The following is a 70,192-nucleotide window of genomic DNA, read 5'->3' on the forward strand; positions in this document are numbered from 1 at the left end:
CCCAGCCTGTGGCCACTTTGGAGGCTGGATGTGGCTGCTCCTGGCAAGGGAGGGACACACTCCACTTGCTCAGCTTCACTGCCTGGGTGTGTGTGTTGGGGCGGTCCTATCTCTTCCCACACCCAGAGCTGAGTGCTAATTCCGGGGACTCCCCAAACTCACAGGCCTTGGGACTTAGTGGTCATGTGTCCCCTGCCCCAGGGGCCCTTCTGTATTCATCACAGCCCAGGAGGAGCCCACGCCAGGCAAGCCCTAAGTAGTGTGGTCATGAAGGGTCCTGGCCATTCCCTGGGGGGGTACTCTGAGACCCTGGACCTCTAGGTGGCATATCTGATTTGGCATATCAGGCCAAATCTCAGGAATTCCCTTAAGCCTTGCTCACTGTGGCCGAGCTGCCTAGGGCTAAGGGGGTTGGCTCTCTGTGGGGCAGGGCCAGGTGGGGCAGGGGTGGGGTGGGGTAGGGGTGGGGGGCGGGATGGCAGGAGGCATGACAGAGCAGGAGACCGCTGACCAACTGGGGACAGAGTTCCTACTGAGTATGACTTTCAGAATGACGAGGTCCCCATGATGCAAGTGCCTGTTGCTTCCTGGCCATCATGGTGCATTTAGCAGAGGGAGAGATGGCCACTGACCCAGGCACAGAGGTGACCCCCCTCCACCACAGCGTGCAGGATGCAGACCTGCATGTTCTGGTGGATGTGGGGGCGCCGGGCCTGTAGGTGGCAGGGGCCGTGGGAGATGCCCTCCAGGACCCACAGTGCACAAAGACAAAGGGTGTCAGGTGACAGTGGGGTGTCCTCTGACCGTGGTTCCAGGGGCAATGAGGCTGCTCCCCTGATCCCTGACAGTCACACTCACACTCGTGTGTCCATGTGCCCAGGCACTCAGGAGTGTGCACACTCTCATGCTCGCATGCATGTGGGGCCCCTCACGGCTGCTGGTTCACAGGCCCATGTACACTCCCTGGACAGGGAGGTGGGCGCCACCTGCTGGTAAATGTCAGCATCCTAGCATGCCACCCTCCTCTGGAACATCCATGGGCCATCATAAGGGCTGGGCCTGCCTGGAGCCAGAAGGGGGGCAGAAGCCCTTAGCTGCACCTGACCCAAGTGGCTTGGAGGTCCCTACGTTCTCTGTGGCTCCCCCAGCGCCCTGGGATCTTGCCCCTGGGCCTCCAGATCTGGGCTTGGGCAGGGGGTGCGAGGCCCTGCACATCAGGCTGTAGGAAACCGCAGCACCCAGAGCAAACCCAGGTGGGCAGATGCTGATTTGCCCTGGGTTGGCCGGGGACCTGGTGGGGCCTGTGTGTGGCTCCGGGGGACAGAAGCCCTTGGCTGCACCTGACCTGAGAGGCTTGGAGGTCCCTACGGTCTCTGTGGCTCTGCTGAGCCTGTCCTGCAAGTGTCCAAAGCCCCAGACACAGGATGCCTCATAGCCTGGCCTAGGAGGTAGGGGCAGCTTCCTGAAGGTCAAAGGGAAGGTCACCTTGCCTCCAGCCCCTTGGGGACCCTTCACCAAGGACTCGGGGTGGGGTCTTCTGTGGCATCTTCCTGCGAAGTTGGGTGGTATCTGGGCCCCTTGACGCACTGTCCCCACCCCTATCCCAACCCAATTCTGCTTCCCTTCCCAGCCCATGGCTATGCTTCCCCCCAGCTCCGTGGGATCTTGTCCCTGGGCCCCCAGAGCTGACCATGCCCCCAGGAAATGCCCACAACCCAGTCCTGTGCATCCCTGCTGGGACCTCATGGGCCGGCCTCTTGGGGATCAGGGTTTCTGCAGAGAGAGGTATGGTCTGGGGCCTGGCCTGGGACTCTGCATGTTCACCCAGCCCCTGGCACGTCTGGGGACACCTGGGGGCTGGCTCAGCTGCAGGTGGTCAGAGGGGGTTGGGTGGAGAGGTCTCCACCTCCCCAGGCAGCCCTCCTGGCTTCTTCAGGGCTCTAGGTCACTATGCAGAGGCCCCAAATTCTGAGGTGTCACTTGCTGCTCCCAAAGCATCCTAGTGCTCAGTCTGTGCTGCCAGAGCCAAGGGCAAGGTCAATGGTCTTGGTGGAGGTGTCAGGCCAATGTGGTAGGTCCCAGACCCAGGCCCTAGAGCCTGCTCCCCTGACTACTGTAGCCCCAGGGAGAGGACTCTCCCCACAAGATTCTCAGCATGGGACCCCCTGTGCCTCACTCCTTGGAACACTGGCGGCAGGCCCTACCTGGACCTGGGATGTCTCCTGGTGGCCAGAGACCTGCTTGATCTGTCCAATCTGCCCATCCTGGGGTCACAGCCTGTTTCCTTATGCACCTGTAGTTGGGAACGAGCCGCATCACAGAAGGGGGTGACAGTAGGTCATGCCTACCGAGAACCTGGCCTGTGCTGCCCCTTCAGGCCCAGTCACCTTGGTGGTCACCATGGTTGGGGCTGCTGTTGAGGCAGCAGCTGAAGATGGTATCTGGCCCCAGGTCCCCAAACTCCCAGCCAGCCACACACCCATTTCCCTAAGTCACAGCCTGTGTTAGCTCATGGGCAGATTCCTCCATGGCGCCACATACAGCGATGTGATCTCCACCCGCTGCCAGGTCCTCAGCAGCCCAACTTGTGGGGACCTCACCTCACAGGACCCTGCAGTCCCCTGGCGGCTTGCGGCAACCCACTTGGCACAGAAACTATCCTCTGCCATCAACACCTGAGAGCTTTTATTGAGCATTGGCTGTATGCAGAACCTGCTAAGGGTGGAAGGCCCCAGGGCAAACAGCAGGCTGGCTCTGAAGAGGCCAGTGAGGATCTGGGGCTCCAGACACCCCAGAAGCATGCACCCCCCAACCCAAGGTGCCTGGGCCCAGCTTCTCCTCCCCCTTCCTGTCTGCCTCCCCCTGCTGCCTTCTAGCTGTCCCAGCAGTTTGCTGTCCCTCTAGGGTGCCTGGTGGAGCTGCTGCAGGGGCTTGAGGTGTGGGTGGTGTGGCCACTGCCCTTCTGTTTCCCAGCCCACGTTGGACCTGGGGAAATGACTCCTAGGGACCTTCCCTGTGTCTGGAGTGGTGGGGTGCCCAGCTCTGCCCTCAGGGCCCACCTAGGACTGGGGTAGGACCAGGAGGGACCCCCTGTGCCCTCACCAAAGGGAGTGGTGGGGCTAGGTGTGGCCAGCTTCCCCCCCTGCCCCCCGCCTGGGGGACAGATGCAGGGCCCATGTCCTGCCCTGTCTGGTAGCTGGCACAGTGCTCTGGATGTCTTGGGTCCCAGACCCTAACTCCCTTCCCGCATGCCTTGCCCGGCCTGTCCCTGCACTAATTTCACCCCAAGCCCCAGACCCAACCCCTGGGCCCCAACAGACCCAGCCCAGCACCCCAAACCCCAACCGTTAGTCCTTGCCTAACCTCTCTCCACAAAGCCCCCTGGCCCCTCCAGACTGACCCCCCGATTTTCTGGACTCTTATCCAACTGTCTCCCCAGCCTCAGCCAGTTGGATACACAGGCGCTTGGGAGGCAGGTGACCCCCACTGAGGCTGCACCCCCCCGTATGAGAAGGGTCAGACACGTAGGCTCGGAGCCCAGCCCTCCCTGGCCACATCCGGGATGTCCACCGGCACGTGTGCCCTGGGCCAGAGGGTGGGTGGCCCAATGGGGGCTGGGGATGCTTCATCTCCTGCTCCCTGCGCCATTGCCCGGTTTTGGGATCTGGACAAGGGGACAGTGGCCTCTTCCCTCCGTGTCTGGGAAACAAGAAGCAGAGCTGCTCTTCTGGGGCCTCCTGGCTCTCGAGATCCCTGGTTCCTGCAGCCCAGGCTGGTTCCCGGAAGGTGCCAGGAGGAGGAAGGGTGGTGGCGCTGGACCCGCGCCCGCAACAGGACCTGGCCATAAACTGGGACAGGGTGAGGTTGTGATGTGGACACCTGGCCCTGGCAAACTCTCTTCCAGCCTGGCCCCCAGCTGTCAGCTCTTTGCAGGAACTGGCACCTTTGTTTGCAGGAGCTGCGTGGCATTGGCTGCCTGAGCCTGGGCAGGCTCCTCGCTGGGCACTTGGGGAAGTGAGCAGGTGGGAGGCCCCCCCTGACCCCGACCCTGGAGGCTGTAGACACAGAGCCCACCCCTCCCAGCATTGGGGCATAGGCCTAGAGGGGCCACTAGTGACCAGGCAGGGAAACGGGGCCCCAGGAAACACAGGGCATGTGTGGAGTCCCCTTGGCTACTGGCTCAGCCCTGGGCTGGGGGCCTGAGCCCGTGGCTCACCTCTTCTGTGGCTGGGACTTGTCTTGGATTGAGGAACATGGTGGCCATTGAGGCAGAACTGACCACTGTCCTTTATTTTAGGTTTGACAGGGGCCACTGAGGCCGTGGCGCTCCCTCGGCTGCTCCCTCGGCTCCCAGGCCATGTGCCCACCAGGGGGATTCTCATAATATTCTCATGTGATGAGTCATCTCAGTTGCTCCCTCCAAGGCCCATGACTCCCTTGGGACCCCAAGACCCTCTGGGGGCTGTGAGCTCTGGACGCTCTTCATATCAAGACTGAGAAGTGATTTGCCTTTTTCACGAGGCTCTTGTGGGGCTGATGGTGCCGAAGCTGCTCTGGCGGAGGCTGTTGGCTCCTTGGCAAGGATGTGTCTTGGCCCGGTGAGGTTCCCTTCCCCACCACACACGCCTGGGGGTTGGGTGGGTTGCCCTGCGACCCGGCGGCAGGCACCCCAGATTGACCTCCATCCAGCCTTGGGCCCGAGGTGAGGCGGGACTTGCCAGGCCCCCAGAAAGTGTGCCCCTGTACCGGGTAAACTGTGCCAGCCCCTGGCGAGAGCTGCTGGCCCTGTTCGGGGGGTGTTCAGATCCAGGATCTTGGTAGTGTTTCTCCCCGAGATGAACAGGGGGGCCCCATCATTTCAGGGAAGCCAGCAGATGTCTTTGTGGCCGTTGGGAAATCGGGGCTCCCAAGGGAGGACTTTGGAGCCAGCCCTGCTGGAGAGAGTGCTTCCCAGCCCGAAGGCCTTGTTGGGCCCCAGGGATGACAGGAAGTCTGAGAGCTGCGCTGGGGACCGGGTGTCTGCCCATGGATGGTCTGTGGGACTTGGGGGGTCTTCCTGGCAACCGGCCAATGTGGCCATTGGCTGATCACCACGGCCGAGGCTCCTCTCAGGGCAAGATGGCCCAAGGGACTTTGCTGGGACCCGCGGAAAGCACGTGGTGTAAAAGGTTTGTGTCCCAGAGGACAGCTCCCCTTCAGGAAGCCACCACTTGGGGTCCCTGGGGGCTCAGGCAGTTGAGACCCACTCTTGGTTTTGGCTCAGGTCGTGATTTCAGGGTCCTGGGATCAAGTCCCGTGTCACACTCTGTGCTCAGCTCAGAGTCTGCTCAGGATTCTCTCTCCCTCTCCTCCTCCCCCTGCTCACGTCCACGCACTCGCTCTCAAACAAACAAACAAATAAATAAATAAAATCCAAAACGAAAAAGAAAAAACAAACACACTCTTCATGAATCCTGGCTCCCCAGAAGGCCACCAAATGATATGGTTTTTTTTTTCTTTAAAGATTTTATTTATTAATTCATGAGAGACACAGAGAGAGGCAGAGACACAGGCAGAGGGAGAAGCAGGCTCCATGCAGGGAGCCCAATGTGGGACTCGATCCCGGGTCTCCAGGATCACGTCCTGGGCCGAAGGCAGGCGCTAAACTGCTGGGGCACCCAGGGATCCCACCAAGTGATATGTTGATGGAGCTGCATGGGCTCAGCTACCAAGAGGCCCTTAGCAGGGCTGGAGGGGGTGGGCAGGCGAGGGTGGGGTGTTGTGAGGTTTCAGGGTCTGCACAGAAGCAGGGTTCTCAGAGGCTTGGTGAGGATTGGGCAAATCTGAGGGCTACTCCTTCAGGACTGGTGGGCATGTAGAAGGTTGGAGGTGACTGGAGAATCCGTGCACCTTGAGCTAGATCTACCTGTGGCCTCAGGCCGTAGCTTCAGGGAACACCTGCACGTCATCGTCCAGAGCGTTTCCTGCTTTGTGTGCTGCTGAAATGTCGTGCGGCAGAGACGGTCTTGTGCCACGTCCATCCGTTGTTTTTTTTTTTTTTAATTTTTTTTAATTTATTTATGATAGAGAGAGAGAGAGAGGCAGAGACATAGGCATAGGCAGAGGGAGAAGCAGGCTCCATGCACCGGGAGCCCGACGTGGGATTCGATCCCGGGTCTCCGGGATCGCGCCCCGGGCCAAAGGCAGGCGCTAAACCACTGCGCCACCCAGGGATCCCTGTTATTTTTAAAGGGAGGATAAATGTGTGTCTTTCAATCATCATAGTTGTGTTTTCTAATATGTTACATATTGAGAGAGAGAACCTGCCAAAACAAACGTTTTCTGGGATCCTTGGCAAGTTTTAACTGTGCACAAGTGTCCTGAGGTCCCAGGTTGAGGAACCACTGCTGTAGAGTCAACAGGAACACCCCTGCAGATCCACAGGCCAGGGCCCCCAGTCCTGGTGGAAACGGGGCATCTAGGGGGCAACCACAGGTCCACGCAGTTCTGAGGCGGACATTCAAACCCGGCTGTTGAGAACAGCACCTGTTGGAATGACAGCAGCAGGAAGCTGGTGGACGCCAGGGTGCGGACAGGGAACCAGGGAGCCCGGCTGGGCGCGGCCCCCGGAGGTCTGCGTGTCCCCTCACCGGCAGCTCTGCCTCTGGGCCATGTCCCCGGGATCCTCCTGAGGGGCCCCAGTGGGGAGGGAGGACACCTCCGTGGGTGTGGCCCGCAGGAGGGCTGGGCAGGAAGGAGCAGCAGCGTGCGCGGGGCCCGTGCAGGACAGGTGCTGAGGGAAGAGGCAGTCTGTGAATGAGGCACGTGGACCAAAAGGGAAAAACCAACATTCAGAAACTGCACACATTTTGCCAGAACCCACGTCCCCAAAGGCTGCGGAAGAGCTATTCCTGGCAGGGATGGATCTGAGCCGGAGGAAACGTGGGAATGATGAGCAGAGAAAGCGAACGTGTGCGGACAGGAAAGTCCTCGCCCTCGGACCCATGAAACCGAGTCCCCGGGACCGTCCCTGGTCACATCTCCACCGAAGTAATTGCAGTTCTGAACTTGGGGTTTATCCTTCTGATGAGCACATGCATACTTTTACAACTGTATGCGTTTCCCTGGATACCAGTCACGGTCGCGGCGTGTGTCTTCAAGCAGGAAGTTGGTTGGCTTATTTATTTATTTACTAAAAGATTTTATTTATTTATTCATGAGAGACACACAGAGAGAGGCAGAGACGGAAGCAGGCTCCATGCAGGGAGCCCGACGTGGGACTCGATCCCGGGTCTCCAGGATCACACCCTGGGCCAAAGGCAGCGCTAAACCGCTGAGCCACCCGGGCTGCCCCAAGCAGGAGGTTTAAACTGCAAGACAGATTTTAAGGCAAGTCTCAACGTGAATCCAGCCCAAGGGTGCAGACAGGGGGCCTCCCGCCATGGCCACGCAGTGGGGACAGTTTGGAGGGGCTCTTTCTTCTGCCTCAGTGAAGCCTGCAGATGACGCAGCCTTGGGGCGGAGCCAGAGCGACAGCGAGGCTGCTACAGGTTCTTGTTAGTTTGAAATCATGGTAAAATTCACATAAATGTACCATCTTCACTGTCTCTAAGTCCACAGCTCAGGGGCACTATGCACATTCACACTGTTGTGCAGCCGTCACCACCGTTCATCATCCCAAATAGAGACTCTGTCCCCCTGAGATACTGACCCCATCCCTCCCCCAACCCTGTGACCACCGTCCACTCTGTCCCCAGGAGACACTGGCCCTGTCTCTCCCCTGGCCCTGTGACCGCCATCCACTCTTTGTCCCCAGGAGACATGGACCCCGTCCCTCCCCCGGCCCTGTGACCACTGTCCACTCTCTGTCCCCAGGAGACATGGACCCTGTCCCTCCCCTGGCCCTGTGACCCTCATCCACTCTCTGTGCCCAAGAGACACTGACCCTGCCCCTCCCCTGGCCCTGTGACCCATCTACTCTCTGTCCCCAGGAGACACTGACCCGGTCCCTCCCCTGGCCCTGTGACCACTGCCCACTCTCTGTCCCCAGGAGACACTGACCCCATCCCTCCCCCTGGTCCTGTGACTACCATCCACTTTCTGTCCCCAAGAGACACTGACTCCATCCCTCCCCTGGCCCTGTGACCAGTGTCTACTCTGTCCCCAGGAGACACTGACCCCATCCCTCCCCTGGCCCTGTGACCACCATCCACTCTATCCCTGTGAATCTGGAGACTCTAGGGCTCTTGTGTGGGTGGAATCATGCAGGATGTGTCCCCTAGTGTCTGGCCTGTGTCACCCAGCATCACGTCCCCCAGGTCCACCCATGCTGTGGCAGGTGTCAGCACGTCCCTCCTTGTTCAGGCTGAGTGACCATCCAGCGTGTGGATGGCCCATGTCCCCCCGTCCATCCCCCCCACCCCCCGAGGTCCGGAGCGGCTGCTGCAGCCACATCCCCACCCATAGAGCAGGTGGTTGTTTCCGTAGGTTCGTGCTGACACCTGTCACTTCCTGTGTTTTGTGCTGAGAGTACTCGGCCTGGTCCAGCATGAAGCCTGTTCCTCAAGGCCAGGGGGCTTGGCCTGGGTGCCTGGGCCCACCCAGGGGAGCCCCGCCCCTTGCTCTGTCCAGGCCAGAGGCGGAGGGGCTGAGCCACACATCCGTCTTGGGGGGATGGGCCCAGGGATAGAGACCCCATGGCCTCTTTCCCGTGCGGGGTGTCCAGAGCTCCCTGGACCCTGCTCCCCTTGTCCACAGGACGGGGCCCCGGCCCCCAAGCCAGTGGACTGGACACCAGATGTGGGTCCTGGGCTGACATTTGCGTCTTTCTTTATGGTGTTTAATTTTCAGAGATGATGCCTGAGGTGCCGGAAGCAGGACTTTATGACCTTGGGTGAACCCGGAGCTGGCGGCTGCGGCCTATTTGCTTTGTGAATAGCGTCAGTCCTGCCCTCTGCTGCCCCGACTCCCATGGTGGCGTCCTCCCTGTCCTTGCTGTCCCCCAGTCCTTGCTGTCCCTGCTGTTCCCAATGTCCCTGCCATCCTCACCGTTCCCGCTGTCCTTCCCGTCCTCGCTGTCCCCACCATCCCCGCTGTTCCCGCCATCCTCCCTCTCCCTGCCATCCTCGTCATCCCCACTGTCCTTCCCATCCTCGCTGTCCCCGCCGTCCCTGCCGTCCCCGCTGTCCTCCCCTTCCCCACTGTTCTCACCATCCTCACTGTCCTCGCCATCCTCTCCGTCCTCCCTGGCCCCACCGTCTCCACCGTCCCTGCCGTCCTCCCTGTCCTTGCCGTCGTGGGGACCTGGTGCAGACCGAGGGCCCTGGTGGAACTGCGCAGCATTTCCGTCCCACTGTCTCAGGGATGATGTGTACCCGATTCTCCTTAAGTAACAGTGACATCTCTGGACGTAAAGCACTGGCAGGCGGCATGGCAACGTGACAGGTGCAGAAACGCAAGGCCGCCTCTGTCAGTCTGGATCCTCCATGGGGGTCCCACTGTGAGCAACCTGGGGCCCTGTCCTGGTCTCCACAGGGGGCCTTTGGGGGTGAGGAGTCTGAGGCACAGCTTCCCGGTGTCTGCCCTTAGAGCCTGGAGTCTCCGGCCCCTGGATGCTGGCGCCCACCTGCTGCTGCCCTTGCTGCCGAGAAGTGACGAGAGGGGCAGGGCCAGAGGTGGGAGGATGGGGGACTGCCTGCCACCCATGGACACCCTGCCAGCGGGATATCCTTCCTGATGACCCACGGGACTCCTTGAACCTGAGCCGATGGGCAGAGGCAGGTGAGGGTCCCCCTGCCTGGAGGATGGTGCCAACTGGTCCTCCTGGGCACACAGAGGTTCACCCCCGACGGGCAGGCCATCGCGCTGGGTTGTGGTCGGGCTGGAACAGCATTTGTCGGTTCTCTTGCTCTGTGCTCGTACGCATGGGTGCTCCTCACTGAATTTCACATTGAATATTTGGTGAGAACATAATTTTTTTTTATTATAAATTAATTTTTATTGGTGTTCAATTTACCAACATACAGAATAACACCCAGTGCTCATCCCGTCAAGTGTACCCCTCAGTGCCCGTCACCCATTCACCCCCACCCCCCACCCTCCTCCCCCTCCACCACCCCTAGTTCATTTCCCAGAGTTAGAAGTCTCTATGTTCTGTCTCCCTTTCTGATATTTCTCACACATTTCTTCTCCCTTCCCTTATATTCCCTTTCGCTATTATTCATATTCCCCAAATGAATGAGAACATACACTGTTTGTCCTTCTCCGGTTACTGTGGCCAAGTTCAAAAAGGGTGTTGCCTGAGTTCTCCTCTGGGATTTTGATGGAATCTTGTCTCACATTTAGATCTTTCATCCATTTTGAGTTTATCTTTGTGTATGGTGCATGAGAGTGGTCCAGTTTCATTCTTCTGCATGTGGATGTCCAATTTTCCCAGCACCATTTATTGAAGAGACTGTCTTTCTTCCAGTGGATCGTCTTTCCTCCTTTATCGTATATTAGTTGACCATAAAGTTCAGGGTCCACTTCTGGTTCTCTGTTCTGTTCCATTGATCTATGTGTCTGTTTTTGTGCCAGTACCACACTGTCTTGATGAACACAGCTTTGTAGTACAACCTGAAATCTGGCATTGTGATGCCCCCAGTTATGGTTTTCTTTTTTAAAATTCCCCTGGCTGTTTGGGGTCTTTTCTGATTCCACACAAATCTTAAAATAATTTGTTCTAAGTCTCTGAAGAAAGTCCATGGTATTTTGATAGGGATTGCATTATACGTGTAAATTGCCCTGGGTAACATTAACATTTTCACAATATTAATTCTGCCAATCCATGAGCATGGAATATTTTTCCATCTCTTTGTGTCTTCCTCAATTTCTTTCAGAAGTGTTCTGTAGTTTTTAGGGTATATTTTGAGAACCATTTGAATGGTAAATGGTTCTCCAACATTTTATTTTCAGGTTGTAGGTGTCCTTCTGTCTAAAATGAGTCTCTTGTAGACAGCAAATAGATGGGTCCTGCTTTTTTTATCCAGTCTGAAACCCTGCGCCTTTTGATGGGGTCATTAAGCCCATTCACGTTCAGAGTTACTTGAACTTCTTCTTAAAGGGGAGTTTTAAGAGTCCCCCTTAAAATTTCTTGCAGAGCTGGTTTGGAGGTCACATATTCTTTCAGTTCCTGCCTGTCTTGGAAGCTCTTTATCTCTCCTTCCATTTTGAATGAGAGCCTTGCTGGATAAAGTATTCTTGGTTGCATGGAGAACATAATTTTTAACGGCCGTGAAGTGTGTCATGGCTTGGCTTCACCACCCCTCACTCAGCCAGGCCCGGTGGCGGGGGGACGGCAGGCGGCTGCAGCTCTGGTGTCAGGGACCTGAGGGTGTGAACACGGAAACCACAGGCTCCAGGGTGCAGGCGCGTCTGTGACCTGAGGGCCCCCATGGTGCTCAGCACCCCACTAGTGGAGCAGTCACGGCCCCCACTGGATGGCTGGAAATGCCTGAGCAACTGCCGACACGCAGAGCAGCACTGCAAGTCCCTTCCTCTGCATTTTCTTGGGACGTGTCTTCTCGTGAGTTTGGTCACGGCTCCCTAACAACTCGAGGCTGGGGAGCTCAGGGCAGCATCGATTGGAGGCCCATTGTGCAGTCGGAGCTGGAGAGGCTGCTGCACGGTGGGGTCGGGACCCACCGCCCCTGAACGAGGTGACCCTGGGCTGGAGCTGCGTCAATGGCCCAGCCTGCACGAACCTGCCCCAATGGGTGGTGACCGGGATGTGTGGGGCCTCTGGGAACTGGGTCAGTTCAGAGCCCGGGTCCCACGGTCCCCAGAATCTGTGTATTCTCACCCCCTGACCCCCAGGGCACAGTCACCCCAGTAAAACCTGCAGGTCCTTTGGGGAAGGCCGGGAGGAGGGGACCAGCGGACGTTTCCGGCACTGCCCAGGGTCTTCCCTCCAGGCCAGAGTCTGGTCCATGAACTGGCTTAGCCTCGAGGTTGACCAGCATGGGGCCATGTGTCTCTGTTGTCGGGATGAATCCTCCCGAAACTGGGATGAATGCTCGCACCGCCCAGGATGTTTCTTTTTCTTTTTCTGTTTCTTTTTCTTTTCTTTTCTTTTCTTTTTTGACATTTTTTTAATTTAAATTCAGTTTAGTTCACATACAGTGTATTATTAGTTTCAGGGTAGAATTTCATGATTCATCAGTCGCATAGAATCCCCAGGGCTCATCCCATCTCGTGCCTCCTTCATGACCGTCCCTCAGGGACCCCGTCCTCCCACCCTTGCCCTTCCAGCGACCCCCTGACCACCCAGGACCCTTCTGCTCCTACAGATGGAGTGGGGATCCTGTGTGCGTCCCATCCACGTCCCTGCTGGGAATGCCCCGAGCAACCAGCCATCTCTGCAGGGCTCTGTGAGCCTGAATGTGCCGCCTGCTGCCTGGACTCTGCTGTCCACCCCGGGGAGCTGCGTCCGGCTTGCATTTGGTGGCCGAGTGCCACTGCGTGGCCCTGCCCCCAGGATCCAATTGCTGTCATGGTGTTTAGGATTCCCAGGTCAGAGGCTGCAGATCCCCCACGAGGTGCACCTGCAAAGTGACCGCAGAGCCCCTCGAGCCTGCACAGATGCCCCCTTGGTCGTGGTGAGACAGGCATGCCCGGGACCCCTTGGGGCAGGTGAGGGCTCCACTCTGGCCTCAGTCTCCCTGTGCCTGGATCCCCCGGACAGATGGTGGCTCTGGCTTTTCCCGCCTTGCTCACCGTGGCCCCACTGGCCTGGGTTTCAGCCAACCCGCCACCCTCTGCCATTGTGAAATGCAGGATCTCTGCTGGGTGGGCCCGTGGCTGCAATGTTGGCCTGACACCCCTTGACGCCGTCCTCTGCGCAGGCCCTCCTCTGGGACTCAGCCCAGTGGCTTGTTTCCATCAGGGTTTGGTGGGGATGGTCATCAGGTTCCCCTGTGTGGCTGCTTTCTTCCATCTCATGAGCAAAGAGGCTCCCTCCCCTGAAGGCCAGGTCAGCATTGGAAGCTTTGTCATCTTATTTTTACCACATAAGCATTGCTCACATCAAAGATTCTCACTAAAAGTTATTTTAAAACTGAAAATTGTTTCCTTTCTTTTTTAAAAGATCTTATTTATTTATTCATGAGAGACAAAGAGAGGGAGGCAGAGACACAGGCAGAGAAGCAGGCTTCCTGCGGGGAGTCCGATGGGGGACTCGATCCTGGGACCCAGGGATCATGACCTGAACCAAAGGCAGATGCTCAACCCCTGAGCCACCCAGGGGTCCTGAAAATGATTTCCTTTCTGTGTTGAGTAGACACAGAGGAGTGCGGAAGCCGCTTCCCGCTGCCAGCCTCCCTGCCCACTGTGTACCGGCCACGGAGCTGAGAACCAGGAGAAGCAACTCACAGCTCTGGGGCCTGAGATCTGTAACCGGAGGGGTGTGGGCGGGCGTGGCCCCTCCTGGAGGCTCCTCAGGCACATCCGTTTCTGCTTCTCTGGCTTCTGGTGGCCCCTGGGCCATGGCCACTCCGCTCCAGCCACTGCTGCCATGCTCAGTGGCCTGCATGTCTGTCTGTGTGTCCCTTCCTGTGTCGGGTAAGGATGCTGCCACTTGGTTTGGGGCCGCCCTAAGTCCGGGTGGTCTCGTCTTGGGGTCTTCCACACACATTTCCAGATAAGGTCACGTTCGAGGTTTCCAGGTGGCCTTGTCTTTGGTGGCATCGTGGGGGCACCACAGGGCGTGAGGACAAGCATAAGGATGCTGAGTCTCCTTCGCAAACCCGGTAGTGACTCGAATTCTGTTCTGCATCAGGCCTGGGAGGTGGTGAGAAGCGTCTGGACCCCAACGTTTTCCATAGTATCTGCTGGAATGAACACGCTAGAAGGCAACCATCCTCACCCTGGTTGAGATCCCCAAGTGGCAGGAGGAGGATGAGTAGGAGGCCGGGACACGGCCAGTCCCTGCCTGGCTGAACCACTGCGTCTAGCATCTGGTGCCCCCTGGAAGGCCTCAGAGGACAGAGGGACGGTCCTGCCCACGTCCCCATTCACTTGGGGCAGATGGCCCCTTGGTAGCACTGTAGGCCCCAGGGACAGGTGCCTCTGTGCCAAGGATGCTCCTGATCCGGGGTCTCCTCCACCTGCAGCAGGAAACATGCCATCCTTGCCTGTGGCTTCAGCCTCTCCTTGAGTTTAGCCAGCTGCAGTCGCAGGTCTGTGCCCAATGCTCTGATCAGGCTCTCAGCTCAGTGTCAGGAAGGTGGACAGACCTGGGCTACGACCCCCTTATCCCGGTGCCTGTCTCCTCCTTGCCTCTCAGCCTGCAGCCACCCCTCTGTGCTCGCTCTGCTCTGTGGGACCCTCTGAGACCCCTTCCAGCTGCTTCCCTGAGGTGGGGGCACAGGCCAGGGCGTGGGGAGGGGCATGGGGAGCACAAGGGGGCATTGTGGGGACAGTGGGCACCTGGCCCCATCCAGCCCCACATGCAGGAGCTTGGGTGGTTGAGTGCCCTGGGTCCCGGGGACCCCACCACTCCCCTTCTGTTCCTGGGGATCACAGCCTTCCAACACCAAGTAATAATGCCTCATGTAAACTCCCCTCCTCCGAGACACCTGGCATGCTTCAGGCTTCTCCCACCTGGTAGAAGTTTCTCTGTTGTGCTTTGGGAAAGCGGGTCCTGCCTTGCTTCTGGGCCATGTGGGGCTGCCTGGCTGGGACAGCAGGTGGGTCCGCCAAGCTCGGACTCCCCAAGAGTGGATTCCCGGCCTCCCACGGGCACCACAGGGCTTCGAGAGGCTGTGGACGGGAAGTGGGCGTGGGGGGAGCAGCCTCTGGAGGCCTGGGGAAGGCTGCACGAGGGCAGCGGCCACTGCAGTGCCTGTTTCTGTCCACAGCCAGGGCCTCCTGGGGATTCGTCTGTCATCTGTGGCCAGCTGGCAGAGGACTGGGGCCCAGTTCAGGGGTGTCTGCAGAGTGTGCAGGCTGGTCCCCCAGTAAGATGGAAGCCAGAGTACTGGCTCCACTGCAAGTATCCCCAGGAAGCTCAAGCCAGAGAGCAGAGTCTGAGGCACAGAACTCAAGTCTCACTGTACCCGACAGCCGATACTGGTGGCCTCACCCTGGCCACTCTCCGCAAAGCTGGACTGTCTTCATGGTCTATTGGTCTGGGGGCAAGGGGAGGATTTTCCCACTGGTGACCTTACCCCCACTGGTCAGAGTGTCACCTGCTGGGTGGCATCCCCACAACCAGGTGTGTGCATGAATGGGTGCTGGCCAGGTATGCACGGGGGACGCTGGGGAAGACCTGCGTGGGAGGGGGCTCTCGGGTAGGACGTGCCTGCAGGGAGCCACTTGGCGGCCACCCAGAGTTGCTGCCCAGAAGACCAGAGGTGGTGTGTCAGGGGTGCCCGATGGCCTGGGCATTGGTTGGCTGCTGGCCTGGACTGTGAAGTGGCTGGAGGTCTGGATCCACGCCAGTTTCCAGGCAGTGGCCAAAGATGTGGCTGACTGTTCCCTGGCCCAGAACACAGGGCTGTGGGGCTGAGGGGTCTGGGGAGGAGGGGCTGCACGGGCCTCCGCAAGGGGGCAGAGGCCTGTGTGTCCCACGGGAGTGCCCTCCTGAGATGCCACAGCAAGCCGGTGGGGGGCATGACCAGTTCAGAGGTCATCACCTCCTTCTCGGGTCTCTCTGTGGCTTGCTCAGTGGCCCTCGGGGCAGGACAGGGCTCTGCACAGCTGAACACACACAGGGTCCCTGGGGCTAGGCCGGCCCCGGGTCCTCATCCATCACGGAGGGCCAGAAACTGGTCCCCACGGTTTTTCCAGGTGTGGATTTGCTTTTCCTGCCGCAGAACTTCTGTTAGCCCATCGTCCATGGATGCAGCAGCATCTCCTCTGCTGCCGTGGACCCTGCCCCCGCGGCGTCCTGCTGGTGCGCTCATCTTGGGACAGTGAGGCGCAGCGAGGCTTCAGGCTTCACCCAGAAGCATCGGTCCGGTATTGAGGCGGGATGGCCCAGGAAGACTGGCTCACCAGGATGAGCCATGGTGGCGCCGGGAGACTGGCCGGGGAGGGGTGGGCTGTGTGCTGGGCAGCGATGTCCGTGCTGCTACCCGGTGGCCTGCTCTTCGAATGTGACTCTCCTTCCAGCCAGAGTCTTGGTTCTGAAGGGAGGGCCGCCCCCACCTGTGGACACAGGATGAGATAATAGAATCGTGGGTTGAGGGTCGCCTGGGGACCTCTCCTGCCTGTGAGCCACCAGGTGAAATGGGAAAGGTCGTCTTGGCTGGGGCAGTGGGTCCTCACATCTGCGGGGAAGTCAGACTGTGGCCCAGACTGGGAAGAAATACATGGAATCCAGAATAAATGCTTGTTTTCACAAACCTTCTTTTGGGATAACGTTTGGCTTACAGAACAGTTGCAAAAATAGCACAGAGACAAAGCGAGTGCCGCCCTGAGGTCCCCAGCAGCGCCACACTCAGCCACATGAGTAACCTTGTTCACCTGCGGACCATGCAGACGCCATCCCCACGCCTCTGACTTTTCCGTTGTCCCTTAGTTGTGTCATGACTCCTCTGCTGGGTGGCAGCTCCTCCTGTGTTCCCTTGTCTCCTCTGACCTTGACACTTTGAACAGCCCTGGTCAGGTATTTCCTAAAACGTTCCTGAGTTTGAGTTTGTTGGATGCTTTTTTCACGAGCGAGTGGAAGTTTTGCAGAAGTGAGGTGCCATCTTAGCGCACTGTATTGGGGTGCGTGTGATGTGGCTACACCGGGTTCCTGGTGGGGCCAACTAACCTCTGTCGCGTGGACGATGGGCTATCTGCCACGTTTCTCCACCACTTCCACTTCCTACCTTTTTTCTACTTCTTAGCTAATTTATTATTTTCTTACTTATTAACTGATGAATATCTGCAGGAAGTAACTTGAGTCTGTGCATATAACTTGTTTCTCTTTGAATGTGGGCCGCTGACCGCAGTGTCCATCAGTAGACACTTTCTGTAGCAATGAATCCCACGGGACCTGGTGGTGATTTCTCCTCCCCTCTCTCCTTCTAGCTTAAGGAATTGGAATTCCTCTCTAGGAATGAGCTGTTCCTTCTCTGGTATTTGCTTATCCAATCATTTATATTACAACGGACTTGTTGATATTTGTTATAGTCCCTGGGTTATAATCTCATTTTACAGCTACTAATTTTTTTGCTTAAATTTCTCCAGCTCCGGCTTTTGGGAGTGGCCTCAGATGGCCTCTGAGCCCTTCTGACACACTCCATCATTTTTTTGAACACTTCCTTATTTTCTGCCACCACAAGTTTATCTCATAATTTCCTGTCCAGGAGCTCAACTACTTCTCCAGGGAGCCCTGGTTCCTGTTATTGGAGAAGTGTATTTAGAAACCAAGCCCTGGGAGGCACCTGGCTGCCTCAGTCAGTGGAGCGTGTGACTCTTGATCTCAGGGTCATGAGTTCAAGCCCCACGTTGGATGTGGAGCTTACTTAAAATAATTTTTTTTTTAAAAAAAGCAAGACCTGGGCACTGGGTGTGGTCACTACTCCTTGGGTGTAGGTCCTCTCAGTGGGTCACACTAGAAAAATACATGTATGTATGTTACCTACATACACAAATCCATCCGTTTCTCTAATTCTACCTATTATTGATCATTTACCCAGTACATCTTACTTTAAGACACTGGGGGTGGGGCATTTTGTTACGCAGCAATAGCAATAGTAGAAGCACTTGGTGGGGACCTTGTGAACTTTATTTCCAGGCTCTGTGGCCAGATGGCTTCCGAGAAGACACTGTTGAAAGGTGGGGAGGGGGGAATGCATTTCCTTCCCTTTCCAGCCTCTTCAGAGCCTCTCTCCAGTTGCAGAGGATGGCTCCCACCTGTGTCAGCTCCCTTGGGCACACCCACCAACAGTCATGTCAACCCCCTCAGTGCCTCTTCTGCCCTGCCTCCAGCCACAAGAGTGGAAGCTATTCTCTGCTGCTCCTTTTTTTAATAAGATTTTTTTTTGAAGATTTTATTTATTTATTCATGAGAGACAGAGAGAGAGAGAGAGAGAGAGAGAGACAGAGACAGAAACAGAGACATAGGAAGAGGGAGAAGCTGGCTCCCTGCAGGGAGCCCAATGTGGGACTCCATCCCAGGATCCTGGGATCATGTCATGAGCCAAAGGCAGACTATGCTCAATCATGGAGTCATCTAGGCATCCCTCTGCTTCTCCTGATGTCCCTGCCTCAGGGCCCCCTTTTGCTCTGCCAGCCTTCAGCACCTAAGTAACCATTTCTCTGAATCCTCTGTGTTTGAAATCCCTAGTGTGGTTTCCTTTTCCTGTTGGGACAGTAACTGATACAAGGTGGATTTTTGGCTCAGTCCAGGAGCCAAGGGCTGGAGAGAGACTACAGAGCAGGTGAGAGGACAAGTGGGTCCCCAGAGACAGAGCCCCAGGGAGGAGGCTTCACAATTTGTGGGGTGCCACAGAACCAGGATTTGGGGGGAAGTATAGCACTAAGTAGTTACAATAGAGAAGAAGAAAGAAGAGTCTCACATCAATAATCTCATCTTCCACCTTGAAAAACTAGAAAAGAAAAAGAAAAGCTAATTAAACCCAGAGTAAGAAAGGAGTATCAAAGATAGGATGAAGCAGAAAACAAAATGAAGCACCAGAGGAAAATCAATGAATCAAATTGAAAAGCTGGTTATTTGAGAAGATTATAAAATTAACAAACTGATAGAAAACAGAGAAGACACAAAGTATGAACACCAGGAATGAGAGGCGACATCACTACAGATCCCACAGAGGTTAGAATGATAACAAAGCAAATATTGTGAACAACTTTCGTTTATAAATGTAGCAACTGAAATGAAATGGACAGATTTCTTAAAAGACATAATTCACTGGAATTATCCTCACTCAAGAAGAAGTAATTTGAAAGGCTCCCTATATTAAAGAAAGAAAACAAAACCAAAAACCTTCACACAAAGAAAGTTCTAGGCCCAGCTCTAGGCTCTAGGCTCACTGGTGAATTCCATTAAACATTTAAGGAATAAATAACACCAATGTGGCACAGACTCTTCCAGAAAAATTGAAAAGGAAGGAATATTTCCTACCCCTTTCTCTGAGGCCATATTAATTACTCTGAAGCCAAAACGACACAGACACCACAAAAGAAGAAAAATTATAGACTAACATCCCTCATGAACATAGATTCAAAAATTCTAAACAAACTTTTGGTAAATCTAATAACATTGGATAATCATGTCTAATTGGGGTTTATTCCAGGAATTCAGGGTTGATGATCATCAAAATCAATGTAAAGCACCATATTACCAGGCTAAAGAAGAAGAACCATATAATCCTCTCTAATAAATACAGAAAAAAAGAAAAAGACATTTAGCAAGGTTCAACACCCATTCCAATAAAAACTCTCAGCAATCTAAAAATAGAAGAGATTTTCCTGATAAAGGGCAATTATTAAAAGTGCACAGCTGACATCATGCTTAATGACTAAATGCTTTTCCCAGGAACACAACCAGGATACAGGCTCACACCTCATCCACCAATGCTGTGCTGAAACCACAGCCAGTGCAGTCAGGAAGAGAGGTTAATAAAAAAAGGAAGAAGTAAGATTGTCTTTATTCACAGGTGGCACAATCTTCTAGGTAGCAAATCTAGAATCTACAAAAAAAAGCTGCTATAATTAATGTGTGAGTCTATCAAGGTTGTAGTTTCCAGAAGATCAATGTACAAAAAATGATATTTTTATAAACTGACAACAATCAGACATTGAAATTAAAACACCATTTTCAAAAGTGTGAAAAACATGAAACACTGAGAGAAAAATCTGGCAACAGATGTGAAAGGCCCATGCAAGTGAACACAACACATTGCTGGGAAAAATTAAAGACATAACCAGTGGAGAGATAGACCATGTCTGTGTGTTGGAAGTTGCAGTATCACTAAGGTCAATTCTTCCCAAACTCCTCTGTAGATATGATGCGATCTCAGCCAAAACCCTAGCAGGCTCTTTTGTAGAAGTTGACAATTGATTCTGAGATTCAGATGGAAACGTGGAGGACAGAGAATAGTCAAAACAACCCTTAGACAGAATATGGTTGCAGGGCGGACGTTAACTGATATTACAGTTACCACTAAGCTACAGTAATCAGAGTAGTGTGTCTGAGCATAAAGGTAGACAAACCGATCGGTGTAACAGAGGAGAGAGTCCAGAAATAAACTCACCTGTATATAAACAACTAATTCTTAAAAAGTTGTGAACACTGTGCCATGAAGAGGGGCAGCCCTGCCCACGAAAGCTGGCAGGACCGCTGTATATCCACGTGCCCATGCGCACTTCAATAAACTTCAAGCCTTACCTCATGCCGCATGAAAACATTAACTCAAAATGGATCGTGTAAAACCTAAATGTATAAAATTTCTAGAGGAAAAGATAGGAGAAAATATTTGTGACCTTAAACCAGGGAAAGATTTCTTGCATATTCGTTACAATACCGAAGGCACTGCAGTCTTACATAGAAGAGCAACTTGGTAAATTGGATCTCATGAAGATGAAACTTCCACTCTTCAAAAGTTACTGGAGAGAAAATAGAGACAAGCCATTGGCATGGAGAATATTTACAAACGATTTCTGTGATAAAGGACTGGTGTCTAGAATATAGAAATAACTCCTTAGAGCTCAACAAAAACCACTCAGATAACTCAATAAATAGTACGCCAAAGACTTCAGTAGACACTCCACCAAAGGAGACATATGGACAGATGATAAGCACAGGGAAAGATTCTCAACATCGCTGGTCAATAGGGAAATGCAAATTAAAGCCATAACGAGACACCATCCTACACCTATTGTAGTGGCTAAAAATTAAGAAGACTGATGAGCGTGTACTGTGTAGATCCATTTACATAAAATCCCAGAAAATGCAAACTAATCTGTAGGGTCAGAAAAGAGATCAGAAGACTGATCATCCTAAGTGCTGACAAGGCTGTGGAGTGGGTGGACCTCACACTTAGGTGGCTACGTGATGCACCACCGTGTGACGGTTCCTGTGACGCTACCCCCCCCCCCCCCAGGTAGACAGGTCCACACGAAGACATGCTCACAGCGGATGGGTTTGTGATTGCCTTCAAACTGGAAACAACCCAAATGTCCATCAACAGGAGAATGAATAAACACGCCATTTTATGTCCACACGAAAGAAAAACCACTCAGTAATAAGAGGGCTTGAACGGGTGATACATGCAACGGTGCAGGTGAATCTCAGAGTAGTTATGCTGAGTGAAAGAAGCCACACAAACGAAGAGCGTGTACTGTGTAGATCCATTTACATAAAATCCCAGAAAATGCAAACTAATCTGTAGGGTCAGAAAAGAGATCAGAGGCACCTCTTGAGCAGGGAAGGAGCATGAGGAGTCTTTCACCGGTGATGGCTGTATGCAAGGTCACTGTGACCATGTATATGTGTCAAACTGATGATTGGACACTTAAGCATGTTCATTATGTATGAGCTACATCTCAGTAAAGCCACTTTAAAATATTTTTAATTGCAGCTATTAGGAGAAATTTTGTCCTGAATTTTCAAGAGCAGAAATCATGAGTGTTTTCCTTGTTGCAACATAAAATCATAGTCATAATTTATAAGGGGCACAAAATATTCTAGAATTATTTTAGCAATCAGAGATTTAAAATAAATTGTAAAAATATATCCCAAACACAACTGCAATGGTGGTAAAAAAGTCAGTGTTTGTAAGGGTTTTGGGGGAGGGCTGACTAGGTGGAGCAGTGTGATTTGAGGCAGCGGAATTCATGCCCTGTGCATTTGCTAAAACTACAGAACTTTTATGAGTGAAGCTTATATGTAAAATGAAAAAGGGAGGGTGGAGGTTGGGGATCCCAGGATGGCATGCAGAAACGTGACAGACAATCCAGCTGTGTTACAAATACGTGAACTGACTTCCCTGAGGGCTGGGGGAAGGTGCAGGGCTCTGTCCTTGGGGGGGTCCACACAGAGCCCTCTCCTGGGACTCAATACCACCTGGGCACATCTGATTTCCTGTTACTCATGAGCAATAGTCAACCCTCTGTGAAAAATGGCCACAGCACTGTCAATCAGTGGACAGCATCAGCTCTGATACAATTTTGAAACTCAAAGTAAACTTTGAGGAGACTCATGGGGTCCACTGCATGGCTAGTGAGCTCACGGTGCTCCTTCACCCTCCTTGATTCTTAGTTTCCTTATCTCTAGGATGGAGTAATAGGAGCACTTGCCTCCCAGGGCTTTGGATGAATTTAATCCATCCACATATCCATCCATCCATCCATCCATCCATCCATCCATCCATCCATCCACACATCCATCCACTATCAGTATGTGGCCACTGCCTGCAGATGATAAGCCCTCATGAGGTGCGAGCTGAGGAGAGCATAGAAAGCATACCCCATCACCCCAGGAGATTTCATTTCTTCATCCATCCACTCATCCACCCATAGACCATTCACTCACCCAATCATCTATCCACCCATTAACCTCTTCATCCACCCATCTACCCACCCATCTATCCATCCACACGCTCACCCACCCACCCACCCACCCACCCATCTACTATTCATCCATCCATCCACAATCCACCCATCCACCCACCCATCCATCCACTACCCAACCATCCACTATCCATCCATCCACTATCCATCCACCCATCCACTATCCATCCCATCCACTCTCCATCTTTTGATCCATCCATCCATCCACCATCCATCCATCCATCCATTATCCACTCATCCATCCATCCACAATCCACCCATCCATCATCCATTCACTATCCATCAATCCATCCACTATTTACCCATCCACCCACCCACCCATCCTTCCATCCATCAATCCACACATCCACTCATCCATCCACTCTCCATCTATCCATCTACACATCCATCCATCCATCCACCCACTATCCATCCATCCACTATCCGTCCATCCATCCATCCACACATCCATCCACCCATTATCCATCCATCCACCCATTATCCATCCACCCATCCATCCATCCACTATCCATCCATCCATCTATCCACTATCCATCCACCCATCCATCCATCCATCCACCCATCCATCCATCCACCCATCTATCCATCCATCCACTATCCGTCCATCCATACATCCACACATCCATCCATCCACACATCCACCCATCCATTCATCCATCCATCCACCCATTATCCATCCATCCATCCATCCATCCACAATCCATCCATCCATCCATCCACATATTCATCATCCATCCACTCTCCATCCATCCATCTAACCATCCATCCATCCATCCACCCATCTATTCATCCATCCACTATCCGTCCATTCATCCATCCACACATCTGTCCATTCACCCATCCACCCATCCGTCCATCCATCAACCCATTATCCATCCACCCATCCATCCATCCACTATCCATCCATCCATCTATCCACTATCCATCCATCCATCCACACATCTATCTATCCACCCATCCACCAATCCATCCATCCTCCATCCACCATCTATCCATCCATCCACACATCTATCTTCCACCCATCCACCAATCCATCCATCCACCATCCATCCATCCATCCATCCACCCATCCATCCATCCATCCACACATCCATCTCCATCCATCTTTGATCCATCCACCATCCATCCTTCCGCTATCCATCCATCCATCCATCCACATCCATCCATCCATCCATTCATCCATCCACATCCACTCATCCATCCATCCTCCATCCATCATCTATTCATCCATCCATCCATCCATCCACCCATCTATCCATCCATCCACTATCCGTCCATTCATCCATCCACACATCCTCCATTCACATCCACTCATCCATCCATCCATCCATCCATCCATCCATCCATCATCCATCCACTATCCATTCATCCATCCATCCATCCATCCATCATCCATCCACTATCCATCCATCCATTCATCCATCCATCAACTATCCATCCATCTTTTGATCCATCCACCATCCATCCACACATCTATCTATCCACCCATCCACCAATCCATCCATCCATCCATCCATCCATCCACCATCCATCCATCCATCCATACATCCACTCTCCATCCATCTTTTGATCCATCCACCATCCATCCTTCTGCTATCCATCCATCCATCCATCCATCCACAATCCATCCATCCATCCATTCATCCATCCACATATCCACTCATCCATCCGCTCTCCATCCATTCATCTACACATCCATCCATCCATCCACCCATCGATCCATCCATCCACTATCCATCCATTCATCCATCCACACATCCGTCCATTCACACATCCACTCATCCATTCATCCATTCATCCATCCATCCATCCATCATCCATCCACTATCCATCCATCCATTCATCCATCCATCACTATCCATCCATATTTTGATCCATCCACCATCCATCCATCCACTCTCCATCCATCCATCCATCCATCCATTCATTCATTCATCCATCCATCCACACATCTATCTATCCACCCATCCACCAATCCATCCATCCATCCATCCACACATCTATCTATCCACCCATCCACCAATCCATCCATCCATCCATCCATCCATCCATCCATCCATCCATCCATTATGCAATCATTCAACAATCCTTCCATCCACTCATGATCCACCTATCCCTCTCTCCCTTCCTCTCTCCCTCCACCACCCAGCCACCCGGAAGGAAAGTTACTGAGCACATTTACTGTGAAGCTGGCCTATGGAGGGGCCCACATAGGCTACGGCCCTCAAGGCATTTATAGCAAGAAGGCCAGTAGTGGCCACACATAGTGGCCAGGGTGGTGAGAGCCATGGTCAGGGCAAGGGCATGGCACTTGGGCCAGGTCTCAAGGTGGGGGTGACTTCTCAAAGGTGGCTGGTCTTCTGAAGCACAGTGGCCTTTTTCTCATAAGGAGGCCAGCCCAGTGGACACCTGTCCAGTGGAGCCCAAGCCAAGGAGCCCAGCCTACTGACTTGGCCTCTCCCCATTCTTACCCAGAATAAATACCTCTGAGTTCTTACCCACCTGCCCTTTACACACTATTGGGGGGAGGGTGAGTTAACATCCCACTAGTGAACCTTTGCAGTCCAGAGGCTGATGTTGTGGGACCTGGGCCTGCATACCCCAGGTCTTTCAGAATCTTTGAAAGTGCAGGAAGTAGACATGCTGTGATGTCTGAGTTCCCTTTCTGATGTTTTGGGGAGGACATGGGGAGGAGATAGGCATGGCTGGTGCTTTGTTTGCCTGCTCTTGTTCCTCAGACACTTACTTGCCTGGGACTCTGTCCCTGTGGCTGGCTGGGACTGGGGTCTCCTTGGGTGTCCAGAGGGCCTGAGAACCCATGATTTATCTGGGTGCACCCTCCATGTGCCTGACAAAGCTGGGCCAGAGCTGTGGATCTGAGATTGGGCTTTTGGTCTGAGAAGGGTATATGTACATATATATGAGAGAGAGACTTATTTTAAGGAATTGTGGAGGCTGCAAGTGTGAAGCCTGCAGGGTGAGCACCAGGGAAGAGCTGATGCTGCAGCTTCAGACCAAAGGCCATCTGGAGGCAGAATTCTTTCCTCTTGGGGGACCTCTTGTCTTTTTCCTGTTAAAGCCTTCAACTGATTGGATGAGGCCCACCCACATTATGCAGGGTGTCCTGTTCACATCTAAAACATAGCTTCACAGCAACATCTGGACTGGTGTTTTATCAAAAATTGGTACCATGTCCTGGCGATGTTGGTGCATAGAATTAACCTTCATGCCAGGTGACTCAGAACAAGGGATAGCGGGCTGGGGACACACCTGCTATCTTCAGGTCTCTCTGGCAGGTGTGAGGCTTCCTCTTCTCTCTTCTCTCCACAACCTTCCTTTCTTCCCCCTCGCCCCTCTCCCCCATTCCCTCCCTTACAGCCCTCCCTCATAACCCCTCTACTTCCTGGTGAGTCAGGTTTATGGACAGAAAAGCAGTGGGACAGTCACTTTGGGCTGTTTCATGACGTCTTTGTGGCCTCCTCCCTGTGGTAAATTCACGCAGTCCTTGGGAACAGTGTCTTGTCAGGGTAAACACTGCTGGGTGTGGGGCCTAGCGGGGAGGCTCCAGGTGTCCCCGGCCCTGTGCTGGGGGGGTCCGCCTGTTGGGGATGGGCAATCAGCGTCTCCTCAACAGCCTGCACTGAGGACAGGGGACGGGGAGTCCCCGTGGGGCCCAGGGGCAGGACAGGCTCCAGCTGTACAGGGGACACTTCTGGGGCAGACAGTCCTCTTCCCACATCTGTCCTCGTGGACAAGGTGACAGGGGCCTGTGTGTGTCCAAGCACCAGGCTTCTGCGGCCCTAGTCGGGCATTCTGTTCTCTATTTAGCAGAGCCTGCGCCCCACTGACTCACCTGTAAGGGGCCCCACGGTCACAGCGACAAAGCCCAGCCGGCCTTGGGGACTGCCCAGGGATCTGAAGGTGGCACTGAGCATGGGAAGCCATCCCAGACTCTACTCTGCTGGGGGTTGTGGGGCGATGCCGGTCACCCCAGCCTGACAGAGGGCTCACCACCGCCTTCTGAAGGCTCTGAACTGCCGCCCCATGCAGCCTGGTGTCACCTCTCTTCTGGGGTCCCTGAGACCCTGCCCCTGGGCCAGGAGTGTTAGGGTCACACCTCTGAGCCTCAGGTCAGCACTGCTGCCCCTCACATAGCAGATATAGGGCTGCCCTTCTCAGACTTCTCCCACCTCCTTCATTGCAGGGGAGGACCCCACTTTCTCTGTCCCCATGGGAGAACCCCACCTTCTCAGTCCCAGGGGAGGACTCCACCTCCTCCATCCAGTAGAGGACTCCCACCTTCTCCATCGCAGGGGAGGACCCCACCTTCTCAGTTCCAGGGGAGGACCGCACCTTCTCAGACCCCAGTAGAGGACTCCCACATCCTCCATCCCAGGGGAGGACCCCATCTTCTCTGTCCCAGGAGAGGACCCCACCTTCTCAGACCCCAGTAGAGGACTCCCACATCCTCCATCCCAGGGGAGGACCCCATCTTCTCTGTCCCAGGAGAGGACCCCACCTTCTCAGACCCCAGTAGAGGACTCCCACATCCTCCATCCCAGGGGAGGACCCCATCTTCTCTGTCCCAGGGGAGGACCTTACCTCCTTAGACTCAGTAGAGGACTCCCACCTTCTCCATTGCAGGGGAGGACCCCACCTTCTCCATCCCAGGAGAGAACCCCACCTTCTCCATCCTAGGGGAGAACCCCACCTTTTCAGTCCCAGGGTAGGATCCCACTTTCTCCATTCCAGGGGAGGACCCCCCTTCTTAGTTCCAGGGGAGGACTCCACCTTCTCAGACCCCAGCAGAGGACTCCCACCTCCTCCATCCCAGGGGAGGACCCTACCTCCTCTGTTCCCAGGGGAGGACCTCACCTTCTCAGACTCAGTAGAGGACTCCCACCTTCTCCATCCCAGTGGAGGACCCCCCTTCTTAGTTCCAGGAGAGGATCCCACCTCCTCCATCCCAGGGGAGGACCCTACCTCCTCTGTTCCCAGGGGAGAACCTCACCTTTTCAGACTCAGTAGAGGACTCCCACCTCCTCCATCCCAGTGGAGGACCCCACTTTCTCCATCCTGGGGGAGGACCCCAACTTCTCAGTTCCTGGGGAGGTCTCCTGCCTCTCATACTCAGGGCAGGAGGGGCTGGGCTGGGTGTCTAGTGTTGGGCCAGGATTTCTCTGAATCCCACCAGGACAGAGGAAGCCTGTCATGGAAAATCACTGCCTCTAGGGGCTGTGAGGGGGCCCCCTGTCCTGGGTTTCCTCAGGGCTCAGTGCCAGACTGTTCGGCCCCACAGGGAAGTGGCACAATGGGCCCGCTGGCCCCTCTGGCTCTGGTTTCCTAATCCCTGCTGCTCCTGGCTCAGGCCACATGCTCGTGCCTGGAGCCCTGGGTTCCTGCACAGGTGACAGTTCCTAGGCCTGGGGCTGGTGGCACAGTGGGATGGGAGGAGCTTCATCCCAGGCTCCCTGGGAATGGCAGGCTTTGTGCCCTTGGCCCCGGTTATCCTCCAGGGCACTGGCCCCTCCATGGGCCCTGCAAGGAGTGGTCAGGTGGTGTGAGCAGGCTTCTTGCCCCTGTGGTGTGGTGCAGAAGAAGGGCCCACCAGGAGGTGGCAAGCCAAGGGGCACCTGGTCCCGGTCAGTCCCTGTGAGGGGAGCTGGGTCAGGGAAGCAGGACATCCTCCTAGCCCAGCATTTCAGTGGTTAAGAGGGTCCCTCCCCCCTTGTCCCTGAAGCTCGGGGACAACTGGGGTATAATTTGTGAGTCTGAGCATCGGTTCTCCTCATGTTTCCCCAAAGATGGGCTTTTGGACCTGCAGGGGTGGCTGCCAGCCTGGGCCTGTGTCTGGGCCATACTCCCCGCAGGGGTGTCTACTCCCAGCCTTCATCCCGGCCTCCTGGGCCCCAGAGGATGTGCTTCAGTTACGCGTTTCCTGGCTGGGCTTCCCAAGTTCTAATTACAGGTAATTCCAGAGACTGGCTCAGCCTGGGAACACGAAGGGATTAGAAGGTGTGCGGGAGCTGGGAGCCTGACTTCAAGCTGCTGGCCGAAACGGGCCCAGGAACTGAGTCCACAGGGAGATGGGACAGCCCCTGGACCTCCCAGGAGCCCACTTGTTCCCTGGCTTGGGGGGCTTGGGCCCCTCGTGGGGAGGCCCGGGGTACCAGAGTAGGAGAGGGGAGCAGACATGGCCGTGGTCCTGACTGGGACCCCTGTTGGGGGAGGGCCTCATTCAGCCCTGGTTCTGCCGGGATGCTGGCAGGGTGGGCTGGGGCCAGGAGGGGCAGGAGCCTGCCGGGGCGTGGAGGCCCAGGACCTCACTGGGCCCGGTCCTGCCTGCAGCTGGGAGGGCGTGTGCTGGAACTGGGTGCTGAGGCATCCCCAGGAGAGCTCAATAAAAAGATAAACCGCAGATAACGTGAATCAATATTTCCCAGGTGGCACCACAGGAGCCCCCACAGCTGTTTTCTTGATAACCTGGAAACGCCCCACCCACCCACCCCCGCCCCTCCCCTCCACTCCTCTCCCGCCTCTGCCAGTTCCACTGGGCCATATAAGGCCCGGACCCCTGCCCCAGGTGCTCTCCCTGCCGCCCTCCCGAGCCACCATGGGGCTGTCACTAGCCCGCCTGGTGGCCATCTGCCTGGTCCTGAGCTCGGCCAGGGGTGCAGAGCTCCAGAGAGGTGAGGGGCGGCAGGAAGGCTGGGGTGGCTCAGGGCAGGTGTCCTACCTGGGAGTAGGCGACCCTCCTCTGCCCCTCCTTTGGGGTGTGCCGCTTGGGTCGGGCATCCTGCTCCTGAGCCCCTGCTGACTTTGGGTGGAGGGAAGGAAGGAGGGAAGGGGGTCTTGGGTTTGTGCCATCCCTTTGAGGACCATCTCCTGCTGGAAACACCTGAGCTGGGCCTCTGTCCAGGGGTGTGTGTGGGAGGCAGGGGCAGCCGAGAGGGCCCGGGAGTAAGGGACCCTCCCGGGGCCAAGGCCAAGATGATCCTCCTGCAGAGTAGGGTGTTTGGCCACAGGATGAAAGGGTCGCTCCAGACAGAGAAGACTGGGAACGCAAGATGGGGACACCTCCACCCCTTGTGCGTTGGGTGGAAAAACCCCTGGAGGGGAACTGGCCCCTGACATTTGGACACAACGGGACACCGTCTGGGGGTGCAGGGATGCAGTCCTGTTGGATGAGGGGCGGTGGGAGCAGGGGGAGGCTGCCTGGGTCCAGGCAGCAACAGGGCAGGGGACACTGAGCTAGGCGGACAGGGAGCCCAGCATTCCGGGGAGCCCCACGGCCCTCGTTGCCCACTTGGCAAATGGCTGCATTCCGGGCCGGGCTGGGGTGCGAGGGTGTGGCAGCTGGAGATGTCCTTTCAGGGGGCTGAGACCCCCCTGGGCGGGGTGGCCAAGGAGGGTCCCTTGCGGGCCGCTGCCAGGTAGGGCCTCGGAACAGGCCTCCGGGGGGCCCGGGCTGCTCACCCCTGCGTCTCCCGCTCTCCCAGAGGGCAGGACCCGGAACCACGGCCACAGCGTCTGCAGCACTTGGGGCGACTTCCACTACAAGACCTTCGATGGGGACGTCTTCCGTTTCCCGGGCCTGTGTGACTACAACTTCGCGTCCGACTGCAGAGACTCCTATAAGGAGTTCGCGGTTCACCTGAAGCGGGGCGCGGGCAGAGATGGGGAGCACCCCCAGCTTGAGTACATCCTGCTGAGCATCAAGGATGACACCATCTACCTCACCCCGCAGCTGGTTGTGGTGAACGGGGCCTTGTGAGTGGGGGGCAAGAGGGGCGCCGCCCCGTGGGAGGAATGGGCCCCGACCACTAGGGGCCCTCCCAGGAGGAGGGGGCCTCCCTGTTACTAGGCTCCAGTTACAGAAGTGGGGGGCCAGCAGTGGGAGCCCCTCCCAGGTGATTGTCCCCCATTGTCTCTGGAACAATGGGGCTTTAAGCTGCATTCCTGCCCAGCCTCCCGCGGTGTCTGTCCTTTGTCGCCTCCAGTGTCCATTGCGTGGGTCCAGGCCCAGGGAGCACAGACTTGGGGCAAGGGAGCCCCTCAGCCAGCCTGGGCCAGGGGGTGGGCAGCCTTGCTCTGAGGAGAGGTGTGGGGAGGGGGATGGGTGGGAGGTTGGACAAGGAGGTGGCCACCCTGTCTGTGGTCCTGGCCATCTCTCCCACCCAAGCACAGCCTCAGTGGCCTCTGCGCCGCAGGATGGTGGGAGACCTGCCGTGGTGGGGGCTGTGTGGGCCGGCGGGTGACCCCTGCCCGATGCCCCTTCCCCAGGGTCAGCACTCCACACTACAGCTCTGGGCTGCTCATTGAGAAGAACGATGCCTACACCAAGGTCTACTCCCGTGCTGGACTCACCCTCATGTGGAACCGGGAAGACTCACTCATGGTGGGTGCAGCTCCACCATGGGCCTGAGGGCTGGGGATCCCAGGGGGGTGTGGTGGCTGGGGTCTGAGCCTGGTCATGAGGAGTCCCTCAGGGGGTTGGCAGCCCACCCGGAGAGAGTACCATCAGGGCCTGGGGTGCTGCCCCCTGCCCTGCCAGACGTGCTGTGCCGACACTTGCCCTCCTGTCACCTCTGAAGCCCACTTGGCTAGCCTGGCCGTGGGAGACCTACCGTGGTGGCCCTGTCCTGCTGGCCACCAGCCCATCCCCTGCCTCCTCTTCCCCCAACAGCTGGAGCTGGACAGTAGGTTCCAGAACCACACATGTGGCCTCTGCGGGGACTACAATGGGCTGCAGACCTATTCGGAGTTCCTCTCTGATGGTGAGGGCCTCCCCGGGGCCTGGCAGGTGGGCAAGGGGTGGGCGGGGCAGGCGGGGTGACCACTGACGGGCTGCGTCCCCAGGCGTGCTCTTCAGTGCCATCGAGTTTGGGACCATGCAGAAGATCAACAAGCCCGGTGTGGTGTGCGATGACCCTGAGGAGGAGCCGGCCCTGGAGTCCTGCTCTGAGCATGTGCGTCGTCGGCCCGGGGCGAGCTGGGGGGCTGGGGGGCCGTTGGCAGCCGGGAGGTGAGGGGGCGTGTGGTCCTCACCTGGCGCCCATGTGTCTGCAGCGCGCTGAGTGCGAGAGGCTGCTGACGGCCTCGGCCTTCAAAGACTGCCTGGGCCTCCTGCCGCTGGAGCTGTACGTGCAGGCCTGCGCCCAGGACCGCTGCCGGTGCCCGGCGGGCACCTCCTGCGCCTGCAGCACCCTCGCCGAGTTCTCCCGCCAGTGCTCCCACGCGGGCGGGCAGCCCGGCAACTGGAGGACGGCTGAGCTGTGCCGTAAGTGCCGCCAGGGCAGGTGGGAGGCGGGCACCTTGGGGCCCTGAGTTGGGGGACTGTTGGGGGGACTGTCCAGGGGGCTGGGCGGCCTGGCATCCTGGCCTGGGGGCTGTGTGGGTGCCGACTCAGCAGTGGCCCAGGCTTCAGCATGCGAGGTGGGCGCTCAGGGGCTCCCCTGCCCGCTGTGTGGCCCCCCTCGGCGAATCTGCCGGCTCAGGGGCCTTCCTTTGTCCTCCCAGCCAAGAGCTGCCCTGGGAACATGGTTTACCTGGAGAGCGGCTCGCCCTGCATGGACACCTGCTCTCACCTGGAGGTCAGCAGCCTGTGTGAGGAGCACCACATGGATGGCTGCTTCTGCCCGGAAGGTGCGTGCTGGGGGGCCGCGGGGTGAGGCTAGTGGCACTGCTCTCTCTGGGGCGGGGGGCAGTGTCGGCTGGTGGGGGTAGCGCCGGTGCTGGGAGCGAGGTGCAGTACCCCATCCCTGACAACAGGTAGAGGAGACGCGAGTGCTGAAGACCCCTCCCCTGCAACACACACAGTGTTGGCCTTGGGGGGGTCTTGGTGTGGGGGGTCCTTCCTGGTCAGCGCTCCGTGAGCAAGTGTCCTGCTGCCCTGCTTGCGGGGCCTGGAGGCCACCCCTGACTGGATGACATGCGGGGGCACCTATGTTGCCCAAAGGACCGGAGCATCTGTGGGGGGAGAGGGAGGCCTGGTTGGCGACCCCACCTAGGGGATCACCCCACCTTCCGAGCGCCTGTTCGGGGCCTTGGCCCCTGCAGCAAGAGTCGCAGTGTGGGGCTTCCCGGGCCTTCTGAAGCAGCCAAGGGTGACGTCACGCCTGTCCCGTGCAGGCACCGTGTACGACGACATCACAGGCAGCGGCTGCATTCCCGTGAGCCAGTGCCACTGCAGGCTTCACGGGCACCTGTACTCGCCCGGCCGGCAGATCACCAATGAATGCGAGGAGTGGTGGGTCTAGGGCCTGGGGCTGGGGGGACACAGGGAGTCAGCGGGCTGGGGGGCAGGCCTGAGGGCAGTGGAGCCTGATGCTGTTCCCCACCACCCACAGCGTCTGCACCGCCGGCCGCTGGGTGTGCAAAGACCTGCCGTGCCCGGGGACCTGCAGCCTGGAAGGCGGCTCCCACATCACCACCTTCGACGGGAAGAAGTACACCTTCCACGGGGACTGTTACTACGTGCTGGTCAAGGTAGCTGGGGGGCAGCATGTGGGCAGAGCCCGACCCTGCATTAGGCTCCACACTGGTCACTGCCACCACCCCCCCGTCCCCCACAGGGTGACCACAACGACTCCTATGCCCTGCTGGGTGAGCTGGCCCCCTGCGGCTCCACAGACAAGCAGACCTGCCTGAAGACGGTGGTGCTGCTGGCCGACAACAGGAAGAACGTGGGTGCCCCCCCTCGCCCTGCCCAGCACCCCAGGGTCCCCGAGGCCCTGCTCAGCCCTGCTGTCTGCTCTGTTCCTCCTGCAGGTGCTGGCTTTCAAGTCCGATGGCAGCGTGCTGCTGAACGAGCTGGAGGTGAACCTGCCCCACGTGACAGGTGAGTCCTGCCCCTGGAGCACCCAGTTGGGTGGGGGAGGGCAGCCCCTCCATCCCTGGAGCCCCTGCCAACCAGGTGGGACCCCCCTGCTGCCTGCCTTGCAGCCAGCTTCTCCGTCTTCCAACCGTCCTCCTACCACCTCATGGTGAACACCGCCTTCGGCCTCAGGCTGCAGGTGCAGCTGCTGCCTGTCATGCAGCTCTTCCTGACGCTGGACCAGGTTGCCCAGGGGCACGTGCAGGGTGAGTGGCGCCATCAGTGGGTCCCCACAGAGGCCCCGCTCGGGGCCCGCCCCGTCCCCCTGCCGCCCTGCCCCTTCCCAACTTTGTCCTGGCCCCCCCAGGGCTCTGTGGGAACTTCAATGGCCAGGAAGGGGATGACTTTAAGACGCCTGGTGGGCTGGTGGAGGCCACAGGGGCCAGTTTTGCCAACTCCTGGAAGGCGCAGTCGAACTGCCACGACAAGCTAGACTGGCTGGACGACCCCTGCTCCCTCAATATCGAGAGTGGTGAGGCTTGGACTCGGGAGGCCCGCAACGTGCCGGTGGGGGCAGGTGCCGGCCGGGTGGCCAGCCCAACCACCGGCTGCCCTCTGCCACGTGGCTGGTTGACGGTGGCCCATGGTGGCCGTGCGCCAAGAGACACAGCAGAGGGCCCGGGCCCGCCCGCTAATCACTGGGTGGTGGCCCTCGTCAGGGGCAGGGCTGTGCCTGCACACCACTGCCCACCCAGTCAGGGGAGGTAGAGGGAGGGGAGGCGGGGGGTGCCCCACCTGATGAGGGGCGGGACTTGCCCTGGGCGGGGGGGGGGGGGGGGCGGGCCAGTGTGGGGGGCGGGGGCACAGTCTGTTCCAGCCTGGGTGGCCAGGCAGCTGGGCTTGGGGGCTGCTAGAGGGGCGGCCGCCCCGCTGAGGTTCTGGCCCCTCTGCAGCCAACTATGCCGAGCACTGGTGCTCCCTGCTGAAGAAGACAGAGACCCCATTCAGCAAGTGCCACACAGCCGTGGACCCCTCGGAGTATTACAAGGTGGGTGGCCCCCGCACCCGCACGGCCTGCAGTTGACCCCTGCTGGCGAGGCTGCCGCTGGAGGTTGCTGAGCATGTTTGTGCAAGCACACGTGTGTGTCTGCGTGTGGGTGCACGTGGGTGTGTACCTGCTTCCCTCCCTCACTGCCTGCCTCACTTTGCCTCCAGAGGTGCAAATATGACACATGTAACTGCCAGAACAGCGAGAGCTGCATGTGTGCTGCGCTGTCCTCCTACGCCCGTGCCTGTGCCACCAAGGGCATCATGCTGTGGGGCTGGCGGGAGCAAGTGTGCAGTGAGTGCCATCCCCTCTGGGGTGTCTGGGGGCCCCAGTGGCGGGAGGGGTCAGCCCTCTGCTGCTCTTTGCTGCCGTGCGCCTTCAAGGCCTTGGGGAGCCTGCCCTTGTCAGCCCGTGGCTGGGCCAGCATCTGTCTGTCCTGGAAGCAGGGGGCTCAGGGACGGCCTGTGGGAGGACAGCTGGGGCCCATCCCTCTGACCCTCATGCTGGCCCCTCCCTTCCCCCTACAGATGAGGATGTGGGCTCCTGCCCCAACTCACAGGTCTTCTTGTACAACCTGACCACCTGCCAGCAGACCTGCCGCTCACTCTCCGAGGCCGACACCCACTGTGTGCAGGGCTTTGCGCCTGTGGACGGCTGCGGCTGCCCGGACCACACTTTCCTGGACGAGAAGGGCCGCTGTGTGTCCCTGGCCAAGTGCTCCTGCTACTACCATGGCCTCTACCTCGAGGCCGGAGAAGTGGTGCTGAGGCAGGAGGAGCGATGGTGGGTGACCTGGGGCTGGTGGGAGGGCTGGGGAGGGCGTGCTCTACCTGGGGGGGACCACATCCCCCCTCCGCCCCTGCCCCTATGAGCCTACTCAGCTCCCACCTCTCCCCCTCAGTGTTTGCCGGAATGGGAGGCTGCACTGCATGCAGGTCAAGCTGCTTGGCCAGAGTAAGTAACAGCTGCAGCGCACGGCTTCCTGTCCCTCACCTGCCCCGTACCTGCCGCGTCCCCACTCCAGCTAAGCTGGGATGGCCTCCTCTGTCCTACAGGCTGTCCATCCCCAAAGATCCACATTGACTGCAACAACCTGACAGCGGTGGCCATCCAGAACCCACGACCTGTCAGCTGTCAGACGCTGGCTGCCGGCCACGTGCGTGTAGGGGCCACCATGGGGGCGGGGGAGGCGGGATTCCACACGCACAGGCCTTACCGCCCTCCCTGTCCTGGGGAAGGAGGTGGCGCCCTGTGGATCCCTGCCTAGCCCACCAAGGGCACAGGGGAGGTAGCCCTTGCTGTCTCCAGGCACAGCAGGGAGCCCGAGGGAGGACAGAGGGCGGGGAACAGAGGGGCGTCCACAGTGTGAGGAGACGGGGCGGCCCTGAGTAGGGCCGGCTGAGCCCCCTGGACCTGGCATCGAAGCCCTGAGCCCCACTTCCCGGCCCCTGCAGTATCAGACGGAGTGTGTCAGTGGCTGCATATGCCCAAGTGGGCTGCTGGACGATGGCCGTGGTGGCTGTGTCACGGAGGAGAACTGCCCATGCGTGCACAACCATGACTTGTACTCCCCAGGAGACAAGATCAAGGTGGACTGCAACACCTGGTAAGTGGCCTGGCTCCATCGGCCCCACTCTGGGCACGGGTGGGAACATGTGGTGGGGACACGAGGGCGATGAGGTCCACATGGATGCGTGTGTCTAGGTGTGGATCGTGAGCTGCTGGCGGGGCTGTCCAGTGGGGGGGGGGCTGGGCCCCTGTGACCCCTCCAGGCCCACTTCCCACTCTCCTCAGCACCTGCCAGAGAGGGCGCTGGACGTGCACGCAGTCCGTGTGCTACGGCTCCTGCTCCATCTACGGGAGTGGTCACTACATCACCTTTGACGGGAAGTACTATGATTTTGACGGACACTGCTCCTATGTGGCTGCTCAGGTGAGGCCTGGACCAGGGCCGTGGTCAGCGCCCAGCGAGGGGTACTGCTGGCCCTCCCTCGGTGCTCCTATTCTGTGACCCTCCTGCAGCGCACGGGGACTGAGGGGCTTGTGGGTGTGGTTCAGGGTCCTCGTGCCAGGGTGGGGTCCAGGTGGCCTAGCCAGCCTGGCTCACGTCCTCTATGGGTCCCCAGGACTACTGCGGCCACAATGCCTCCCTGGGCTCCTTCAGCATCATCACTGAGAACGTTCCTTGTGGCACCACGGGGGTCACCTGCTCCAAGGCCATCAAAATATTCATAGGGGTGAGTGCTGCCTGACCCTGGGGTCACGGGGGCCCTAGGGGACCCTAGGACCCAACCAGTGACGGGGCCTCTCCCCGGGCACAGAGGACAGAGCTGAAGCTCGAGAACAAGCAGCGCCTGGTGGTCCAACGCGACACGGGCCACGCCGTGGCCTACACCACGCGGGATGTGGGCCAGTACCTAGTGGTGGAGGCGAGCATTGGTGTCATTGTCATCTGGGACAGGAAGACAACCATCTTCATCAAGCTGTCCCCATCCTACAAGGTACGTGGTGGCCCTCCCCTGCCTGGCCTCCCCGGGGCATGATGGGACTGGCTGCCTTCCCTCCCACGAGCCCGTCTCAAAGCTGCTGGCTCGCCGTCTCTGCAGGGCGCGGTGTGCGGGCTGTGCGGCAACTTTGACCAGCGTTCCAGCAATGACTTCACCACGAGGGACCACATGGTGGTGGACAGCGAGCTGGACTTCGGGAACAGCTGGAAGGAGGCCCCCACTTGTCCCGACGTGAGCAGCACCCCGGAGCCCTGCGTCCTGAGACCGCACCGCCTCGCCTGGGCTGAGAAGCAGTGCAGCATCATCAAGAGCTCTGTCTTCAGCAGCTGCCACAGCAAGGTGTGCGGGCCGGGGTGGGTCATGCTGGGGTCACACCGTGGCCACCACCGGGCAGTGTCAACTGCATCTTCTGTCCTTGGGCCCGAGGTCCCACCTTCCCCAAGACCCCCAGCTCGCTGCTCCTCTGGTGCCTTCCAAAGAGGAAGAAAGGACACATAAGCCCCTGAGGCCCAGAGGCCTGTGGCTCCAGGCAGTGGTGGGGGGTGTGGAGGGCAGGCCACCGGTCTCTGGACCCCTGTCCCCCCCAGGCCTCCCTGGGAGGCTGGTGCTGGGTGACGGTGCCCTGGTCCGGGTGGTCCCGAGTTCCCTGGCCCCAGGGCAGGTCTGGCCCCGGGTGGCGGTGTGGGCCTGAGGCAGAGTCTTCTCCCCCAGGTGGACCCCAAGCCCTTCTACGAGGCCTGCGTCCATGACTCCTGCTCCTGTGACTCCGGCGGGGACTGTGAATGCTTCTGCTCCGCAGTGGCCTCCTACGCCCAGGAGTGTACAAAGGAGGGGGCCTGCGTGTTCTGGAGGACGCCAGACCTGTGCCGTGAGTGCCCACCTGTCTCCGTGCTGGGGCTGCCCTGCGGGCGGGCGGCTCTCCCTGCCCACAGAGGAGACGGGGCACACGTTGTCCCTTTCTGCCTCCCTGGCCCCGGGCCAGGTGTCGCCCCTCAGGGGCCGTGCTGGCCCGTCTCCCCCGACTCTGGCCTCGGCCCCCCTGAAGCTGACCCCTCCCCCCAGCCATATTCTGCGACTACTACAACCCCCCGGACGAGTGTGAGTGGCATTACGAGCCGTGCGGGAATCGGAGCTTCGAGACCTGTAGAACCATCAATGGCATCCATTCCAACATCTCCGTGTCCTACCTGGAGGGTGAGTGGGGGCCTCGGGGGTGGGCATGGTGCCCAGACACCCACAGGCTGGCCTGAGAGCGGCCCCGTGGGACTGGGGGCCTGAGGTCTGGACGGGTCGGGCTCACCTGGCCACAGAGTGTGTGCCCTGAGCCGAGCCCCTGGCCTGGAGACAGAGGCAGTAACGAGCAGGGTGACAGAGACCCGAAGGCCGGAAGAGGTCAGGGAGGACAGGGCGGGGTGACAAGGACTGCGGCTGAGAACTAGGGGGCATGAGAGACTGAGCCACCTCTGGGGAGGGAGCATCCTAGTCCATGGGGGGGAATCAGGGTCGGGGGCTCAGGGCGCCCTCCCTCACCTCCCCAGGAGGCTGGGTGGGACCTGGCTGTCTCTTGGGCTGAATGGCGGTGTGCAGGGCCTTGCGGCTGGGGCTTGTGGCAATGGGTGGGGTCTGGTGGACAAACGGCCCTCTGCAGTGGCCTAAGCCCCCTACCCTGTGCCCTCCAGGCTGCTACCCCCGGTGCCCCAAGGATAGGCCCATCTATGACGAGGACCTGAAGCAGTGCGTCACAGCAGACAAATGTGGCTGCTATGTCGGGGACACACGCTACCCACCTGGAGCATCTTTTCCCCCTGAGAAGGACTGCCACTCTTGGTACTTGGGCTCAGGCTGCAGAGGGCCTGGGGAGGTCAGGTGCATGCACACGCACACCTACAAGCCGTGCGCACCAGCACACTGCATGTTCACGGATGCACACATGCACGCACACCTACATGCCCACCTGCACCAGCACGTCATGCATACGGGCCCACGGGCACCCCTAGGATCCAGGCCGTAGGCATGCGAGCTCCCCCTCTGCATGGGCAGAGCCGAGGAGCTGGGGCTCCTGCCCCACATCCTGCGGGGTGCTCGGGGCAGGGGGCTGGGAGCCAGGAGGGGCCTGGCCTTGGCCTCAGGGTCTGCAGCTCTGTACTTGCTTCACAGCGTGTGTACCAACTCCTCGGAAGTTGTCTGCTGGTGGGATGAAGGTAAGCCACCCTCTGCGTTACCCCGAGGTGGCCGGCCAGGGCCTCCTCCCCCAAGGAGAGCCCCCAGGCTGCCCTCCCTGTCCCTGTGGCCCCCTGGGGGCTTGCCCGGCTCAGAGCTGGCTCAGACTTGTGATGGGGAGCCCAGGTCATCCCTTCTTCTAGCCGGCTCCTGTGCCCTGATGGGGGACCCCCTGGGTTTCTGGAGGTCGGGTGGGGGGATTGGCCTAGCACTTGCTGGAGCTAGCTAGGGGACACCTGGGGGGTTCTTGAGAGTCTCATTCTTGCCGTGTGGACATGGGCCTTCCTCTTGCCCCCCAGGGAAGATTCTCAACTACACCCAGGATGGCTTCTTCTGCTATTGGGAGATCTGTGGCCCCAACGGGACCGTGGAGAGGCACTTCAACATCTGTGTGACCTCAACCCCCCTGCCCTCCACTACGATCCCTGTCACCTCCACCCCCGTCACCACCACCACCACCACCACCACCACCACCACCACCACCACCACCCCGACACCCAGCACAGGTAAGGAAGGCCCCAGGGCCATGCCCCCCTCACTTCCCCGAGTGCCCGGCTTCCCTGAGCCCAGCAGGTGTGGCCCCTCCGGGGGCAAGTGCAGCAGGTTCTCACCTCTGCTTGCGGGTGGGTGGTCAAAACGATGGGCGTCTCTGCTCAGGGGATGTCCCCTGTGCCCCTGGCCTTTCGAGTTGAGGTGCCAGCCTCACGACCACATCCCCAAGCCCAGACAGGCGTGAAGGTGACTGGGGGGACATTTCCTGAGCCAGCAGGAGAACACCCCTGAGGTTGTCCCTGAGAAAGCAGAGGAAGGTCCCTAGGTGTCCCTGTGTCCATGTCATCCATGCCACGGAGGTGGCAGTCACCAATGGACTGGCCACCCCGGGGGTAACAGCCACTGGAAAGAAAGTCGTAAAAATTAACAAGATTTTTAAAAAAGATGTTGAACTACCTAACGCCAGGCTTTTTTCCTTTCCGGTTCTTCTGTATTTCCACCCTTGTCCTCGCAAGCTCTGGGTAGGTCCTGTGGGGGTCGCACGGGTGCGCGGCTGGGAGGGAAGGTGCCAGGAAGGGCTCCCAGTAACTTTCTGGGAGACCGGGACATGGGTGGGGTCAGGCAGTGGTGCTGCTCTCTTCTGCACAGAGGGTGCTTTCCGGGCCTTGACCCCAGGGACTCGCTGGCTCTGGGTGACACCGTCGCTTGGGAGCCCAGACCAGGCCCCTTCCCGTGGTCTTCCTCACTGAAATGGGTCACTCTTCCCGGATTTACTTTTTTGGGGGGCAGCAGGATTTGACAGCAGCTGGGCAAGGGGTTGGGGGCCCTGAGGCCAGGGTCCATCACCCAGGTGTGGCATGAGGGGTGCAGCGTTCAGCTGCAGGAGGAGGGCAGACGTGGCATCCATCCTGACATTCTTAGGAAGGGCAGCCATGGGACCCTGACCTCTGGGAGGCCCGGTGAGCTCCCTGGAGCTGCGCCCAGGGTGGGGACCAACATCGGGTGTTGCTACCCCAGGGCTGTGCTGCTTCTGGTCTGACTGGATCAACGAGAACCATCCCACTGAGCAGAATGCTGGAGACCGGGAGACCTTCGACAGCGTCTGTAGGGCCCCCGAGGAGATCGAGTGCAGGCTGGCCACGGACCCCCACCTCAGCTGGGAGCAGGCCGGCCAGAAGGCCCAGTGCGATGTGTCCGTGGGCTTCATTTGCTACAATGAAGACCAGTTTGGAAACGGCCCCTTCGCAGTCTGTTACGACTACGAGATCCGTGTCAATTGCTGCCTGCCGTGTCCCATATCCACACCCCTGACCCCCACGACCACTCCCATCACCACGACCCCGACCACCACCCCGACCTCAACCATCACCACCACCCCGACCACCACCACCACGGCCACCCCGACCTCAACCATCACCACCACCCCGACCACCACCACCACGGCCACCCCGACCCCGACCACCACCCCGACCTCAACCATCACCACAACCCCGACCACCACCACCACGGCCACCCCGACCCCGACCACCACCCCGACCTCAACCATCACCACAACCCCGACCACCACCACCACGGCCACCCCGACCCCGACCACCACCACCACCACGGCCACCCCGACCCCGACCACCACCCCGACCTCAACCATCACCACAACCCCGACCACCACCACCACGGCCACCCCGACCCCGACCACCACCCCGACCTCAACCATCACCACCACCCCGACCACCACCACCACCACGCCTACCAGCACAAGGTCTACCCCTCCCTGCGTGCCTGACTGCTACTGGACGGGCTGGCTGGATTCCGGGAAACCCACCTTTACTAAACCGGGTGGGGACTTCGAATCTATTGAAGTCTGCAGTTTGGGCTCGGCCGTCAACATCTCCTGCAGAGCCGTCTTCTGGCCCGACATCCCCTTGGGCGACCTCGGGCAAACCGTGCAGTGCGACATCTCCGTGGGGCTGGTGTGCAAGAACGAAGACCAGAAGCCAGGGGGGCTCATGCCACAGCCGTACTGCCTCAACTACGAAATCAACGTGGAGTGCTGTTACCTGCCGGACTACTGTATCTCCACGCCTCCTCCGACCACCACCCCGACCACCACTCCGACCACCACTCCATCGACCACCACTCCATCGACCACCACCCCGACCACCACTCCATCGACCACCACCACCACCCCGACCACCACCCCGACCACCACTCCATCGACCACCACCCCGACCACCACCCCGACCTCCACCCCCACCACCACTCCATTGACCACCACCACCACCACCTTTACCACCACCACCCCCACCACCCCAACCACCACCACTCCATCAACCACCACCACTCTGACCACCACTCCATCAACCCCCACCACCACCCCGACCACCACCCCCACCTCCACCCCGACCTCCACCCCCACCACCACTCCATCGACCACCACCACCACCACCTTGACCACCACCACCCCCACCCCCCCAACCACCACCACTCCATCAACCACCACCACCACCCCGACCACCACCCCCACCCCGACCTCCACCCCCACCCCCACTCCATCGACCACCACCACCACCCCGACCACCACCCCGACCTCCACCCCCACCCCCACTCCATCGACCACCACCACCACCACCCCACCACCCCCACCCCCACCCCCCCTACCACCACCACTCCATCAACCACCACCACCTGACCACCACTCCATCAACCACCACCACCACCCCGACCACCACCCCGACCTCCACCCCCACCACCCCTCCATCAACCACCACCACCACCCCCACCCCCACTCCATCGACCACCACCACCACCCCGACCACCACCCCGACCTCCACCCCCACCCCACTCCATCGACCACCACCCCCACCCCCCCTACCACCACCACTCCATCAACCACCACCACTCGACCCCCACTCCATCAACCACCACCACCACCCCGACCACCACCCCCACCCCCACCCCACCTCCACCCCACCACCACTCCATCAACCCCACCACCACCACCTGACCACCACCACCCCACCCCCCCTACCACCACCACCCATCAACCACCACCACTCACCACCACTCCATCAACCACCACCACCACCCCACCCCACCCCCACCACCACCCATCACCCACCACCACCACCCCACCCACCACCCCCACCCCCACCCCCACCCCACCCCCACCACCACTCCATCACCACCACCACCACCCCACCACCACCACCCCCACCCCCCCTACCACCACCACTCCACAACCACCACCACCTGACCACCACCCACACCACCACACCACCCCACCACCACACCGACCCCACCCCCACCCCACCCCACCACCACTCCCACCACCACCACCACCCACCACCCCACCACCCACCCCACCCACACCACCACCACCACCCCACCACCCCCCACCCCACCCCCACCCCCACTCCATCACCACCACCCCCACCCCCCCTACCACCACCACTCCACAACCACCACCACTCGACCCCCACTCCATCAACCACCACCACCACCCCGACCACCACCCCCACCCCCACCCCACCTCCACCCCCACCACCACTCCATCAACCACCACCACCACCACCTGACCACCACCACCCCCACCCCCCCTACCACCACCACTCCATCAACCACCACCACTCTGACCACCACTCCATCAACCACCACCACCACCCCGACCTCCACCCCACCACCACTCCATCACCACCACCACCACCCGACCACCACCCCCACCCCCACCCCGACCTCCACCCCCACCACCACTCCATCGACCACCACCACCACCCCGACCACCACCACCCACACCCCCTACCACCACCACTCCATCAACCACCACCACTCTGACCACCACTCCATCAACCACCACGACCACCCCGACCACGACACCGACCTCCACCCCCACCCCAACCCCACCACCACTCCATCAACCACCACCACCACCACCTGACCACCACCACCCCCACCCCCCCTACCACCACCACTCCATCAACCACCACCACTCTGACCACCACCCATCAACCACACCACCACCCCACCACCACCCCGACCTCCACCCCCACCACCACTCCATCAACCACCACGACCACCCCACCACCACACCGACCTCCACCCCCACCCCGACCCCCACCACCACTCCATCAACCACCACCACCACCACCTGACCACCACCACCCCCACCCCCCACCACCACCACTCCATCAACCACCACCACTCGACCACCACTCCATCAACCACCACCACCACCCCGACCACCACCCCACCTCCACCCCCACCACCACTCCATCACCACCACGACCACCCCGACCACCACACCACCTCCACCCCACCCCGACCCCCACCACCACTCCACAACCACCACCACCACCACCTTGACCACCACCACCCCACCCCCCCTACCACCACCACTCCATCAACCACCACCACTCTGACCACCACTCCATCAACCACCACCACCACCCCGACCACCACCCCGACCTCCACCCCCACCACCACTCCATCAACCACCACGACCACCCCGACCACCACACCGACCTCCACCCCCACCCCGACCCCCACCACCACTCCATCAACCACCACCACCACCACCTTGACCACCACCACCCCCACCCCCCTACCACCACCACTCCATCAACCACCACCACTCTGACCACCACTCCATCAACCACCACCACCACCCCGACCACCACCCCGACCTCCACCCCCACCACCACTCCATCAACCACCACGACCACCCCGACCACCACACCGACCTCCACCCCCACCCCGACCCCCACCACCACTCCATCAACCACCACCACCACAACCCCAACCACCACTCCAACAACCACCCCCACAGGAGCACCGACCACCACCACCACGGCCACCCCTACCCCGACCACCACCCCGACCTCAACCATCACCACCACCCCGACCACCACCACCACGGCCACCCCGACCCCGACCACCACCCCGACCACCACCACCACGCCTACCAGCACAAGGTCTACCCCTCCCTGCGTGCCTGACTGCTACTGGACGGGCTGGCTGGATTCCAGGAAACCCACCTTTACTAAACCGGGTGGGGACTTCGAATCTATTGAAGTCTGCAGTTTGGGCTCGGCCGTCAACATCTCCTGCAGAGCCGTCTTCTGGCCCGACATCCCCTTGGGCGACCTCGGGCAAACCGTGCAGTGCGACGTCTCCGTGGGACTGGTGTGCAAGAACGAAGACCAGAAACCAGGGGGGCTCATGCCACAGCCGTACTGCCTCAACTACGAGATCAACGTGGAGTGCTGTTACCTGCCGGACTACTGTATCTCCACGCCTCCTCCGACCACCACCCCGACCACCACTCCGACCACCACTCCATCGACCACCACTCCATCGACCACCACCCCGACCACCACTCCATCGACCACCACCACCACCCCGACCACCACCCCGACCACCACTCCATCGACCACCACTCCATCGACCACCACCCCTACCACCACCCCGACCTCCACCCCCACCACCACTCCATCGACCACCACCCCGACCTCCACCCCCACCACCACTCCATCGACCACCACCACCACCCCAACCACCACTCCATCGACCACCACTCCATCGACCACCACCCCTACCACCACCCTGACCACCACCCCGACCACCACTCCATCGACCACCACACCGACCTCCACCCCCACCACCACTCCATCGACCACCACCCCGACCTCCACCCCCACCACCACTCCATCGACCACCACCCCGACCTCCACCCCCACCACCACTCCATCGACCACCACCCCGACCTCCACCCCCACCACCACTCCATCGACCACCACCACCACCCCGACCACCACTCCATTGACCACCACTCCATCGACCACCACCACCACCACCACCCCGACCACCACCCCGACCACCACCCCAACCTCCACTCTGACTACCACTCCATCGACCACCACCCCGACCACCACCCCGACCACCACCCCGACCACCACTCCATCGACCACCACCACCACCACCCTGACCACCACCCCGACCACCACCCCTACCACCACTCCATTGACCACCACCCCGAGCACAACTCCATCGACCACCACTCCATCGACCACCACCACCACCACCACCACCCCGACCACCACCCCGACCTCCACCCCGACCACCACCCCGACCTCCACTCTGACCACCACTCCATCGACTACCACCCCGACCACCACCCCCACACCCACCACCACTCCATCGACCACCACCCCGACCACCACCCCGACCTCCACCCTGACCACCAGTCCATCGACCACCACCCTGACCACCACCCCCACCTCCACTCCAACAACGACCCCAACCACCACCCCGACCACCACCCCCACACCCACCACCACTCCATCAAGCACCACCACCCCGACCTCCACCCCCACCACCACTCCATCGACCACCACGACCACCCTGACCACCACCCCTACCCCCACCACCACCACCCCGACCTCCACCCCCACCAGTACTCCATTGACCACCACCACCACCACCTCGACCACCACCCCCACCTCCACTCCATAACGACCCCGACCCACCCCCCCACTCCCACCACCCACTCCATCAACCACCACACCACCCCGACCACCACCCCACCCCCACTACCACCACCCCACCTCCACCCCCACCACACTCCATGACCACCCACCACCACTACCCCACCCCCACCCCCACCCCACCACCACCACCCCAACCACCACCCCCACCCCATCCCCACCACCACTCCATCAACCACCACGACCACCCCACCACCACCCCACCCCCACCCCACTACCCCACCCCACCCCACCACCACTCCACAACACCCCGACCACCACTCCACCCCCACCCCCACCACCACTCCATACCACCACTACCACCACCCCACCACCACCCCGACCTCTACCCCCACCACCACTCCATCAACCACTACCACCATCCTGACCACCACCCCCACTCCCCCCCCCACCACCACCCCAACCACCACCCCAACCACCACCCCCACCACCACTCCAACAACCACCCCCACCACCACTCCAACCACCACTCCACCACCACTCCTACTACCACCTCCACAGTGACTTTGACCACCACCCCTACGGGCACCCTGACCTCAACTACCACCACTACCCCGACCCCAACCACCACCACCACTCCAACCACCACCCCTACCACTACCCCCACCCTCACTCCAACAACCACCCCGACCACCACCCCAACCACCACCCTGACCTCAACTGCCACCACCACTCCAACCACCACCCCCACTCCAACAACCACCCCCACCACCACCCTGACCACCACCCCAACCACCACCCCCACCACCACTCCAACTACCACCCCCACAGGGACTCTGACCACCACTCCTATTGGCCCCTCAACCCCAACCACCACCACGACCACCACCACCACTCCGACCACCACTACCACCAGCACTGTACCTACAGGTAAGACCACCATGCCAAAAGCCCCACCTGAGCCCTCCTTTCCTCCAAACTCTCAGTTGACTTTCCCTTTTTCTGCAGAATCAACTACACATCTGACCCCTACCCCGACAATCGTGGAGACAACCAGCACAGGATCGCCTTCCCCGCCAACAGAAACAAAGGCCACTACAACAAGAGGTAACTCACCTTCTCCCCGCCCACTTCTGGTACCACCATTCCAGGTATATAAACACCACAGAGCTAGTGTGGTTCCCAGTGATGGGCTGTGGTTCTTCCTTACCCTAGGAGAGCATGTTTTTCTGCTAGGGGAGCCCTGTAGCTTCTCAGACATGAGTCTGTCTAGTGAGAGAGTAGCAGAGAGGTTCCAGGCTGGCTCAGCATGCCTCCCTTGCAGGCCAGGGTGGGCCACTGAGTGTCAGGGAGCTGCTGACCATCACCCTATGTGTGGGTAGCAGAGCTGAGTGCTCTCACTTTCCCCCACAAGATGTCATTCTTCAGGCACAGCTGCCTGAGGTCCTTGTCCTTCACTCCTTGGCTGTGTGATGGGCAACATAGGCAAAGCAGCCCACTGAGGGGGACCCACTGTATCATGTCAGGCCAGGGCTGGGCAGGGAGTGGAAGCTGCCAGTCAGGTCCCTGGGAGACCCTCCCTCTGTCTCCCACTTCTGCCTACTCCTCCCCGAGGGGGTTCAGAGGGCAGCTGGTCAGCATATCTCACCCGAAACCTTCATTTTGACAGGCACGCAGACCTCTGGTCCCCCCTCCTCGAAGACCACCCCCACCAGTGCGACCACCCCCAGGCCCTCCTCGACCACACCGCCCACGCCGCCCACGCCACAGACCACCAGCACCACGACCTCCCATGGGCCCACCCCCACACAGACCTCAATCTCCTCTCCCCACATCAGTAAAAGCACGGGCTTCATCTCCTCTATCATCGTCCCCTGCTGCCTTTTGAATGACACATACTACATACCAGGTACCCAAGCTTTTCACTTCTGGCTCTCAGGTGACAAAGGCTGGTGAGGCTTTGGTCTGCTTTTACCAGTGCTCAGGGGTCAGGCATAAGTCTAAACCAGGAGCTTGCTTGGGAAGCTGGATGCTGGGTATGGGTGGCTGTCCCTGTGGTTGGCCCCACTTTGCTGTGGCCATGAGTCAGGGAAGTGGGGGTTGGTGGCCTTATGGGGACCTGCCTGCAGGCCCTGGTGGTCAGCCCTGCCCGGACAGTGGAAGCCTGGTCTCTCTCCCCTTGCAGGTGATGTGGTGTACAATGGCACGCACGGAGACACCTGCTATTATGTGAACTGCTCGTTGTCCTGCACCCTTGAGATCTTCAACTGGTCATGCCCGTCCACACCCTCCCCAACGCCTACCCCTTCCAAGTTGACACCGACCTCAACACCCAAAACACCCACACCTGTGTCATCAAGCACACCGACCACCAGCAAGCCTCCTGGGTGCCCAGACTTTATTCCTCCCAGACAGGTCAGTGTGCTGTGGGCCATGTTTTGTCCCCTTGGCACTGAGCATAAGCACCAGCCAGGTGTCTGATGCCAGGCACTGCATTTCTGCTGGTCATCCAAGATGCCCCCGTTCCTATGCCCTGCATTACCACTGAGGCTTCCAGCAGCCCTTTGGGCACAGGGTGTCCCGGGTCCCCCTCAGCGAGGCTGGCAGGGCAGCTGCCTCCTGCATGGGGCCTCAGGCCCACCCTCTCTGCAGGCCAGGGGGTCCAGGCTGGCCCCCGCTGATCCCGCGCCCTTCCTGCCATAGGAGAACGAGACGTGGTGGCTGTGTAACTGCACCATGGCCATCTGCAAGTACAACAACACCGTGGAACTAGTAGAGGTGGAGTGTGAGCCCCCGCCCATGCCCACCTGCACCAACGGCCTCCAGCCCGTGAGAGTTTTGGATCCCGACGGCTGCTGCTGGCACTGGGAATGTGACTGTGAGTCCCCTGATGCCTTCTGTGGGGCCGGGGTCTGGGGGCGCAGAACCCAGGTGGACGTGATGGCTGCCTGCTGTGGGCCTTCTGCTCATTCCCCACCTCAGGCAGAGGGTCCAGGCAGGGGAGGGGCTGGACCAGAGCAAGGCTGCTCCTAGGTTTGGAGGAGCTGGACTTGGGCCCCAGACCTCCCAGCTCCAAAGTAAGGCTCCATCCCACAGCACAGGCTCGGATGCCCCATGTGCCCCAGGGACCAGAATTTTTGGCACCCCTTTGATCCCTGCTTGCTCTCCCCGCCCGTCCCTGGGCTCCTGGCTGCTCCTGCCCCCGTCCTGGCCCCCAGCGTGGCTCAGCCAAGCTCCCTCCGCAGGCTACTGCACAGGCTGGGGGGACCCACACTACGTCACCTTCGATGGGCTCTACTACAGCTACCAGGGCAACTGCACCTACGTGCTTGTGGAGGAGATCACCTCCAAGGTGGACAACTTCGGAGTGTACATCGATAACTACCACTGTGACGTCAACGACCAGGTGTCCTGCCCGCGCACGCTCATTGTGCGCCACGAGTCTCAGGAGGTGTTGATCAAGACATTGCAGCTGATGCCCATAAAGGTCCAGGTGCGCTGGCAAGGTGGAGGACACCGTCGCTCAGCAGGCCCCCCTGGGGGCTGTCAGGGACCCCTTAACCTCATCCACTCTCGCTCCCACCATCCGCCTTGCCCCAGGTCTCTGGGCCAGAAGCCCTCTTCCTGAGTGCAGGGACTGTGCACACAGTCGCGTGGTGTTGCTTCATGTGGCCTGGGGGGCTCTCTCCTCAGCATAGGCCCCAGAGTCTCCAGGGGCCTGTGAGGGCAGGGTCCTTGCTATCTTACCCCAGGGACTGGCCAGGACAAGTCTGGCCCAGAGCAGGGGCAGGGGGACAGGCAGAGGTTCCCCCTACCCCCACTCCGGATGCACAGGCCTGGAAACAGGCAGGGGTGGGGTGACTCAGGTGCTCTCTGAAGACTCACCCTGGTTAGAGCCACGATGCTCCATTTCCTGAGGTGGCCAGGAGGGCCCCGGGGGAGCGGCCACTGTGTCTGCCCTGCTGGCCCTCCTGACACCAGCTGTTCTGGACACAGGTGCAGGTCAACAGGCAGGTCGTGGCACTGCCCTACAGGAAGTACGGGCTGCAGGTGTACCAGTCAGGCATCAACTACGTGGTGGACATCCCCGAGCTGGGCGCCGTCATCTCCTACAACGGGCTTTCCTTCTCCATCAGGCTGCCCTACCAGCACTTTGGCAACAATACCAAGGGCCAGTGTGGTGAGCCCCTCGCCCCCCACCCCCCAGAAGGTTCCCCACAGCCCTGGGCTGGGTCTGTGCCCCTGAGGAGGGTGTGAGGTACTTCTCTTGCTGCCCCGCTCGGGGCCCCATGGAAAGAGGCCCATCGGAGGCCTGAGGGTCACCGGGGGAGCTGGTTGGAGATGAGTAGGGTCCAGGGCCGGCCGGGGGCCGTGTGCTGGTACGAAGCGGGCTTCCTCCCAACACAGGCACCTGTACCAACAACACCGCGGACGACTGCATGCTGCCCAGTGGGGAGGTGGTTTCCAACTGCGAGTTCGCAGCTGACCACTGGGTGGTGAACGACCCGTCCAAGCCACATTGTCCCCAGACCGGTGTCACCACCAAGCGCCCACTCATCACACCACCAGGGGGCAGCAGCACCACCCACCACAAGGACTGTGCTTCTTCTCTCTGCGAGCTCATCAAAGACAGGTGCCCTTGCCCCCAGCCTGGCGAGCTGCGGGGTCTCAGGGACAGGCATGCCCCTCCATGCCGCAGCCCTGTCTACAAATAGGAGTCAAGGCAGGGGCATGAGCACAGGGCTGGGGCACCACAGGGGAGTCGCGGAGGGCCCAGGGCCGGGGATCTCGATGTCAGACAACCCGGTCCCTTTGTGGCCTCAGCAGGGCCAGCAGAGCCCAAGGCCTTAAGGAAGGCAACTGACGGGGACAGAGCTGGTGTTCAGGGCTGGGAGCAGGGAGGCACTCCCAAGGCTGGCATCCGTGGGGAGCGAGTACCTTGTCCCCAGAGGTGTACAAGTTGAGTCTGGATGGCCCTCTGCCAGGATTTTGCGGGGGGTGGGGTGGGGGTGGTGCTACTGGTTCTGGCACCTGGCAGCCACTTAGGGCAGAGCGTCCACCTCCAGGAATGTGGCCCCCAGCAGATTGTCCTCGTCCCCAAGGCGGCCCTGTTGCTCTCCTGCCACCGTCTTCCTGCAGGTCCCTGTTCGGTGGGGTGTAGGCTGAGCCAGGCTCCTGGAGGGCAGCCAGGTGGAGGTACTGGTCTGGTGGGAAGGGCCGGCCAGAGCGTGACCCCCGCCCTCTCCCTTCCAGCTTGTTTGCCCAGTGCCACGCCCTGGTGCCCCCCCAGCACTACTACGATGCCTGCGTGTTCGACACCTGCTTCGTGCCCGGCTCAGGCCTAGAGTGCGCCAGCCTGCAGGCCTACGCGGCCCTGTGCGCCCACTCGGGCATCTGTGTCGACTGGCGGAACCACACCCACGGGGTCTGCTGTGCGTGCCTGCCCCTCACCCAGACCTGTGGTCCTGAGGGCCAGAGGGGGTCTCTGGGCTCCATGGGGCGCTGTGCCCAGCCTGGAGCACACCGGGTTGGCGGGGCCGGGCTGGGCCTGGGGTTGGGAGGAAGGGTCGGCCTGAGCGGCTGGGGGCCCGGGGCTACTGCCAGCCTTGCCAGGCACAGCCAGGCACCTGTGGGGGACTGAGGTGGGTGGCACCGGGCAGCGGGTCACCTGCGGCTGGGACAGGAGATGCTGGGCAGCACTGTCCCTTGCCAGGGGGCCCATGGGCTCCTCTGTCCTGATTCTGGCTCCTCTGACTTGTGTCTCCTGCCTGCAGCGGTGACATGTCCGCCTCACCGGGAGTATCGCGCCTGTGGTCCCGCAGAGGAGCCCACCTGCGAGTCTAGGTAAGTGGCTGAAAGGTGCGCAGGGATGGTGGGCTGGCCCTGGGGGCTGTGCATGGTGGCAGGTGCTGCCTGGGCTTCGGGGTCCAGCATGCCTGCCTCCCAGCCTGTGTGTGCACCCCTCTTACCCACCCCCAGGCCCTCAGAGGTGAACACCAGCCTGGTGGAAGGCTGCTTCTGTCCGGAGGGCACCACGAGCTATGCCCCGGGATACGATGTCTGCGTGGAGCTGTGTGGTACGCTGCCTGCCCACACGGCCCCCCCCAACCCACCCCAGTCCTGCGGCACCAGGACTCCGCTAACAGGACTGCTTTTCTCTCCCTTTCCAGGCTGTGTGGGACCTGACGATGTGCCTAGAAAGGTAGGCCCTGTCCCTTGGTGCTGGGGTGGGGTTCCCCCATGAACCTGGAGTTTTTGGGGTTATAGTGGGATGCTCACGAGAATCCAGGAGTCTCAAACCCTGAGTCATGTTGTTTGAGTCCCAGGAGGCTGAGCCAGCAGGGGTGTCCCCTTCCTTCCCCCTTCCTCTTTCTTTCCTTCCTCCTACCCACCCACACCCACACCCTTTGTTCAACTGTCTATCTGTCCATCCACCCAATGATCCAAACGTCCATCCACCCCCTTCATACCACCCACCCATCAGTCATTTGATGCTCTGTCTAAACCCAAGATGACACCTTGGCCGCTGCCGTGCGGTCTGTGTCTCTGTTGCCGCGGGCCAGGCCGTGGAGGTGAATGCTGGGAGCCGGTCACGGCTGTGTGACCAGCGATGTGGCCTGAGCGAGCCTGCCCGAGGACTGGGAGGCGGGGAGGGCACAGGTCTCCCACGGGACCCTCAGTGTGCTGCCCACGTTGCGCCTCCTCCGCCGAGGGCCGGGCCCCCGCCTGCGCCCCCCGCCCACCCACCTCCTCCCTGCAGTTTGGAGAGCACTTCGAGTTCGACTGCAAGGACTGTGTGTGCCTGGAGGGCGGGCGCGGCATCGTCTGCGAGCCCAAGGAGTGTCGCCAGGAGCCCCTCGAGTGCATGGAGGAAGGCACCTACCCGCTCACGGAGGTCAACCCCGCGGACCCGTGCTGCAACATCACATCCTGCAGTAAGGCCGCCCCAGGGCAGGGGCTGGGCTGGCACTGGGGGGCGCCGGGGTCAGAGCGGGCCTGGGGGCCTGGGCGTCAGGGGGGCTGCCGCCCACAGGCCCTGCCTGTCCTACTGGGTCTCCTCCCTCCCTCCAGAGTGCAACACCAGCCTGTGCCAGGAGACACTGCCCAAGTGCCCACTGGGATTCGAAGTGAAGAGTGAGACCAGACCCGGGAAGTGCTGCCCGTCCTACTCCTGTGGTAAGTGGGGCCCGAGGGCCCACAGTGTCCGGTGGCTGGGCGTCAGCCGCGGGGCCAGCCTGACCCATGTCCCCACTCTCTCTTCCAGTGCCCAAGGGGGTGTGCGTCCACGGGAATGCCGAGTACCAGGTGAGCCCTGGGCCGGGGGGTGGCGGGTGCCCGCCCTGGGGGCTCTGGGGCAGGGGCCAGCCCTCCTGTGAGTGGGTGGGAGGCGTGGGAGATGCCTTGCCTCACTCACTGTCTGTCCTCAGCCGGGTTCCCCAGTTTACTCATCCAAGTGCCAGGACTGTGTCTGTACCACCAAGAGAAACAGCACCTCGCAGCTCAACATCATCTCCTGCTCCCATGTGCCCTGCAATAACTCCTGCAACCCCGTAAGCCGCACCCCACCCCGGGAGCACGGGCCGCCCCCCACCCGCCCCCAGGGCACCTCTCCTTCCCGCCAACCCAAGTGGTGCGTGTCCTGCAGGGCTTCGAGCTGGTTGAGGTTCCCAGGGAGTGCTGTGGGAAGTGTGTGCAGACCCACTGCATCATCAAGAGGCCAGATAAGGAGAACATCATCCTAAAGGTAGGTGGGGGGTCCCACCTGCTGACATCCTGTCTCTTGACATGGGAGGAGCTGGCTGGGAGCCATGGGCAACCCCTGGCTGGCTCTCCTCAGCTCTGGGCACGGCTGTCCAAGTGTCCTGGGGTGGTTATGACAAGTGAGAACAGACTAGGGCTAGAAACACCGGGAGCCCTCAGAGCCGGAGTCCAAGATCCAGGTGTCACAGGGTTCTGGGGGATCCTCTTGCCTCCTCAGCTTCCGGGGCTCCAGGCGGTGCTGTGCTTGTGTCACCCATCAACTCTCTGCCTCATCTTCCCTGGGCCCCTCCCCTCTATGGGCCTGTGTGGACCCTTGTCGTTGGGTTTAGGGCCACCTGTGTGATCCAGGATGGTCTCATTTCTAGATCTTTAACGTAATCACATCTATAAACATCTGCAGGTGCCGGGGTAGGGGTGTAGGCATGTCTGTGCACTAGGGGCTGATGGCTGTCTCTGCGTCACCTGCCCGGGGCTCTGGGCCCACAGGCTGGACGTCCTGTCTGAGAAGCTGCCCTCAGCTGGTGGTGGGAAGCCTGCCAGGCGGTTCCGGTGTGTCTTGCCGGCCGGGCCTCCTGCTGGGCCTCACCAGACTGTCCTGTGCCCTGCAGCCTGGGGACATACATTCTGACCCCAAGAATAACTGCACCTTCTTCAGCTGTGTGAAAATACACAACCAGCTCATCTCCTCTGTCTCCAACATCACCTGCCCCGACTTTGACCCCAGCATCTGCATCCCGGTGAGTGGGGGTCCCGAGGACTGGGACCTGTCCCTTCCCACTCCGTGGCAGGTGGGGGTTGTTCATGGTTGGGGGGCAGCCAGGGGCTCCCAGGCTCATTCTCCTTCTTTCCAGGGCTCCATCACACTCATGCCCAACGGATGCTGCAAAAAATGTGAGTATAAGCTGGTGGGAGACTGGCTCCTGGGCACCAGGTGCGGCTGGGCAGGGGAGCTCCATCCGGGGCCCTCAAGGGGAAGAGACACAGGGAATGGTGTCACGGGGATCCTGTGCCCTCTGTGCCACTCTCAGCCAGATGTTAAATTTGAGGGTGTCACCTGGGGTGCCCCGCTTGCTGGGGGGTGGCCGAGGCCAGGCTCGCTGGAGGAGGGAGAAGAAGGCACTGGGGAAGGACCTGTGGGCCCCGTGTAAAGGTGTGGAGACCCCACCCCAGAGCCCCCGCCCCCTCTTGCCAGGCATCCCTCGCAATGAGACCAGGATCTATTGCTCCACCATCCCCGTCACCAAGGAAATTTCTTATAACGGCTGCTCCAACAATGTCACAATGAATTACTGCTCTGGGTCCTGTGGGACCTTTGCCATGTGAGTCTGAGGCCCCGAGTGTGCCCTGAGTAGGGGGGGTGCCCAGGGAGCAGCTCCTCACTCCCACCCTCCCCCAGGTACTCGGCTGAGGCCCAGGGCCTGGACCACAGCTGCTCCTGCTGTAAGGAGGAGCGCACCAGCCAGCGGCAGGTGGTGCTGCAGTGCCCTCAGGGCGGCTCGAAGACCTACACCTACACCCACATCGAGAGCTGCCAGTGCCAGGACACCATGTGTGAGCTCCCGCAGACTCAGCGCAGTGTCCCCGGCCGTGCCAGGCGCGCCAGTCCCCGGGGCCTGTAATCAGAGAGGGACTGAGCCGGTCCAGCATCCAGCGCCCCCTGCCCCCAAGCGCCCTCCGTGCACCCACCTCCCGCTGACCCTCTCAGCTTCCTCGCCTAAGCGGACTTCCTCTCTGCAGATATTTATTTTCTGAGTCTTTGTTTGATTTCTTTGCTTTCCAAAATAAACTTGGGCAGACGCTGTGCCGGTGTGTTCAGTTGTTGCCAAGGGTCTGGGTGGTCGCTGTGCACGGGTGGGGGTCTGGCTGCTTCCTGTGGGGCAGGGCCCCTCCAGCCCGTGTGGGGCCTGACCCTGGGCTCTGCACAGGGACGCAGAGATGCCTGGCATGCATGCCTGGCCTGGCCTCCCCAACCTTGCTGGGCACGGTGCAATCCCCAGGAGCCACCTTCTCCAGGGCTCCCTCCCCAAAGCCCTGTCCAGCGCCGTCCTGCCCTTGGCGTGTGTAAAGCCCTGTCTGGGCCTTCATGAGGCAGGTGCCCCGCCCCTCCGGTTGGACTTCCAGCTCTGAGTTTGCAAAAAGGGATCCTTGGGTGGCTTTCCTCAACTTTCCCTTTGGTGAGGTTTTTGTCCTGCCCCATGGGGCCCAACAGCTCAGCACATGTGTGCACCTGGATGTGTGCACGTGTGTGCATGTGCAGCTTGAGTGTGAATACACACACGTTTGCGTGTATGTGTCTGAAATATGCCTCACCCTGGTTCTCTCCACTGGCAAAAAGAACGTGCGTAGTCCACGGGTCAGGAGCAGCAAGCCAGCTCCTGCTGCAAGGGTGACCTGATGGATCCTTCCTGTCTGTGATGTGCCCGCAGGGCCAGCAGATGCTCAGACCCACCGGCAGAAGTTCTGGTTGGTCCCATGGCCCCGGATGGGAAGCCAGCACTGTGTGTGTGCATGTGTGTTGGTGTACAGGCATGTGTCTATCTACCTACCTGCCTGTGTGTATTTGGGGAGCTGATGCGTGAGCAGAGCCACCCGATGAGAATTTTAGGGAAAGGACTGGACTCCTCTAGTCCTTTTATGACACAGATTGCCAGGCCGGTGGTCTCCATCTGGGTTGCCATGGGGCCTACTGGACAAGAGCTGGAGCTCACAAGAGGGGTGAGGAGCCAGGTGTCTGTTCTGAGGCAGCACAGCCCCAGCCTGACCAGCTGGCAAGGGAGTGGGAGCCCTGGGTCCCTGGCCTGAGGACCCCTGAGTGCAGGCACCCTACCTGTGAGCATCCTCAGAAGCCTGAGGGGAGGGTGCTGATGGCTGCCCCAGGGCTCCCAGTTTGTCCTTGCCCAAGATTCTCCACTACATTTTACACTTGATTCAATGGGGGCTCTCAGGGAAGGTGGTACCCACACCAGGCTCTGAAATGCTGGGATCCAGCGAGGGCTTGCACCAGTGGGGACTCTAACCCCTCTTCCTCTGCATTCGCTGTCTCCCAAGGAACTGAGGGCTCGGCTGTCCCTCAGCTGAGCCTGCCCCAACCTGCCCCCATCTGACAGCAGGGAGGGTGCTGATGGCCAGTCAGGACCATCAGCACCACCCTGGGACCCAGTGCCTGGGGTCTAGCCAATGCTGTCCTGGCCTGGGAGGCCCCATAGTGCCTGCACAGCCCCCTCCGGCAATCTCAGGAGCCCACATTGTCCCTGGCAAAGACCGGTGGACTTTCTAGATGGTCTGTTGGCCTGGACTGGCCTTGGAGCCCCCAGATGACCTCCTAGAGCAGAAGATTTGCTGAGGGGATGGGGGGCTCACAGCCTCTGCCATGTGGTCAGGTGGGGGTTCTGGGTGCTTCAGAGCCAGCCTTTCTGTAAGACAGTCAATGTGCCTACCCCACGGCCCTCAACTATTCTGATGCCACCCTCCCTGGCCACGGAGGCCTTGAACCCCAGAAGTTCTGAGTGTGTGGTGTGTTTCGTTGACATGGAGCTGAGCTCCTGGCCCATCCTAGTAATAGGTCACTTCTGCTCCACCTGCCTGTGCCTTTGAGGGGGCAGCCCCAGCCCAGGCCAGGTCACCTACAGGACAGGAATTGGGAGGGGGGAGGCTCGAGAGGGGTCAGCCTTGGGCCGGTGTTCTCATCTGCCTCCTGGCCCTGAAGCTGTGAAGTGGGGGCTCAGGGGCACCAGGGGTGAGGGTGCAGCTGGGCCCTGCTTGCTTATCTGGGCGGTGCCCCGATCCCCACCTGAAGCAGCATAGCCAGGGTTTCCTGTTTGACACAGGGCGGTTTCCAGGAGGCTTTGTTTGGAAAGAGGTTTTTGGCTTAAATATCACTTGATGACCATTGTCAGATGGTTGCTGAGATGGCCCCCACCACTAGCCCCCACTAGATGAAGCAGAGGGGGCTCCCCAGACCCCTCAATTCTCTGGAGGGACGAGTGAGTGATCCAGCGCTCTGCACCAGCCCCACCTGGCCCAGAGGCTGTTATGTATGGGGGGCCCCTCCACTTCTTATAGGCCACCCGTCCCACGCCCACTGTTTACATGGGGCCTGCTAGGGACACCTGTGCAGTGGGCAGCCACCCTGCCCTTCTGCCCGGAGGCAGTGGCCTGGCTGCACCCCTCCCCACCTCTCCCCTCTGCCCATTTCCAGCCTCCGCTCCCCACAGAGTGGGTTGGGTCTGGAGGACAGCCCACTGGCCCAGTGTCTGCTCCGTAGGGGTCCCTCCCCTGCCCATGTAGGCCTGTTTTCTAGCTAGGGAGAAGTCCCCGTGGACACCCCAGGGTGGAGACCACACTGCCAGGGGGTGCAAAGCCAGAATGACAAGGCAGATGCCTGCTTTCCGGGCTGGGGCGCCCCCACCATGGTCCCCACTCTGGGCTGAGCACCAGCCCAGCACTGACATCCATGGGGCTGGTTGGGATGCTGACCTGCCCTCCAACCCCCGGCAGAGCAGTGCCCCCTTGTTTCCATGGCTGTTGCCCGGGAGCAGCTGATGACAGGGTCAGGCCTCAGATATTCTGGATCACGTGCAGCAGGGGCTTCTCAGGGAGGGCTCAGCAGAGCAGGTGCCCTCTTCCCTAACAGACCCCACCCTGTCGGCCCAGCCAGGACTGTCTTCTCAGGTTCTCTCTGCCCAGAGCCAGACGGCCAAGTGCCAGACTGTCATCTCGGTGCAGGTGGAGGAGGGTGTGGGGCAGTGAGGGAGGAGGTCCGGTCACGATGCAGACCACTTTCACGTCCAGCTCTCTCCTCTTCCTCATCTGGCCCACATCCCTGAACTGTGTTGTCTGGGGCTCATGGGGATGCAGGACCTGGGAGGGGGGTCAGATGGGCAGCTGCCCCTGTAAGCTCAGATGCTGGGCCATGTGGTCCCTGCTGCCATCCGAGAGTACTCTGGGGAATAGGGTCAGGCCACCCAGGGCCCGACAGGGTGTCCAGAGGTTGTGGCCTGTCTTGGCCATGCTGGCCTACCTTGTCTTTCATATAGCATCCTCTAGATTAGACACGTGCCTCACGGTTCTGCTACATCTGGGTCCTGTGGATGCCACCACACACCGAGTGTCTGGGTCAGTGGGCACCTGTGCTCTCAGGAGCTGGGCCTTGTGGGCCAGGTGTGGCCTCCAGGGGTCAGTCTGGCTCAAAATCTGGCTATGCTGGCAGGTTCGGGCTGCCGAGGGCCTGAGACACCCTCCTGCCCTTGCCTCGAAGCCAGATCGTGACCAGAACAACAAATGGACAGTGGCCAGCCTGCTGCCTACTGGGCTTCCCGGAGGCTATGCTCATTCTTCATGACAGGGGAAGGTGGCAGAGCCAGGACCCCCACCTGGGCCCAGAGAGGGAAGGGGCCTTGGGGTCGCCCTGCTGTGATATCAGGTCCAGTCCAGACCCTGGTGCTACTCCTTCTGGGCTGTGCAGGGCACCACAGGCTAGGTGAACCCTGGGCCCCACCGTCCCACCCTCAATCATGGGGTCTCCCTGAGCAGCGGCTTTGGGGAGGCAGGGCGGGGGTTGAGAGGGCCCCCCAACTGTTTCCCCACCTCCTTTTCCTTGGGGAGCACTTGTGTGGAATCAAGGCGAGTCCACCGTCCAAGGGGTGAAAATCCATCTACAGGGAACACGAGCTGATCCTGGCTTACACAGCACGGATGAATCTAGAAAGCACTAGGACACCCGTCAGTGTACAAACACACAGGACTGCATGAGTCCATACCGTGGATTCTGGAAATGACAAAGCAAGGGAGCAGAAAGCAGAGCCGTAGTTTCCTGGGACCACGGGCTGCCACCAGCTGCTGTGATGTGCACGTCCACAGATTTCAGGAGAAAACCTGTGAACTTCTTAGTAGATGCACAAACAGCAAGTGATGAAAGTAAACAACTAAGGAGGGCACTTGATGGGATGAGCCCTGGGTGTTATACTAAGTGTTGGCAAATTGAGTTATTTAAATTTTTTTTTAAAAAGTAAAAAGCTAGTCTTGATTGTTTAAAAAAATAAAACAAGATCACAAGCAACATTCTTACCATGTTCAGGTGTATCTGACAAGAAATGGTGGCAAACATCCGACTTAGTGCTGGGATCTGGGATTTTCAGATCATTCCTATGGAAGTCAGGGAAAATGGGACTGTCCCGTGCTTCTGCTCCCCATCTGCGGGCTTCTGGAGGCTCTTGCCAAATTGATAAAATAAGAAAAAGAAATAAAAATACTAGGATGAGAAAGAGATTAGCCTGCCCTGATTTGAAGATGCCATGACCACCGAGATGAGGAAAGCCGAGAGAGCACGCTGCTCCGTCTGGGGCCAGAGGGCTCAGTAACATTGTTGGGTACAAGGTTGATGAAGAAAAAATACACAAAACTAAGCAGCAAAAGTAATAGAAGATTATCTCACTCATAGCAGCCTCAGAACATGTGCAGATTCCTGAGAGCAAATCTAACAACACGTCCCTGGCCTTAACGAGACAATGGAACTGCTTTGTGGACGGACAAACAGGTGGATCCTTGTATGTGGAGACACGTACGTCACGCTCACGAGTGGTAAGATTGGGTTTTGAAAAACAAAGTCGATTCTTGGCCAATAGCTGTATGAATCCAGCGGCCTGATCCATATGACCGGGGAGGAGTCAGGACACAGACATGCAGAGGGATGGCCCCGTGAGGACCCAGGGAGAGCCTGGCCGTCCACACACATGCTCAGGTCCTCAGGAGGACCCCACCTGCCCGCGCCTGGACCCCTGGCCTCGGGCTCCAGGAACGGGAGAGAATCCGTGTCTGTAGTGTGTGCTGTATCACAGCCACCCTGGGATCAACCCCACAACTACACAGTGACGGAGGAGCCAGGCAGGCTGGATGGAAAGCTCAGAGAGGGCCATGCGGTTTGCCACCAAAAACCTTGTCCTGAAGAGCCACGAGGGGTAAAGGGAGTGAGCACCAACTCAGCGCCCTGTGCCGAGGGCAAAACCACTTAATCCACGTGGCAATCGTGGGTGGGGGTCGGCCCTCACCTTCACTTCACACACGACAAGCTGGCTGGAATGGCTAGTGACCGTGGGTCACACACTGGGGCAGCAGCATCCCCCTGCCACCCCGGCCTGGGCGGGAGTGTGGCAGGATGTATCTGCCCTGTCCTGGCCAGAAATGCTCCCAAAGCGTGAAATCCTGTTCCCCCAAGGTGCACCGTGGCCAAGCCACCTCCTCCCTGCGATGCCAGAGGATAATTTGGGCACTCTCATCTCCTTAAGCATCAGCAGCTTCTATAGAGGCCCCAGGGAGATGGGCTCCTCCTAGTGTCTCCCTCTTGGCCGTCACCCTGCTGCCACAGGGCCAGGAAGGGCTTGCTCAGCATCTCCAGGGGCAGCAAGCTGTGCAGCCACTGTCCTGTGTCCTGCTCGGCTGAGAGGAGCTCCCGGCCGGCCCAGGAGCAGAGACAGGGCTCAGCCATGGCTCTGCAGGGTGGACATTGGGCTGAGGGGCCCCTGGGCTCTGGCCAGACCCCTCCCCAGGGAAGCCTGGATGCTGTCCCTTCTGCAGCCTGGGCCCTGGGTGCCTGCCCCCCTACACTGTGGGGATCCAGATGTCCTGCATGGACAGGGGTGGGGGTGCGGTGGGAGAGGCCCCTGAGGGCATCAGGATGCCGCCACATGGGAGTCGTGCCTGCCAGGCTATCCCACCCAACCCCGAGCCCTGTCATGGGTCCCCATCCAGCCCCAGCCGCGCTCACTGGGCTGCTGTTTAGGGGGCAGCCCCCCTCCCTGCGTAGACTTGTCCCCGGGCCGGGCCCATGTGCAGCGTGTCTATGCTGTGGGTCTGCGGGAAGCCCTCGGGGCCTTGGGAACTCCACCGTTCTGTCCTGCCGTCTGCTTGATGGTTTGGCTCGACCTGAAACAAAATTGAAAGATCCTTTCTCTCGGCGCTTAAGAAATAGGAACAGTGGTCCTGTCACCAGAGTGCGTGGGGGTGGCCCAGCTGGGCCACATTCCAGACTCGCGTCTCCCCCTGCAGCTGGGCTGTGACTCACCTTTGGGGCTGTAGTCTCGCCACGGGCCGTCCGCACCGGGAGCCGTTCTGGGTCCGCGCCCCAGCCCCTCCTCAGCCGGCGGCTCACCGTCCGGTCCAGGGCTTCGGTTTCCTAGGCTTGCGTGGCTCTGCCTGAGTCCCTCCCCACTGAGGCCTTTGTCTTTTCCTGTTGGGATATGCTTCCTATTAGTATTTTAATCTTGTTCCTTGTCATGAAAATGAAAATTTTTAATTGTGGTAAAATACACATAAAAGTATCGTCTTCACCGTCTCTAAGCCACAGCTCAGGGTCATGACGCACATTCACACTGTTGTGCAGACGTCCCCACCGTTATCTCCAGGACTGTCCATCGTCCCAAATGGAGACTTTGTCCCCCTGAGACACTGACCCCATCCTTCCCCCGGCCCCTGTGACCACCGTCCACTCTGTCCCTGTGAATCTGGAGGGACCTCGCGTGGGTGGAATTCTGCAGGATGTGTCCCTTGGTGTCTGGCCCGTGTCACTCAGCATCACACCCCCAGGTCCACCCATGCTGTGGCAGGTGTCAGCACGTCCCTCCTTGTTCAGGCTGAGTGACCGTCCAGCGTGTGGATGGTCCATGTTTATCCCCTCGTCTGTTGATGGACACGGGGTGGCTCCCACCCTCAGGCTGTCGTGAGCTCTGTGAACACGGGGAGCATGTGCTTGTTTGAGGCCCCTTTCTCGTTGTTTGGGGGCTCCTGTGTCTTCTGAAGGAGGAAGGAGGGATGAGCCCCGGCTCTCAGACCCACCTAGACATGTCCCCTGAGCAGAACCCCTGGCTTGGCCCTCACCTGAGCTGGGTGGGCAGCCAGGGAAGGGGAGCCTCTGCGGGTTGACCTACCAGCCAGGGTGCTTGCAGGGGTTTGGAAGAGCAGATCCGGGCGGCCCGGCCAGTGGCCCTACCTGCTTATGGCCATTATGCCACCGATTTTCATCTTCCCCCTTGGCCTGCGGGCAGGGCCTGCTACACACCTCCGACCCCCAAGGCCGGGAGCCTGATGAGGGATGAGGCCGGGAGAGGCCAGCCTGCTTCCCCAGGGCCTCTTGCTGCCTCTCTGGGCTCAGCTGTCACCCAGCCAAGTGGTCTCAGGCTTTGACTCTCCTCATCTCTGAGTCTCTGCATCTCTGACTACTCCCCACTTTGCTGCAGCCCAGTGACTGCGTCATTACGTGAGGCTTAATTAAAACCCCGTAAATCTCATAACTAAATAAGGTGACCTGGCCAGCCCTGTATGCAAACAAGAAGCATCCGTGTGGTCTCCACCCTGTTCAGGAATGTGGGGACCAGTTATGGGAGATGAGACAGTCCTCCCACAAGTGCCAGTTCTGACACATTCCCTGCCGGCTGTCCTAACATATCCGCACTCGGTGTCCTTTCAGAATGCAAGGGGACCTTGGTCCAGCCTGGCTGGGGTCTAGCTGTGGTAACAGGGTGGGGGGCTCGGGGCACCCAGCAACCCCCCTGCAGCCCTGGCCAGGCCTCGTCCCTGGGGTGACTCACCAAGAGGAGGGAGGAGCAGGCCCTGGGAGGGGACAGGCCCTGGGCCTGGAGGCAGTGTTTTGGGGGTGCTGGTCAGGGTGACACGCTTGGGGGCTGGGGGCAGCGTGCCTCTGTGCTGGGACCCGCTGGGCTGCACCGGCACCATCTAGGCTTTGGCTCAGTTTGTACTGGGCACCCTGCAGATCCAGCTCCCCCCGGGCTGTGTGGAAGCAAAGTGCCTGCTTGGGACAATGGCTGCTCATTGCAGTGGAGCCCCTGTGTGGCAACCCCATGGGTCACACGACACGGGCACCATGAGGGTCTGACCCATGGAGGCCACACCCCACCGCATCTCCACTGAATCCCGAGTCATGCTGGGGCTGGAAGCTCGGGTCTTGCGTGCAGAGGCCTGGCATTCGGGGACTCAGCCAGAAGGGCCATGTGGCCTGCTACCCACCGCCGGGGCCTGCGCCTCAGTGTCCAGCCGTGGACACTTGGGGAGCCTTTGTGGGTGGACAGATGGCTGGTAGCCAATCTGACCCCAGGGAGGACATCCTGGGATTTTTCCAGCTGCCATTTTTAACACCTTTTTAAAAGAAGCGTTGACACTCCTTGCAGCCAGGAAGCCACCGCGTTCCTGGACAGTGTGAGCAGCCTCCGCCTGCTGGGGCTTTCAATCCACTGGCAGGTCCACCGATGCTGACCGTCCTCGGCCCTGCACAGATGGCAGAAATGTGTTCAGGGTAGCTGGGAACCTGTGTGCCACGCCCTGACCTTGACCTGTCCCTGCAAATCGCCATCTCTCACTGGTGACAGGGCCGGGGCAGAGCAAACCCAGTGACTTTTGGGGGTGGGTCAGCTTCACGGTTTGCTGGGGAGGGCTGGGGTGCAGGGAAGGGTCATGGGGGGACAGCGGCTCTGTCACCGTCCTGCTGAGCCCCTGCTGGGGAGGGACTGTGGCAGGCAGGGTCTGTCCCCTCCGAATCACCCCAAACGGCTACGAGGTAGGTACAGGGGCAAGCAAGCGGGCCATTCCTCTGACAGGCTCCTGGCTTCAGCTCCTTAGGCTGGAGGCGGGGCTGCTTGGACCCCCAAATACCATGACCTGATGTCAGAGGGCACTTGCCTTTCTCAGACCTGCTGGGACCCCTGGCATCCCCTGTGGGCCCCAGGCAGAGCCAGGGCTCGATGAAGGCCAGGTTGGGCAGACCACACTTCCCTCACTGCTTATGCAAACCCCAAACCTTGCTCTGACAACCACCAGGCTTCCAGATGGACAGGGCCAGCGAGGGCCCTTACCCCCGGGGCCCCACCTGTGGGTCGTGCATGGGAGGCTCTGGTTGGGGAGGTCACGGCCTGCAGGTGGGCTGAGGCCTCCCTCTTGCCCCATGAGTGCCCTGAAGGACATTCTGCCTTAAGCGCCCACCCGGAGGTCACTAAACTGCAAGGGGCTGATCCCTGCTCCTGGTGGGCCAGGCTGGGCGGCTGTTGGGGGCACTCAGGGGCAGCCAGACAAGCACCCTGAGCCCAGTGTCCCGCCGTCCAGTGCCCTGCATGGGGGAAGCATGGGGCGGTGGTGATTGCAGACTCTGTGCTGACTGTTCTGGTCACCACCTGTGTGACCACTGTCTCATCTTCTCCCTTGAGCTGTGATGTCCAGGGCAGGGCTGCCCCGTGTGTGTGTGTGTGTGTGTGCATATGTGTGAGAGACGAGGACAGTAGTGCCCACACGAGAACATCCCCATGGGGCAGGTGGCTGCACAGAGTCCCTGAGGCTCTCAAGTTGGAGGGACACAGGACAGCTGAGGATGGGCCCATCCCCAGCTTGATACTTGTCCTCCTGCACCATGGCTGGCCCTCCCACATGGCCCTGGGCAGCCCAGCCCCAGGGAGGGTGTGTGGAGGCATTCCTGGCATCCTGGAAACCTGGCTTCTGCCCAGAGTGCCCCAAAATTCCAAGAGGGGCAAGAGCCCAGGCCTTGGGACCAAGCCCAGGCAGTGTGATGAGGGGTCCTTGAGAGTGGGGACCTGGAGACCCTTGGTCCAGCAGGTGGCCGAGACATGAGTGACGGCTGCGAAGACAGGGGTCAGCATCAGCAAGCTGGGTGGCTGACGGTGGCTGAGTCATGGTTCCCCTCTGTCACCCAAAGGCCTGGTCCCTTGAACCCAGAGCATGTTCCCAGAAGTGCAGATGAACCAGGCCTTTGTTTTCCCAGGGAGGAGGGGGAACAGACACGATATTTTCCTTGTCTCTGAATAGACGTGACTCTCGCTGACCTGGTGCCAAGTCCATGGCTCACAGGCCCATGAACCCCACGGGGCCACGGTGTGTGACTCAGGCTTCACCAGGGAACCCGGATCCGCCTGTGCCTAGGGCCGCGGGCATCCTGGATTAGCCTCGAAGGCCGGCACCCCCACTGTGGTCATCATGGGTTGTCACCAAGCTTCCCTTGGGGAATTGGCGGTGACTGATCCACCACAACATGACAACAAAGCCTGTGGGTTGGGCCGGGCCTCCCTGAGCGGTCCCAGCTGCCAAGAGTGTCCCCTTGGGTGACTCCCCGAGCAGCCCCTTGAGGGTCCCTGCTGCAGGCAGCAGCACAGGGTGAGCATTCCCTGCGGGCACCGTGGGTCCGGGACACACTCCAGTCCAACAGGTGTTTGCTGAACAAGGGAGGGAAAGAATGGCCCCATGCAGCCAGCTGGATGCTTGTCACTGCGACCCCAAGGTCCCCAAGCCTCTTGACCTGGAGCCACTTGGGCACGCCCTCCTGTGTGAGGCCGGAGTGCTGAGTGGAGCAGGTTCCTTCCCTGCCCTCTACCCCCGCCTCTGCCCGAGTTGGGGGGGGGCAGGCCTTCGTTCACTTTCTCTCTCTTTCTCCAATTATGGGGAAAGCCGCTTAATGTCAAATTTACCAGCTTAACCGTTTTTAAGTGTGGATTTCAGCCGCACTAAGTACACTCATGGCGCCAAGGGGGAGGTAGGTGGTTTCGGTCCATAAGCCCCCCAGCAGCACCACAGTTTTCATTGGGGGGAGACTCAGAAGTGTGATTTTTGTCCCCACAATTCTTATTGTCATTTATCCATTAGGGGCTCACGCCACTGGCCGACGGGACTTGTGAGCAGGGGGAAGAGAGATGCAGGCTTCCGGCAGGCAGCCTGATGCGGACTCAATCCCAGGACCCTGAGATCATGACCTGAACCGAAGACAGATGCTTCACCCACTGAGCCACCCAACATTGTCCCCCTTAAACCAGGTTGACCCCTCTACATATCTTCCAAAACACATGTCAAAAGTGTTCTTAAAAAATTGTGGTAAAATACACATAAAGGTACCGTCTTCACCACCTCTAAGCCACAGCTCAGGGGCACTAACCACATCCACATTGTTGTGTGGCCATCCCCACCGTCCATCTCCAGGACTGTCCATCATTCCCAAATCGAGACCCTGTCCCCAGGAGACACTGATCCTATCCCTCCCCTGGCCCTGTGACCACTGTCCACTCTCTGTCCCCTTGAGACACTGACCCCATCCCTCCCCCAGCCCTAGGCCCACCATCTACTCTCTGTCCTCAGGAGATACTGACTCTGTTTCCTCCCCTGGCCCTGTGACCACCATACACTCTCTGTCCCTGTAAACCTGGAGACTCTAGGGATCTCATGTGGGTGAAATCCTGCACGATGTGTCCCCTGGTGTCTGGCCTGTGTCACTCAGCATCACATCCCCCAAGTCCACCCGTGCTGTGGCCCATGCCAGCATGTCCCTCCTTGTTCAGGCTGAGTGGCCGTCCAGTGTGTGGCGATACTCATTGTGTTGATTCATTTGTTTGCCGATGGACGCCCTGGCTGTGTCCGCCCCTGGGCTATGTGGTGAAGGCTGCTGTGAACGTGGGGTGCCAAGGGCTGACTTTCTGGGGCAAGCAGGTGTGCGTGGTCTGTGAGGCAGCCCGAGGAACAGCAAAGGTCCCACAGCATTGGCCCTCAGCCCTGTGGGGCTTCGGAACATGCGTCCATCCTGGCTCGGGCTCAGCAGTCGGGGGCTGGAATTTGGCCTCAAGCCTGAGGACTCGCCTGGGTCAGGTCCCACTGCCCCCAGTGCCGCCCCGCACCTGCCCCTACACGCTGCTGCGTCAGTGCCTGGACACAGTGTGTCCCCAAATCCCAGTGAGCTCCGGAGGGCGGGGACCCAGAAACACCTTGGAATCAAGGAACAAATGACAGAGAGCGTGGAGGCGAATGGGAGCGAGTGATCCGACGAGAGGCACACGCTCTCCTCAGGCCCACAGCCGGCCGGGCTCTGGGGTCCCTGGGCCACTGCAGACGGAGGCAGCGGTGCTTACAGGTGTGACCTTCGTGCACCTGCCCGCTTGGTGGACGCGGCGCCCCACAGCCTCTCAGGGCAGCTCACATGGCGCTGTCCCGGGGCGCACAGGCAGAGTAACCCATCCAGCACCCTTCCAGCACCGAGCAGGCTGGGAGGGAATCCCACCCGGGGCCAGGGAGCCCAGCAAGCCCCAGGCAGCAAGGCCAGCAGGCTCTGCCCCCAGCTGTGCTGAGTACTGGCCGGTGGCCCCCTCTGCTGGTGGACACCCCTGAGTCCAGGCCACGTGCGTGCCCTGGCTCTCCCAGGCGGGGGCTGCCAGGAGCATCCCGAGACCACTCTGTGGCAAGCATGGAGATCCGTCCTAAGCCGGTTCTGACTTGCCCGAGGACACCCTCACCTGGGACGTACTGGCTCCACCTGAGGGCAACATCCAGCAGTTTGGTGTGGACGACGTCCCTCCAGGGGCCTGGCCCTGCCAGGTCACCAGCACATCTCCCATGAGCCCCACAGCACGTGTCCTGGGGGGCAGGTGGCTAAGGTCATTCAGGCGCTGGCCATCGGGCCCCTGTGGACGGTTGGCTCTTTGACACCTTCTGGTTTGGCAAACAGAATGCGCCCCGTTTAGCCCCACTTGCTTTTGCATTCATGGAGAAAATCCCCAATGGGCAGTGGTCGCTGCTGCTGGGAGCCAGGCAGGCCTTTTTCCGGAGACAGAGGGACCAACAGACCACCATCCCTCAGGAGGGCCCAAGTCTCACTGAGGAGTGGGAACAGGGGTGGGTGGGCTCTGGGGAGCACCACCTTTGGGGAGGGGGCACCTCTCCAGGTAGAGGCACCACCACTCCCACCCCATAGCCAGGTGTGGACTGGGGATGGGGCCTGGGGTGTTGGGGCATCAGAGCCCGGCTGAGGGGCTGGGCTCAGGGACCCCTTCTGGACCAGGCTGTGGGGGCAGCGGCCTGCTTCCAGGGAGGACTGGTCCAGCCTCATAGCCAACTCTTCCAATGGCTGTGGTCCCAGGTGGCACTCCATAGTGCCCATCACGCTGGCCACTTCTCATTGCCCTCCCTGTCTGCTCTTAAGTAGCTTGCAGTGTGCATCACGCCGGCCCCACTCCCTGATGGTTTCCCTGGGACCTGTCCAGCTCCAGCTCCCATGGTCGCAACCACTTCCTGCCCTCACCAACCTGCTGCATCCCACAGGATGCCCTGTGCTTGGGCAGGCAGTCTTGTGGGCAGGGTCTCATTTCCCTCCCTCTGGGTGCCCAGTGCCCAGCCCCGGGGAGGGGTTCAGGGGTGCAATGCACCTGCCCCAGTACTCTCAGTGTCCAGCCAGAGAACTGAGGCCCAGAGTCACCCAGCAAATGCCTCCCTGCTACCCTGCCCAGAGCTGGCTGATGCAAAGGGACCAAGGGACCTGGTCCTGGTTGCAAGCCCAGGGTGTGCAGACAGAGTCCAGCCTGCCAGGAGGGGCTTTAGGGTGTCCTGAGTCTTTCCTACCACATATGGGTGTCCCCCAGCCTGGAGCTTGGCCACTACCGTGGATGGAAGTCATCTCCTGGCCCAGCTGTCCTGCAGGTGGGCATGGCTCCCCAGTGACCCTTCCAGGGAAGGGGGAGGGGACCCTGCTGGACAGCTAGATGGGGTAGTGGAGCGAGCCCCTCCCTCCTCTGCTGTCACAGCGCAGTGTGGGCTCCTCTTGGCACGGCCTGGATGACCTTGCGGGTAAGCAGATTAGTGCTATGTGCACCCTGGTGCTTGAAATCGGCGTTATCAGGCCAGGATGTTGTCTCAGGTGGAGCTGGCAGGCCCAGGTGAGGCGGGCGTTTCCAGGCCACCAACGGGCAGCATGGCTCGCTGTCAACCCACAGCCAGGGGAGGGTTGGGGACAGGGATCTGGGTGGGTGCAGACGTACAGATGCTGGGGCTCCGGGCTGCGACCTCCCCAGGGCACCCAACTGCCCCTTCCTTCTCCCATTCCTTCATTCCCTTACCATGCCCATTCTGAATGCCTTGACCTGCCCACCTCCAGCCCCATGTCTACCTCTAAGTTGTACCCTGCATCCCTGCCAAGCCAGGACACCCCTCTGTGAAGCCCTCTGCGCCCCCTGCAGGCAGAGAAGCTCCTGGAGTACATTCTCAGCCTCCTGTCCCCCTTGCTGTGTCTGCAGAGAGGGGTTAGGCTCCTGAGGTCAAGCTCCCAGGTTGGGCCCTCTGGCTGAGCCCTGGGAGCTCGCTTCTGGCCTCTGTCACTCCGGGAGAGTGGACCTGGAGCCCCAAGGTTGGCCCAGAGCCAGGGTGAAGTCACCAGCTGGGGAAAGGAAAGCAAACACCCCTTTGTCTGCAGCCTTGGCTTCTGTTTGAGGGGCTCAGGGGACAAAAGCCAGGTAGGCTGAGGAGCCTGCAGTCTAGACAGGCCCCACCCATAGGCAGTGGGGGAGGGGGCTTG

General features: G+C 59.7%; 1 protein-coding gene and 1 long non-coding RNA gene across 2 annotated transcripts in view; both read left to right on the forward strand.

Moving 5' to 3' along the window:
- The window catches only part of LOC129503217 (uncharacterized), a 17,661-nt gene extending 4,628 nt beyond the window's left edge, over window positions 1-13,033 (forward strand). The window contains exons 2-3 of the long non-coding RNA XR_008663124.1: window positions 9,568-9,759; window positions 12,306-13,033. This is a non-coding gene — a long non-coding RNA (uncharacterized LOC129503217). The remainder of the gene's footprint in view (window positions 1-9,567; window positions 9,760-12,305) is intronic.
- A 16,119-nt stretch (window positions 13,034-29,152) lies between these two features.
- LOC129503218 (mucin-2-like) lies at window positions 29,153-55,592 on the forward strand. The gene is made up of 50 exons (XM_055315207.1): window positions 29,153-29,228; window positions 30,039-30,309; window positions 30,823-30,937; window positions 31,226-31,322; window positions 31,399-31,508; window positions 31,609-31,819; window positions 32,059-32,184; window positions 32,671-32,788; window positions 32,889-33,027; window positions 33,114-33,224; window positions 33,310-33,379; window positions 33,484-33,621; window positions 33,723-33,884; window positions 34,309-34,403; window positions 34,571-34,697; window positions 34,931-35,186; window positions 35,305-35,357; window positions 35,459-35,559; window positions 35,858-36,009; window positions 36,198-36,336; window positions 36,530-36,640; window positions 36,725-36,904; window positions 37,010-37,249; window positions 37,622-37,778; window positions 37,973-38,104; window positions 38,590-38,737; window positions 39,068-39,111; window positions 39,430-39,636; window positions 40,640-40,919; window positions 44,224-44,885; window positions 45,033-45,747; window positions 47,967-48,007; window positions 48,284-48,513; window positions 48,802-48,976; window positions 49,344-49,591; window positions 50,095-50,278; window positions 50,506-50,731; window positions 51,352-51,530; window positions 51,873-51,942; window positions 52,078-52,175; window positions 52,269-52,300; window positions 52,859-53,033; window positions 53,170-53,274; window positions 53,363-53,403; window positions 53,526-53,648; window positions 53,744-53,842; window positions 54,468-54,596; window positions 54,711-54,750; window positions 55,052-55,178; window positions 55,256-55,592. Exons 1-50 carry the CDS (start codon window positions 29,153-29,155, stop codon window positions 55,476-55,478), a joined length of 8,088 nt encoding a protein of 2,695 aa, XP_055171182.1. The 3' UTR covers window positions 55,479-55,592.
- The last annotated feature ends 14,600 nt before the right edge of the window (window positions 55,593-70,192 follow it).

Source organism: Nyctereutes procyonoides, unplaced genomic scaffold (genome assembly GCF_905146905.1).
Source record: "Nyctereutes procyonoides isolate TBG_1078 unplaced genomic scaffold, NYPRO_anot_genome, whole genome shotgun sequence".
NCBI classification, from domain to species: domain Eukaryota; kingdom Metazoa; phylum Chordata; class Mammalia; order Carnivora; family Canidae; genus Nyctereutes; species Nyctereutes procyonoides.

Coding starts and splice junctions, on each gene's coding strand:
- LOC129503218 (XM_055315207.1), top strand. CDS start 29,153: ATGGGGCTGTCACTAGCCCGCCTGGTGGCCATCTGCCTGGTCCTGAGC. Junction 53,649..53,743: donor GCAATAACTCCTGCAACCCC/GTAAGCCGCACC, acceptor CGTGTCCTGCAG/GGCTTCGAGCTGGTTGAGGT. Junction 54,751..55,051: donor CAACGGATGCTGCAAAAAAT/GTGAGTATAAGC, acceptor CCCTCTTGCCAG/GCATCCCTCGCAATGAGACC.